The 72,089-nt window shown below is 38.7% G+C and overlaps 3 protein-coding genes, 3 long non-coding RNA genes and 1 pseudogene across 7 annotated transcripts; 5 read left to right on the forward strand and 2 right to left on the reverse strand.

The window, feature by feature from the left end:
* Window positions 1-1,417: 1,417 nt before the first annotated feature.
* Window positions 1,418-3,111, reverse strand: LOC120293573 (annotated as a pseudogene).
* A 3,967-nt stretch (window positions 3,112-7,078) lies between these two features.
* LOC120293593 lies at window positions 7,079-7,712 on the forward strand. Its single transcript, XR_005551564.1, has 2 exons — window positions 7,079-7,391; window positions 7,481-7,712. It is a non-coding gene; the product is annotated as an uncharacterized LOC120293593 (long non-coding RNA).
* Window positions 7,713-22,801: 15,089 nt separating this feature from the next.
* LOC120293588 lies at window positions 22,802-24,700 on the forward strand. 2 transcript variants are annotated; one of them, XR_005551562.1, is made up of 3 exons: window positions 22,802-23,098; window positions 23,941-24,110; window positions 24,222-24,700. It is a non-coding gene; the product is annotated as an uncharacterized LOC120293588 (long non-coding RNA). The 2 variants fall into 2 exon arrangements; XR_005551563.1 differs by having other exon boundaries at window positions 22,802-23,047.
* Window positions 24,701-34,700: 10,000 nt separating this feature from the next.
* LOC120286062 (protein PGR-like) lies at window positions 34,701-36,858 on the forward strand. Its single transcript, XM_039313262.1, has 4 exons — window positions 34,701-35,048; window positions 35,167-35,280; window positions 36,220-36,338; window positions 36,463-36,858. Exons 1-4 carry the CDS (start codon window positions 34,900-34,902, stop codon window positions 36,519-36,521), a joined length of 441 nt encoding a protein of 146 aa, XP_039169196.1. The 5' UTR covers window positions 34,701-34,899; the 3' UTR covers window positions 36,522-36,858.
* Window positions 36,859-45,728: 8,870 nt separating this feature from the next.
* LOC120286148 (exosome complex component RRP43-like) lies at window positions 45,729-46,470 on the reverse strand. Its single transcript, XM_039310976.1, has 3 exons — window positions 46,272-46,470; window positions 46,117-46,166; window positions 45,729-45,839 (listed from the first exon to the last, which is right to left on the reverse strand). The coding sequence occupies exons 1-3, from the start codon at window positions 46,429-46,431 to the stop codon at window positions 45,729-45,731; spliced, it is 321 nt and encodes a 106-aa protein (XP_039166910.1). The 5' UTR covers window positions 46,432-46,470.
* A 2,746-nt stretch (window positions 46,471-49,216) lies between these two features.
* On the forward strand, window positions 49,217-49,746 carry LOC104436060. The gene is made up of 2 exons (XR_005551561.1): window positions 49,217-49,294; window positions 49,381-49,746. It is a non-coding gene; the product is annotated as an uncharacterized LOC104436060 (long non-coding RNA).
* A 2,978-nt stretch (window positions 49,747-52,724) lies between these two features.
* Window positions 52,725-56,031, forward strand: LOC120292680. The gene is made up of 5 exons (XM_039310980.1): window positions 52,725-53,033; window positions 53,157-53,330; window positions 53,904-54,042; window positions 55,333-55,737; window positions 55,843-56,031. The coding sequence occupies exons 1-5, from the start codon at window positions 52,993-52,995 to the stop codon at window positions 56,029-56,031; spliced, it is 948 nt and encodes a 315-aa protein (XP_039166914.1). The 5' UTR covers window positions 52,725-52,992.
* The last annotated feature ends 16,058 nt before the right edge of the window (window positions 56,032-72,089 follow it).

Consider the following 72,089-nt stretch of genomic DNA (forward strand, 5'->3'; position numbering starts at 1 on the left):
AAGATCTATGTAGCAATTCTTATTTATATATATATGTGTGCACGCGTGTGCGTGGTTGAAACTCGAGATGTGATACGTTAATCCCATATTTAAGGTTGATGGGCTATCGCAAATTCATACGAGAGCAGTACCAAGGAGGGTAATCATCGGACGGAACTTTAACTTGGAGAGAAAAGAGGGTGAGCCAAGCGAGTCCAATTGGGGGGAGGGCATTGAGTGTGTGAAAGCTGACAAGCAGCTGTGGCAGCAACGGCTAACCAGTGCCAATATGCTCGAGCATCTAGTGGTGGAGCTTGCGCTAAGTCTTGGAGCCAGTATAGGTGGGTGACTTTGGAAGCGCTACCAATGGTCATCACTAAGCCTAGCATATTGCCAAGTTCGCTCATGGCAGCGGTGGCGGCATTAAATCACAGTGACTACTAGCAGCGAGTGATGACATTGTTTGAGTCCGACGGTAGCTCAATTTGTTCTTTTACTCTCTTTTTCATCTTCCCCGTGATGTAATTAAGGGTTTGCTTATGGTGCCTAGAGCACAATGTCGAAAGCCGTCGGTTCATTTTCATCATAATATGATACAAAGGAACTTGAGTTACAACATCTCAATGACAATTACATGAAATAACTATATTTACAATCAAATTCACATTTGCCACATTCATTACCGTATTACGTAACACGATGCTACACGTCTAAAATATGAATTTTCACACATTTAATTACCCTTCTCGCCTAATTTGAACTTTGATTTAGCAAGAAGGGCATTTCATCTTCAATCGACCAGAACAAACTCACTAACACGTACACATTCTAATCAATCTCCATTGTGGAAATGGCTTCATCTATAATCTCCTGAAGTTCCTTCATTCTTTGCCTCGTCAACGCAACGCATTCCTGCAAGCACAGCAACATTTCCCATCATCATCACATTAAAGCTACCATTTGGACTATTATACAATCTCTATATGAAAGGTGTTGAAAGGTATAAACCTCACATATATAGTTTTTCCCTTTCTTTCCCTGGGATAGAAATAGATTCATTATCCCAGATTCATTTTAAAAACCAAGGAAATGAAAACAATAAAATGAAAGACCAACCAGATGGGCCAAGGAACTGCCAACATCCTAAAGTCCATTAATCCTGGCAAATAACATGTGTATAATCATGTATATAAAGTAGACACAGTTGCTTATCCAATGTGCACTACATTACTTCGTATCTTTCAGGCTATTAGCTCTTGAAAACACTTGCACCCCGGATTGTCATGTCATCCGTTGAACCACCATTTGCATAAGAAGCTTATCAACTTCCACAAGTTACGGAATGTTCTACATGCCACATCGGGCTTGTCCACTAACCAACTACGAGTTAAAGAACACAAGACCCGTCTATTGCATAATTAAATTGACTGGAGTACAGTTAGAGCAAGAATGCAGTTGACTCAACAGTATGAAAGCCATTAACCATTTGATCCCAATCGCATGAAATGGGGCCTCTAAGTACAATTCTCAAACAATGAATGAACAAATAAATGAAATGAGGAACAAGGAGAAAATAACCTGAATAGCCGATGTATGTGCAAGAACTGGTCCACCTGGCTTATAGAGAGAGACAAGTTGACCAGATGAATTCAAAACCACAGTCATGAACGTTTCCATTATGGACTCTTCTTCAAAAGTAGGGCAAGATGTAGTTCCTGTGAAGAATGCAAGTCAGGGAAAACGGAATGCTTTTCAACAAGAGTTTTCTCCTCTCTTTGTCGACAGGTTCTTTATCCAATTTTTCACCCTCAAGTTCCTCAGAGACCATCACCATTCTTCCTTCATCATTCAAAGAAACCACCGGGATATGCACTACAAGGTCCAAAACAACACAATTTTTCAAGTGATTGTCCGGGAAGTGACATGAAATCCCCAGAAGAATAGAGGAAAAGGAAACACATAGCATCAATATGAGGATGCAATCTTTGGTACCACAATGAAAGAATATCAAAAGTGAGAGCGTAAACAAGGCATGACAGATCAGCAAAAGAAAAGGAAAAAGCCTTTTGAATGTTCATCAAATGAAAAATCATTGTTAGTAGCTAGATCTTCCTTAAATCATAAGTTTCAACCTGAAATTATTGCACTGGAAACCCAAACATCTAGGACTATGTTCAATAGAATCACAAAACTTCTCAAATTTTCAATGAAGCCCTTTAACTTCTTAAGAGATTGCATGAGCAGTTAGTTTGTATAAGACTGGTGCTCTTATCTATCTCATTGAAGAATAGAGGATTATTCAACTGGGTCTTCATTTATTGGTAGAAAAATGAGAAACCATGAAATGTTTAACGTCAATGGCTTTCCCGGTCAGATTCAAAATCAGGCTAAGAGCACAAAGAAAGATTTTGTTGATCACCATAGACTTTAGCAAAGGCAAGTGGGATAATTACGACTCTTCCTTCCTTAGGTGATTCTTATTGCTTTTCTCTGTCAGCAACTTGTACCAAGTATCTCTTTGAAATGCAAATCAGTTGAGCTAGAGTCTATTCATAAGCAAATAACCTTAAGAATTTATTAAGCTAGAGCTATCTGACATTCATAAGCAAGTCACACATCTTTTGCAATCATAGACAACTGCAATTTGGAGCAAAATCACAAGATGTAATATATTGAAGATCCATTTTATATCAACTCACAAAGTCATCAACCAAGTGGTAGAATAGGCTACGCAAGAAAAAGAAAGCCAAAAATCAAGTCAAACAAAAATGTCAGCATCTAAATTGTGAAGGATGAAATATCTTACAATGAGAAAATGCAGCAACCGCTGAAGCAAAGCAGCATCAAGACAATATATATTCTGCAACACATGAAAAATAAATGTAAGCAAGAACATTCTGAGGCAACATGTATGGTATTTATTGAAGTAGCTCTCCCAGCAAAAAGTTGCCCCCAGTCACAAGGTCCAAAGATTAATGCAGCTAAAGAGAAAACCCTGCACTCTATCCTAAATTACGCATCATAACATCTGGCATGAAGTATTACCAGGTACGCCATCCAAGCTGCTTTTCCTTTGATCAGGGATAGCTCCTTCAGATCAATCATCCCAGAGCTGCAATAACCAAATGATTACTGATTCCAGCACATGACCCAAGAAGGTATTAAAACATAAAATCGTTTTAAGAAACTGGAATATAATTGGCGGACATGAATGCATGGATTTGAAATTTGAATTGTTCTAACCTCGGCTTGATGCTTTAATTTGGTGAAACTACACAGATTGCAAGAAGTTAAATGTTATTCAGAAATTTACATGGACAAAAATATATTTTCCGATCAATTAGTGTTCCTTCAACACATTCTTTTTGGTTGGAAATGTTGTTTCCTATAAATTAAATGAGTACACAAATACAAGTCTCATAAACTGTAATTTTAAAATTATTTCTTGCTGTATAATTCATTGTCGGATGTTGTGTGATGTGATGAGTTTTTTTTTTTTTTTTTTTTTTTTTTCATACTATTTGCAATAATCGCCCTTTTGAACATTCACATTGTTGCATACTAGCCTGCAGATTTCGAAAATGATTTAGCTTATCCCCTACCTTCTCTAGTTTTTCAGTCTGCATGACCATAGAATGTTACCTAAAATCTTGTTGTCCTAAAGCATTAGGACAGGAGGCCATTCTCCAAAGATCGATTAGCAAAAGCGTGGCTTTGTTAAAGCTCGACAGATTCTCCAACCCCATTCTGCCTCCCGTTTTCTGCCTTTGCTAGTTCCTCCCATCTTCTCCGGCGTATTCGATTGCCATTTTAGAATTTTTCCAACAAAAAAAAAAAAAAATCTGATTTTTCGCTGGATTGCCCTACAAACAGAGACTGGAGTTTTAAATATTGACATGGCATGGGTTGGCAGTGCATGCGTTACTGTTTTAATAAGTACTTTTTCCTAGCTTTCAACAGTCTCTTTTCCTTTCCTCCCCCCACCCCCCTTCAAGTTTCGAAAATTCTTCCATACAATGAATTGCAAAAGACAGATCTCATTTTTTGGGACAGTGTATGAAATTTTACTTATTTTTACCACCTTGACAACAGTTTTTGGTTGTCAGCAGGATAAACATTGCAAGATACATCTTTACCCAAAAAAAAACATTGCAAGATACATCTTTACCCAAAAAAAAACATTGCAAGATACAAAGTAATCTTTAGGAGCCACGCGTGTCTTGATGTGGATCATTATATGAAGTACATAGATGTGGTAGTTTATATGTGCCAATAGGAATTGGTCAAGCTAAATTTTAGCACTATACCATTCAAAGAAAATTTTCTTTTCTTTTCTTTTTTATCGAAATAATTCTATTGACCCCAATTTTCGAGTAACCGTAGGAGTATAAACAATATGTTCCACAAGAAACCTAATCTGTTCTTGATTAGATGATTAGTGAGAAAAGATTAGCATTATCTTAATTGTGCAGTGCTTAAAACTTTTGTGAAATTTCAATGCGGTCCAAGTGCAGCGATATGCCGGAAGAGAGAGCCTAAGCAGAGGAAGTATAGGGAGGGACGAGTCTAAGCAGTACTAGTACAGAGAGGAGATGGAGGAATCTAAGCATAAATAGGATGGAGGGCATGGACATGGAGGAGGCTAGGGTGAGTACAGGAAGAGTGGAATCAAAGGGAGTCTAAGCATAAATAGGATGGAGGACATGTACATGGAGGAGGGCAGTGGGAGTACAGGGAGGAGGGAGAAGTGGAAGCAGCAGAAGCGGAGGGAGCAGTGGAAGCAGCAGAAGAGGGAGGAGCGGGAGCAGTGGAAGCAGCAGGAATGGCAGCGGGGAAGAGGAAGTGGGGGAAGCAGTGAGAGGAAGTTTTCAAGATATTTGTTTGGGGGCGTTCTTGGTGTGCCTTTTTTGTGCATTGTGTTTTAGCCTTTCTCTGCTTAATAACAAGGAAACAAGTCGATAAACAGATGGGTTATGGATGCTTCTTTCATTTTTTGATCAGCATGGGATGGTAAACGGTGCCGTTCAAACTTGTAAGGAGATTTTCCATAGATTTGATAAGTATCTCAACTTCTGTAATTCAATCATCTCTGAAAATTCTGATCCCGGTGCTTGTGGTTGGGCATATGGTATGAAAATATTTGATCTCAAAGAGCGGAAGAAGAGAAACATCATGGGAATATATCACCGATAGCAAGAAATTAACGAGGATAGGACATTGTGGGTAGTCGGTGTCTTACCCCCTGGATTGGTCACTTTCTACAATCTGACTAAATAGTTCGATCAGAGGTGGCATGCGTTTACACTCGGCTATGATCCAGCACTCAACCGGACAGAAATGGACAATGCAGTAGTCATTCATTACAATGGAAACTGTAAACCATGGTTGGATTTGGCAGTCTCCAACTATTTTGTAAATCTATGATTAGTCTTGAAGGGGAACAATGCAGCTGTGTATGCTTAATAAACCAATGAAAGAGAAGGAACTTTGCAATGCAATTACATTTCAACCTGACATTCCTGAGAATTGCCGACACGGTCTCGCGGGTTAGAGAACTGTCCTCCAATGGAAGATGGCATGAAGTGTTAGTCCACTTTAACGAAGCGAAGTGAGCAGGAATTGAAATCACTGAGCCTTCCATGATTAATTCTGTCGTCAAAGCGTCTTTCAAAGCTATCCGATAAACAAGGGAAGTCCATCCATGCTTGTGTGCTCAAGCAGGGTCTCGATACATTCTCTTCCATCAGCAATTCCATCATGGATTCGTACATGAAGTGCAGGGACTTGGAATCCGCGTTGGGCGCCTTCCGGTCAATGCAAAGCAGGGATTCCGTGTCGCAGAATGTGCTCACTCATAGGTTTCTTCATCAAGGAAATTTGGGATGAAGGTTGTCATGATTTCGGCGAGCCCGAGTTGATGGATTCGAACCCAATGTCTCCACTTTGGTACTGGTTCTCCAGGCGCATATGTGGATGTTGATATGGAGCAAGCAGATGGACTTTCATACACTCTTGAAGTTCATCAACGAGTGGAGTGGGCACATTGATCTCGATTCAATCTTAGGAATGCAGAGACATTATGCAAATGTGCGGGGATAGTTTGTTCAAAACAGAGATGAACATGAAAAGGCACAAGGTTTCAGGATGTGCCCGAACAATATATGATGAAGTATGATTACCTGACTTAATGTGAAAACATTGGATCAGCATTTAAATTAGGGGGAAAATCTCTCCTTCCCCTGCCAAAGGAGGTGTGTTGAGGCAAAACCGTCAAATTTATCACTAAAGGATGTATCATTGAGCCCAATTAAGTACTGAAATAACACATTCTATTTTCTTTTCTCACGGAATAATTGAGGCAATTCCTGATGAATGAAGACATGAAGCAAAAATGAAATTGGTTCAACACAAGAAGGGTGTATTGTTCCTAAATTAGTCCAATTCAAGTTTGAAATGCAAGTAACATGTCCCATCTCTTATAGGACAAGGCGCACATCAACCGCGGGAGCGACGCCTTCTACCAAGTTGGCATGCTAAGGCCCGACCATCCATTTTGTTGTAAAGGATGTATATCGTTTGTAAAATGATTTCTAGTCAAGTGTGAAAATAGCATGCCCAGTCTTCTAAATGTCTCTTTGAGCAGAGCATTTGAAAAGAGCAAGAATTGAACTTTGTGGATTATCATATGCAGTAAAGAAATGTTTTCATAAATAAAATCAAGGCATAGAGGCATTTTTCAAGCAATCCTGTCACTTTAGGTGATTTATGTCATGCATATCATGCATATATCCTTCATAATATTTTCCTAACATGTGTCGTCGTCATTCTTGATAGGAAATGTCAATACCCGAAAAACAAAAACACGTGAAGGGTAAATTGTATCGATTCTAATTGCTGATTTTGATACTGTTTCTAACGCGATTCTCTTTTCCTTTGATTTGGATTACATCAAACACTTGTAAGAGGTGTGGTACCATTCTGATTAGTGGTTCTGTTAATGGTTACGATGATTATAACACAAGCTTGTAGGATTTTTAGTAGGAAATGACAATGATAGTAGATGTTCCAATTAAAAAAGCTAGCACAAGTCGAGAAAGGAAACAAATTACTTGTACTTTGAGCTGTTCACAAGGTGATATGCTTCTTTTTGGATTTATGAGGTTCCTGTGTTTCTCATAACCATGAGAAGAGAGAAAAGGTTTTGGGGGGGTGGTACATTGCTAACTTGACGGTACCATTTGCTTTGTATCATTTATATATGATGAGTTGCCGAAAGATTGTCTCCCCTCTGATTAACGTAACTTGTTCTTCACATGCAGAGTCTTGACTGTATAATATGTCAGCCTTTGGAAGGTACAAATGCTCAATACTAGACATGCAAGCTAGGTTGCTGTTAGACACGCTGGGGAAGGGTATTGAGTCTGCTTTGGTGTATCCTCAAGCATTAGTAGCTGAGCCATGGTAGGCATTAAGTGAAATTTTTCTGGATTGATTCTTGTAGGAGTTATGTGAAGATCAATTTGTTGGAGATATGCGAGATATGCGAATATCAATTTGGGATCATAATTGATCTATAGTATCGTTTCAAAAATCAATATAGAATTAGATTTGATATTTTTGATTTCTTGTATTCGGTCTTATTCCTTCTTTAGTTATATATCGATTGTATTATAAATAGGAGCGTATTCTTGTAAAGGACGATTCATTTAATACAGAATACACATTTCTCCCAAGTCTCTCCTTTTTCTTTCATTTTGTAACAATCCTGAAGCTCTTCCCGTTGAACTGGCACTTGTCCCAACTATACAGGTACTTTCACCTTCATTTTGATTTTTGCTCTTAGATCTCCTTGTTGTGACATGGAAGTTTGAAATGCGGATCTTCTGGCTGTGTTTTTACCATGGCTTGAGGCCGTTATTTTGATGGCTATCTTCATATCTGGCTTCTAAACTGAAATTCCTTTATGGGCACTGTGATGGTGAAATTGATTTACAAAAGATGGAGGACAAATAATCTTTTTAAGTAAAGAAACGTAGCTTTTGCTGAAAAAGTGGTTGCCCAGATATCTTTTGGCTTTCAAATGATGCTATGTGAGAAATATATCAAGATCGTCATTCGATTCGTGAAATAAATGGCTATGACATATTCTTGCATAGAGTTGTCTTAAGGTTGCATTCACTTTCAAATGCCATGCATTTGTCGTGTATCCTGCAGCTGTCTCCTCCCCATATTGTCGACCTTTTCTTCAATCAAGACCACGGCAATTGATTTCAGCTGAAACAAAGTAATATAGTATACATGTTTCAGACTGTCAAAAGTGTCTCACAGGCTTATGTTGATGCAGTTCTTGATCTGGCTTGACATTTTATCACCAATTTCATTCAACCTTTACTTGATGCAGTTTTTTATGCAGTTCTTGATCTGGCTTATGCTGTCTCCCCCCATGTTGTCGACCTTTTCTTCAAACCAGACTATGGCAATTGACTTCAGTTGAAATACAGATATGATATTATCCATGTTTCAGATTGTCAAAGGTGTCTCGCAGGCTTATGTTGATGCAGTTCTTGATCTGGCTTCACATTTTAAAATTGTTCCCAAACCACAAGAACATAACCATAATCAAAAGGCGCCAGCAGCAAATTAAGTTCAGGCATAATCAGAAAGAAAAACGCAACCGCGTTGACGGCTCGACACTACACGATTCGCAAAAACCCCCTCCCCCCCAAGCTGCAGCCATTAGCCCGACAATTACCAAATGAATTCGAGCCATGAATCTACTCCATATCGTCTCCAACCCAAATTAAATTAACCCCAAGAAAACACGATTAAACAGCGCAGCTTGACCCGCAGAAACCACCGCCTCCGACCAAATCCTTAACAGACTAGCAGATGAACAAATTTGAGGAATTCCTCTCTGCACAACCGACCCAGGCGACAAATTGTTTTTGAAAATAAAAAAGAGAATGTAATGAAAACGCGTTCGGGTAATCTAGCATAGTGAAGTCTCCATATTCATTTAATCTCTCTCACACACTTAATTTCGATTTCTGATTAATCTATTAAAAGCTGATTAGGTCTCGTGGTGGTGCTCGGCCTTGATTGATGGTGCGGCGAGGATGGGTAGTCTCTACCTGATGTGACTCCCGTCCGTGGGATGGTGCTCGTGCGGCTCTCGGTGAATCCAAGTCAACAATTGAATCTCTCTGAGAAGCTTCATTGAGTTTGCCGATGGCCAGCAAACACCCAAAGTACAACTTTTCCCCCTACCCTGGGAATTTCTCACACCACCATGTCGAACAGATTGCTCGATATAGTCTTTTTTGTTTATCATTGTGGATATATGTTATGATGGTTATCTCTTAATGCTAGTGATTTCTCTTAGTTGGATTGTTTTTCAAGATGTTATCTTCAGGTTGCCACATCAATTTATATTTTAACAGTAGATATAATTTGAGATTTTTTATGGTACAAACCTTAAAAAAGAATTGGGTCTTTTGAGTTGACTTGATTAACTATGATCTTTCAAATAGTTGGCAATTTTGCAAAAGTGGAAGTTCATTTGCTGCTTCTTTGTTCCTTGTATCTACGAGCGACGGAATACTTAGAATTAGAGTTGATTTTGAGGACAAGTATGGAGGATAGGAGAGTGAAGATTAGAAGATTTAAAGTGATTTGGAAAGCTCATCAAAAAACTATATGCATCTCATGTGGATTGGGAGGGACTTGAAGATCTATGTGGCAATTCTTGTTTATATATACATATGCATAACCCCATACTTGAGGTATCGGCCATTGCAAATTCATACAAGAACAGCACCAAGAAAGGTAATCATCAGACATAACTTTAACTCAAAGAGAAAGAGGGTGAGCCAAGCGATTCGAATTGGGGGAGGCTATTGAGTGTGTGAAAGCCCGCGACTTAGTGATAGTGGTGGCAATAGTGGCAACTAGTGCCAAGATGCTCGAGCATCTAGTGGTGGACATGGCACAAAGTCTTGGGGCCAGTATTGGTGGGTGACTTTGGAAGTGCTACCAATGGCCACGACTAAATCTAGCATAATGGATGAGTTCACTCATAGCGGTGGTTAAAATCACTTTTGAAAGTGTTACGCAACATGACGCTATACGTCTAAAACATGAATTTTCACACATTTAATTACCCTTCTTGCCTAATTTGAACTTTGATTTAGCAAGAAGGTTATTTCATCTTGAATAAGATTACGAGTCACGGAAATTTGACATGTCACGCGTTTATTAACAATGTTACTTAGCTTGACGACACATAATTATAATATGAAATTTCACGGACATAATTATGCTTATTGATTAATATGATCTTCAATTTAGCACAAAGGGTATATTTATGTCCAATGTGTGGATTAATGTTCATGGGTATCAATCTAGATCCAATACTATTTCAAGTGTGTTTAAAAACATCGTGGGGAAAGCTTTTAGAAAAATGTAAAGAATTTTCAGTGAGAGGTTTTTCCAAAATGCAAATAGCATTTGATAAGATGTAATTTATAAACATAACTTTAACTTAAATATCATTTGAAAAACACTATACTTTGTAAAGGTCCATGCTATTTTTTTTTTTTTAATTTTCAAACATTTGTTGACGAAACTCGGCAATACAAGACCGGCTTGCTAATAACTAAATCTAGTCTCGTTGGTGGCTCGCTGGCCTCGAACTCCGGCAACGTTGATTGAGGTGTGGACATTTTTAAATTATAGAAGATTAGAAAAGTTAAAGTTGGAAAAAATGTATATTTATTTTTCGAAAATACTCCAAACTCAAAGTACTTCTAGGATTTTGGAAATGCAACAAATTTCACCAAAGAAATTTGTGGAGCCATATTTGCATTTATCTAGGATATTTTTTAAAGCCCAATGGGCTTTGAGAAGGTGGTTTCCCAGACTCACACTTCGCCGTCAAACGACACGTGGCGAAATTGGAGGGAGAGTTGACGGGGACAACCCCGCCCTACCCGGTCGACGAATTTGAAGGCCGCGGCCTCCCGACCAAAGCCCAACCCCCACCCGCCCCCACGTTCCCTTTCCACGCTTGACTAAGGCGTTGCTGCTCCGCAAATGCCCTCTCCCTCTCCCCTTATTTACCCGAATGCCACCCCAGTCGTCGCCGTAATTTCGGCGACTCCACGAGGGCCGTCGAGTCCAAATGGGGGGGAGAATTTGGGATTCGTCATCATGGTAGTGTAGCGCAGGTGCAGGTACGGAAGCGAAGGGAGCCAGGCTTCTCTGTATCTCTCTCTCTCTCTCGCTCTGTGTCTAGCGCGTTTTCGCGTCCTCAACTCTTCGGGCGATCGCCTCCTTTTGACTTCGTCGCGATGGAGAAGAAGGACGATCCGACATTTCCCGGGAAACTGCTCGATTCTCGTGTGGTTCGTTGCTTCTGCAATGGAACCGGCGTTAATTCTGTCTCGGCGAGCAATCGCGCTGTCCTACTCCTCATTAGCTTAGCTGCGGGTTTTTTGAGAGATGATGCTGGAGATGGGGTTCAATTGCGGGTCTTTGTAAAAGCAGAAGATGAAACCGACAATCGGGAATTCCTCATTAGACGAAAGAGAGAGAAATGGGTGGGGTTCAATTGCTCTTTGTAAAAGCAAAGACTGATACCGATACACGGCACGCAAATAACACGACACGATACGATATACCAACACGTTATAAAAAATAAATAATTCCGCATTGGCTCGTATTGTATATTATATATATTTTATATAATTATTTTTATGATTATTTCAATTAAATTAATATGATTCAAATTCACAAATAAATAAATAATAACAAAATCCTATAATAAATTTACACTAAAAATATTAATCCACAATTTATTAATATCATTCATTGTTTCAATTTAACAAATTCAATTCCATTTCAATAAATCCATAAAACTTGGAAAGAAAAAAAAAGTAATTCACATTCTAGACTTGCATGTCAAATGTGTCAAAAGAAAAAGAAAAAATTTGAGGTTAAATTGTGTATTACGTGAGAGTAAGAGTCAAAAGAGAAAAAAAGAAAATATTAAATTTTTTTGCTTTCCTAATTTGTTATTTTTATTATTGATTTTTATTTTTTCATATATATATTTTGACACTTCATTTATTGAAAATTTTTAAAATTAACCTCGCATGTTATGATCATGTATTGGAAAGTCGTATGTCAAAATTCTGAGTCAAGTGTCAAAAAATGTCGAAAAAGTTGACTAGATATTGGATTTTTTATACGTGTTAATCGAATGTTGAAGAGTATCGGACACGTGTCGAAGTGTTCACAATGACACGAAGGCTTTTGAAGAGTTCCTAGGTGGAGAATGGGGCAAGCACGATGAATCTTGGTGGCGTTAAAATGAGATGAACCATGTACATGCTACACGGTGGTGGCTCTTAGAATGGACAAAAGAATACAACTAGATGGTCCTTTTCATAGGTATTCAAATCACATGCATGAGGTCCTAATCTTTAAAAAAAATGTTAATGTCATTACATAAATCTATTAAATTTAAAAGATGAAAAACACTTGAAACATTAATTTTACAACTAATAACGAAATCATTATGTAATGAAATGACTTCTAATTCCTTTTGCTCAAATTAAATTGCTCTAAGAGGACTCTCTAGTGACCTAAAATTAAGACCAATGATATCGATTATACATAAAATAAATGAAGTAAAGAGAAAATCAAGATAAGAATAATGAATTATAAAAGAAAAAAGTTTACTTTCCTGATCCTAATCTCATAGATGAAGATGTGCAGGGACCTAAAACATTACAAAATCAATCTTAAAATTACATGAGTCAAAGCTAAAGTTTTTTAAAAAAAAAAAAGAGAGAGAAACGACTCAGTCAATTGAATGCCTTTTATTAGAATATCATCACGTTTTTTTTTTTTTTTTTTTTTTTTTTTGTCAAGCTAGAATATCATCACGTTGGGTTATCAAGAAAACGCTAACGCTTTGGCTAAAGTTTGACCGTCTTTTTCCTTGGCCGACGACCGTTGAGCCAAGCATCATCCAAATTAAAATTAACTAATAGAGAGACGACGCGCGCGCTCGTGTTGCTCAGACGAAGATGGGCCCGACCCTCGCCAGGTTGGAGGTGACGCAGACCTGCTTACTTAAACGAAGACGCGCGCTCGTGTTGCTCCTACCCTCGTCTGCACTCATCGACGTCCCAGCTCCAGCCCGTGATCGACGACGACAGCACTGCCCCCCCCACTCCTGACGCCTGCTGCTCGCCGCCGCCGCCTCCCTTCTTCCGACGAGCTGCTTTACTGTCCAACCCACGCACGACGAGCTCCGAAGGCACTGCCCTCTCCTCTTGCCGAACCTGTCTGTCGGCATTCCTCTATCTCCAAAAAAAAAAAGATCCTCCCTCAAATTTGGGATTCTGAAGCTGACAGCCTTTTTTGTGTAGCAATTCTTCTCTAGGCCTTGATTTCTTTTTTCGTATTTTTTCGTCGGGTCCGGCCCGGCGGGAGGCCATCGTGTCCGTCGCTGAACCTAATGAGCTCCCCCTGCTTCCCACACCTCCAGCTACCGGAGACGACGCAGCTGCTCTCTGTCCCCAGGAACTGCCGTTGCATCCTGATCCCGAGCCGACGTGCTTGTGATCCTTCCTCGTGACGACGAAACCACTTTCTGTTTTCGCAGGTTCGCTCGGCGTCCCTTACGGCTTCGTCTTGCGTTGCCACCCGCGGCCCAAAGTCACTACTGAGATGAGATGAGCCGAGCTGTGTCACAAATTGTTGGCCTAATCACCGCCGCGCGCACCTTGCCAAACTGCCACCGTGGCCATCCTTTGCTAGGGAGCACCGTATCGGTCATCCGTCAAGGCGATTCCGATGAAGTCCAAATTTGGCACTATTATACTGTGAAGTTAGGTAAAATCTCGTCCGAATTTATTTGCGTTTTTGCATGTGATTGTGCACTCTGAGCAGAAATCACCTTCGCTAAATCTATTTGCACACGCCTTCAGCTTGCTGGATGATCTTTCTTCGTGCCTGTGTGCTGACCACTTACCATTAACGTACAGTATATTCCCGAGGATCTCCGTCTTCATCTCTGTGTGCTCGGCCGCGGAAGCATTCCAAAAACCTCAGCTCACTTCTTAGCCAGGCCACGCCACACCAAGTTACCAACCTTTTTTTCTCTTCTAGGGAGAGAGAGAGGGGTCTGGAAGTAATATGCTTGCCAAATATGGCACACTCAAACACTAGAGCATCATCAGAAGTTCAGTACGATGTGTACTTGAGTTTTAGTGGAGCAGATACTCATTTTGACTTTGCGGACTTCCTCAATAGAGACTTGAATAATGCCGGAATCTGCGTATTTAGGGACGAAGATGCAATCAAGGTGGGTGATAAGATTGGTGAGACAATTCTACAAGCTATTGACAACTGTAAAATCTACATACCCATCATTTCTAAAACTTATCATGACCGCAAATGGTGTCTTGTTGAGCTTGAACACATGATGAACAATGTATCTCAGTCAAAGGGTAGAGAAAAGATTTTCCCCATCTTTTATAAGGTGGAACCTAGGGATGTTAAAAATTGGACTCCACGCCCAATGAATGCTTCCTCCGAAATCGAACTTAGGGCGTTCAAAGAGGCACTTGCAAAGGTTGGTCAAATCAAGGGATGGAAGGTCAAGGAGGGACAAAGGTAAAAGTACCTTTAAGACCCCTGCCTAATTCTTTTTCTTCTTTTTTTGGGGTTTTTGTTTTAGGGGATAAAATCTTGCCCTATCAAATCATTTATTTTCTTCTTCTTTATTAAATGGAAAATTTTGAAAACTACCTCTGACTCCAAGTGCTGCTCCTATTGAACTTTACATCCTCTACTCGAGACACGTTCCCTAATATTTTAGTTGTTATAGCTACCGGGCACTTCGGGGAATTTGTTAAGGGTTTTGGTTTATATGATTTGTCATCAACAAATTGTAGTGTTCAATGTACGACCTTGAATTTGTCTACATTTTCTCCCAATTACAAGTGCTGAAAATATTTTCCAGGCTTAGCTATAAATGCGGAAATTTTGCTTGAGCATCATGCGGTAGTCACTTGGTAATTTCAGCCGTCATGTAAACCACTACCATATAGAAAAATGCATCCGGTGAATTGAATTCTACTAAATTAGCCTATATTGATTATTTAGTGTATTTAGATATCATTTGTAACCATGTGCGATGTGTGGGTATGAATTAAATCTAGTCAACTAATGAAAGCATTTTTGTGTATGGTAGTCAAGCAAAAATTGCCGATTTGGTCGTTCGAAAGGTTTTGGAGGAGCTGGGCAGAAAAGATGAGTCACAGACGAAGCATTTAATTGAGCTTGATGACGAGACACGGTCACTTGAAGACAAGCACGCAGTGATAGTATGATATCTTCTTCTTCATCAATATACAATTGACGCCCGTCAATGCACGGATTTGAAATTTGATCTGTTCTAATCTCAGTTTGATGCTATAATTTGGTAAAACTACACAAATTACAAGAAGTTATATGTTATTCCAAAATTTACTTGGACAAAAATGATTTTCGGATCAATTAGTGTTCCTTCAACGTGTTATTTTTTTGCAAATGTTGTTTCCTATAAATTAAATAAATACACAACTGCAAGTCTCATAAACTTTAATTTTTAAATTTATTTCTTGCTGTATAATTCATTGTTGGAGTTGTGTGATGTGACGAGTGTTTATTTATTTATTTTTATGTCATACTTGTTTGCAATAATCGCCCTCTTGAACGTTCACATGTTGTGTACTAGCCTGTAGATTTTGAAGATGGTTTAACTTATCCCCTGCCTTCTCTAGTTTCAATCCGCATAACCATCAAATGTTACCTAAAATCTCGTTGTCCTAAAGCATTATGACGGGAGGCTATTCTCAAAAGATCGATTAGCGAAAGCATGGCTTTGTAAAAGCTCGACAGATCCTCCAACCCCATTCCCCCTCTCGTTTTCTGCCTTTGCCAGTTCCCCCCATCTTTCCGGCGTACTCAAGTTCCATTTTAGAATTTTTCCCACAAAAAAAAAAAATGTGCTTTTTTGCTTGATTGTCCTAGAAATAGAGATTGGAGTTTTAAATATTGACATGACATAGGTTGGCAGTGCAAGCGATACTGTTTTAATAAGTATTTTTTTTCCTAACTTTCAACAGTCTCTTTCCCTTTCCTCTCCCCTCTCCCTAAAGTTTAAAAAATTCTTCCATAAAATGAATTCCAAAAGACAAACCTCATTTTGTCGGACAGTGTATGAAATTTTACTTACCAGCAGGGTAAAACATTGCAAGATACAAAATAATCTTTAGAAGCCACGCATGTCTTGATGTGGATCATTATATGAAGTACATAGATGTGGCAGTTTATATGTGCCAATAGGAATTAGTTAAGCTAAATGTTAGCACTATACTATTCAAAGAAGATTTACTTTCCTTTTCTTTTCTTTTTATATCAATAAATTTATTGACCCCAATTTTCAAGTAACTGTAGGAGTATAAACAATACGTTCCACAAGCAACCTAATATGTTCTCGATTAGATGATTAGTGAGAAAAGATTAGCATTATCTTAATTGTGCAGTGCTTAAAACTTATGTGGAATTTCAACGTGGTCCAAGTGCAGCGGTATACCGGGAGAGGCCGAGGGCTGGAGAGCGGGTACATGTAGGAGGGCAGTGGGAGTACAGGGAGGAGAAGGAGGGAGTGGAAGCAGCAGAAGAGGGAGGAGCAGGTGCAGTGGAAGCAGCAGAAGAGGGAGGAGCAGGAGCAGTGGAAGCAGCAGAAGGAGTAGCAACGGGGAAGAGGAAGCGGGGGAAGCAGTGAGAGGAAGTTTTCACTATATTCGTTCGGGGCATTCTTGGAGTACCTTTTTTATGCGTTGTTTTAACCTTTCTCTGCTTAAGAGCAAGGAAACTAGTCAATAAACAGAAGTAGACGGGTCATGGACACCGCCTACCACTCCAGATAGGCGGAACAAACAAATTTTTTTATTTTATTTTATTTTTTTTGTCATTTTCAAATCTATGTACCCTTTTGAATTCCTATTCATCTGTATGAGTACTTACGGATATAAGTTCTGTATTCGTCGCTCAATCATTATTATTTTTTGGTAATACCTTTTGGAAATGGGACTTAATTGTGGTAATTTTGACCCCTTGAAACATTTAGGATCATGAAGAAATCTAATGGATTTCCAACGTCAACATAGAATAATCATTCTCATGAAGGTTGCTGATAGTTAATATCGGACTCAGGAGTCTGACTTTCCCAGCCATCTTCTAGCCAGATACATCAGTTTCGTAATGAAGCTAATCGAAAATGAGCGGGACTTTACGAATAATAGGAGGATAAAGGAGATCCAGCTTCTTTATGGCCATGCTAAGAGATTGATTCTCGCTCTGTTCGCGCTGGGGTGACAGCAACCATCGGACGCACAAAATTCTCGACGTGATTCTTGATCCGAACCCCAAGCTCGCTAAAGAGCAAGTAAATGGTAATCTCAAGCTGTGATGGAAATGTTCAGTGTCAAGGCGGACAAATGCTGCATTGGTGACCGGCACAGCAGAAGAAATCCTCTTCGTCTTGCGGCAGTGGAAAGCCAGTCCGGCGTTCTGAGGAGCTGGTTCGAGAGAGGCCGAGGGCAGCACGTTGATGGGGTTGTTTAACGGGGATTTTCATAGCGTGAAGCAAAATAACTTGAAAAGGCTTTGAAGCTTTTCATGGAGGCTCCGGGAGATCATGACACGAACAATTTCGGTCGTAGCATATTGCGCTGAACTTTTCTCAAAGAAAGACACCAATCATACTTTTTGGGACGCTCTTAGCCCAAACCATAAAGAGAAACAGATAAAGACAGCAGATTTTAGACTTGGGGTAGGGATAAATTTGGCCAATCATTTGCCCTTCCAAAAATATCTATCTTTTTATTGGTTTTTTTATCCTTTTACAGGTCTAAATATTTGCAGAATTGATATGTTGTCCTAAGCATGAAGTTAAAAACTCCATCTCAAGTCTCATCTAGACTTCGGAATCCTTGGATTTAAAACACTTAGGTTGCGTTTGGCAACCAAGATGAAATTCAGGATAAGATCAAATTTATCATATCTTGTATTTGGTGCCTACTCAAAACAAGATAAAGCAGGATATGAGGGAAAAATAGACTAGATAAAATTATCACACGGGAGAGGTAGAATAAAGGTAAATAAAATTACTAGCTTCCATAATTAGAAAGTTATTTTCTCAAATTATGGACTTTTTAAATTAACAAAATTAAAATTATATCTCAATATAAATAATATTTGAATTCTAATGTAAGAAATTTAAAATAACCAAAAATAATAATTTAGTTATTTTAATTTAATCTTATTTTTATTTATATATTCGAATTTAATTATATTTTATAAAATAATTTCAATATGTAAATATAAATATATATTTATATTTATTATATATTTTAGGTATATTAGTACATTTTACTATTTAATAAAATTTTATTAGAGAATGACGGGAGGGGAAAAATAAAAAAATAAATTAATTGATAAAGAGATGAAAATAAAATAAAGCAAGAGTGTCATGAGAGATAGTTATTTTTATCACATGACAAATTTTTAAATTAACAAAATTAAAATAATATATCAATATAAATAATATTTGGATTCTAATATAAGAAATTCAAAATAACAAAAAAAAAAATTAATTATTTCAATATAATCTTATTTTTATTTGTATATATTTGAATTTAATTATATTTTATAAATAAGTTCAATATATAAATTTAAATATATATTTATATCTATATTTTAGGTATTTTAGTATTTTAGTTTTATTAGTACAATCTAATGTTTAATAAAATTTTATTAGAGAATGACGGGAGGGGAAGAAAAAAATTAAAAAAAATATTATAAAAGAAAGGAAAATAAAATAAAAAATAAAATAAAATAAACTAAGCAAGAGCATCGCAAGAGATTTTTACTATCCCTGTTCATAAAATTTTTGGTTCATTTTTACTAATACGCAGTTTATGCTAAATAATGTATATGATATGATGTGAATATATCGACTTTATTGTTGTAATCACCAAACAATGGATATGATATATCAAAGTCCTATGAATTTCATATCCTACCTATCCAATCATATCCTGATTAAAAATCCGAACGACCAAATGTAACCTTAGAGAGTACTATCAAATATAAAGCAGGAAAAAGATATTGTACCAATTAGGGGTATTAGGCATGCGAAAACCGATATATTAAAATAAGGAATGCATTCTGATTGCCTACCCCATAATGCCCCATAAGATAGGGACAAGCGTGGGAGGCCCTCGTGGAAAACAAATTGCCATTCCTTGGTGAGGTAAACCTTCGACCGCATCAAGGATCCAAGGAAGCCCCTAATTGAAGGTTTTCTTGAAAAAGACTGCATATTCCATTCTTTACCTTTGGTCCTCCATTTACTAATTATTTGGAAATACTTTCTATTTGAGTATCAAATATAACAAATAAAAAAAAACAACTATTATTAGTCTTGGTGCATATGATTGTCGTCAAATTGCGTGACCCTTGTAAGTCACTATGAAGTTAAAATTTGTATTATGACAAGAAAAGGTTATAAAAGTCCTTGACATATAACATATAATAATGTACGGCAAGACCAATATTAGGAATTTGTTTGATGGCGGATATAATTCGTGGAAGGTTTTAGTTCCAGGAAAGATATGCAAAATAAATTTAAGAATTATGAGAAAATAGCAATAAAAGATGCTGAGAAAGGTTTAGAAAATTAGAACGTACCACAAACTTTGAATATAGAATAGATGACCCGATTAAGGTCGTTGGAAAAAACAATCTTGGTGATCGGAAATGATGAAACTTTTCCATAATTTCCAAAAGCGATGTCGAAATAAACAAAGGAAAGTGAATCCGAATTTTGTTTTCAATTGGTTATTCTATAGGGTAAAAAGAGGAAAGTATGAATGACCCAGAAAATCATTATACTACTTACATTGTGGCATATGGGAAACCCCAAAGATCAATAATTTTCCTGCGGTAGAATTAAAAAAATTAGGAGAGGACACTAAAGTAATGACCATAAAAAGGTGAGTGGCAAGAAAAGAGAATGGAGTAAACCTGCCTGCTATTTGAAAAGAAGGAATGCAGGAAGAGAACAAAGATAAATATAGTAAACTATACTTGGGAGTCACTGGGTAAACAAAACAGTAGGGGAGAGAATTACCAAAAATCTAGTTCTTAATGCTGGTCAGCCTGTTTTATCGACCTTAGTTTCGGCACGTACTTTATGATGAGATATAAAAATGAACATTTTATGGCATGCTATTTCAAAAACCGAATCAGGCTCTAGATATTTTTCGACCATTTAAGTGCTGCCATAAAAGTGCATTGAGAATATACGCATCCGACATAATTTTATTATTGTTATATTACATATGGCTGCAATGTGGCATTGTGTTATTTGATTTGTACTCATTGTCAGCCTACACGTGAAGAGAATATGAGATATGAACATTCGTACAGAACGATTCTGTTTTGGGATGATAATCATGACCGATATAATTTTTGAGGCATAACCATAACCGATATAGTTTTCAAGCTTTATCACCTAGCAAAGTGGGACCCTAGGGTTCTCGATATAGCAATTGATTTTTAGTTTATGCCAAATATTATCGATTTATGCCGGCATTCATATGGAAATTAATGTTGCACCTAGTTATTGATTGCTTGTTCGTTGTGAGTGCATATCTTTCTTAATTTGCATTATTCTTAGCTCGATCCGATAGAAGTGGTATCAGTCACTTGCTGAGCCGTGATATTGCTTGCCCCTTTTTAACTTCTCTAGATTGTGATGCTCAGGATTCATGAACGTTGCAGTGCAAATGAGAGTATATTGGAATTATTTGAGAAGATGATTTTTGTAGTAATTTTGAAATGATATTAGAAACTTGTCAATAGTTTTTGTTCGAGGATTTTGTCTTTATAATTATCGGTTCATGACACTTAAATGGCCGAGCTGAGTGCTCATAATATTTATGTGATTTGAAAATAGTTATATTATTTGTTCAATCATTTTATAAGTAATATAAATAATTATTTAAAATATATATATATTTTAAAATTACTATTTTTTACAAATCGGAATCCATCGTTGGAAAAAGCTAAAAGAGTCACTTAAATGACACGTGGTGAAATTGGAGAGAGTTGACGGGAACTCCCACCCTACACGGTCAACAAATTTGAAGGCCGCGGCCTCACCGACCAAACCCAACCCTTGCCCTGTCAACTGGAAGGGAGGGTGACTTTAGAAGCACTACCAATGGCCGTGACTAAGGCTAGCGTGATTGGCTGATTGCCAAGTTTGCTCATGGCAGCGGCGTCATTAAATCACAGTGACTATGAGCAGCAAGTGATGACATTGTTTGAATCCAACGGTAGCTCAATTTGTTCTTTTGCTCTCTTTTTCATCTTCTCCTCGCTGCAAATAAGGGTTTGGTTATGGTGCCTAGGGCAAAATGTCAAAAGCCATCTGTTCATTTTCATCATAATACAACAAAGCATCTTGAATTACAACATCTCAATATTAATTACACGAAATAACTATATTTATAATCAAATTCACATTTGACACATTTATTAACGTGTTATGCAACACGATGCTAAAACATGAATTTTCACATTCAATTACCCTTCTCACCTAATTTGAACTTTGATTTAGCGAGAAGGGCATTTCATCTTTGATACGATTACTAGTAAAGCAAATTTGACACGTCACACATTTATCAACAATGTTATGCAGCATGATGACACACAATTTAAATATAAAATTTCACAGACATAGTTACACTAATTGATCAATATGATCTTCAATTAGCACGAAAGGGTATATTTATGTCTAATGTATGGATTAATGTTCATGAGTATCAATCCAATTCTAATTCTACTCGGGTGTGTTAAAAACACCGTGGGGAAAGCTTTTATGGAAAATGTAAAGAATTTTGGGTGAGAGCGTTGTTCCTGCAAATAGCGTTTGATCAAGTGTAATTTAAAAAAAAATTACTTTGACTTAAATACCGTTTGAAAAACACTATATTTTGTGAAGGAACTTTGCTAAAAATTTCTATTCTCAAACATTTTTGGCGAAACTTAGCCGCATGTGAGCCAAATCAGCCAGCGGTCAAATGTAGCCGCCACCAATGCAAGAGTGGCTTGTTGGTAACCAAATCTAGCCTTGTTAGTGGTCCATTGGTGGCCTAAATAGGGCGACGTCAATTGGGGTGTAGACATTTTCGAAATTATAAAAGATTAGAGAAGTTAAAGTTGGAAAAGATATATATATATATATTTCGGTAATACTCTAAACTCAAAGTACTATAGGATTTCGGGACTGCAACAAAATTCTCCAGAAGGAATCCGTCAGAACCGTATTTGCACTTCTCTAAGAACAATTTTTAAAGCCCAATGGGCTTTGAGAAGGCGGTTTCCCAGGCCCACCCTTTGCCGTCAAACGACACGTGGCGAAATCGGAGGGAGAGTTGACGGGGACTCCCCCGCCCTACCCGGTCGACGAATTTGAAGCCCGCGGCCTCGCCGACCAAGCCCAACCCTCCCCCCCCGGTTCCCTTTCCACGCTTGACTAAGGCGCTGCTACTCCGCAAATGCTCTCCCCCTCTCCCCTTATTTACCCGAATGCCACCCCCGTCGTCGCCGTAATTTCGGCGACTCCACGAGGGCCGTCGAGTCCAAATGGGGGAAGAATTTGGGAATCGTCATCATGGTAGTGTAGAGCAGGTGCAGGTACGGAAGCGAAGGAAGCCAAGCTTCTCTGTAACTCTCTCTGTATAGCGCGTTTTCGCGTTCTCACCTCTCGGGCGATCGCCTCCTTTTGACTTCGTCGCGATGGAGAAGAAGGACGATCCGACATTTTCCGGGAAACTGCTCGATTCGCGTGTTCTTCTGACTCGCGACTCGTGAGGGAATTTTTGCTCGGATTCTGTTGCAGACGGTAGCGGCATTCGTGATTGCGGTGGTTGGGTAGGTGCGTGCGTCCTTTCGTCGATTCCCCTGCGCCCGTCGATCCCGGAACAAGGTCGGAATTCCCTTTTGATCGACGCAAATTTCTGCGTCTTTTGATTGTGCTGCTGCTTTCGATTGCTTGAACTGTGTTCTAGTTAGGATTTTGCAGCTGGTTTTTTGGGGCGAGTTTTAGGTTTCGCGCTTCCTGAACCGGTTCGATGCTTCTGCAATGGAACCAGCGTTAATTCTGTCTCGATGAGTAGTCGTGCTGTCCTACTCCTCATTAGCTTAGCTGCGGGTTTTTGAGAGATGATGCCGGAGATGGGGTTCAGTTGCGTGTTACGCTTGCGTTTCGACCGTGTTGCCACTTTCCATGGATGAGGACTCACGCTAGCGCTTCAAGTTAGGGTCGTGGTTTGGAATGAAAGATATGTTCTTCTAAGCGTAGCCATTCGGTTTGGTTCCGTATTGATGTTCTAGCAATTTTGAGTCTTTTAGCTGCCGGAACGTGGTGGTTTCTTCTGGTTCACCTTTCATCAGTTGGCTAGTTTTAGATTATTTCACTGTTAATTGGCTGACGAATAACATCATGCGGGGTGGGGCTATACGTGACTCGTGGAAACTTTCTTCACCAGAGATGTGGGCACAGCTTCTTGTTTTTCCTCCATTACTATGTTGAATGAGGGGTACATCATTTCTTAAATCACGAGGAAGAGTGAGCGGTTTTTTTTTCTTCTTTTGTGATTGAGAATAGATAATTACTCATGTGCTTGAGCAGTCAATTCAAATTTATGTCAGTCCATCTCATGTTTCTCCTTGCCTTATTGATTGAGTGGTGTTCTTCTACTTTATCGAGATTAGATTGTGATCATGGTATCACTTTGCAAAGTGAATTAATGAAATTGGTTTTTATAGGTTGATCTCTTGTCATAATCAGTTCTTGCGGATTAGGGTAAAATGCGTGCACCGTCATTGCTTGCACAGTGTTTACCTTGGTTCACTCCCCATGACCGTGGGAGTCAGAATGTGCCATCTATTCCGGAAAGAGCCTGCCTTCTCCAGCTGTGGAAATTCTTCTGTCCAAGGTAATGTATATAGTCTGTGGTATATCTGATAGTGAATTCAACCAGTGAACTTAAAAGGCTCACTTTGTGATGCTTCATGACGCTTGAATGTTCTTCTTGTCCAATGTGCAGACAACTCATCCTTACAAATATGCTGGAGAAAGTGTTGACATGCAAGGTCTTACCGTATTACCTGAACTTAATATGATGGAGTCTTTCGGAACAAGCACCAATCTCCTAAGTAACCCGGCTGTTACCCATAAGCTCGAAGCCCAGCTTTGATGCTGACAGTCACACAGAGAGAGAGATTTAGCAGTCGGTTTTGCCTCACCGTCATCTTGTTCTGCAGGCCTCTCTACGCTGTTTGCGTTGACCTCGCTCTTGCTCTTAACCTAACGTCTCTCACTCGGTTTTTTTTCAAGAGTAGAAGCAACAAATAATCCTAAGGAAAAATTCCTAATAAGAGTTTGAGGTTGACATTATTTCAAATAAAGATCCGAAATAAGCATATCAACTCCAAAAAAGGGCTTGAAGTGATTTTGATTGTTTCAAATAAGGGCTTAATCTCACTAGCTTGCCGGTCGGCAAAATATTCTGGCCAATTAAGGATATATGTGAACATATGATACTTTTTTTTTTATAAAGGCACTTTGAACTCTTATTTGAGAAAATGAGATGACTTTTGACTCTTATTTGGAATTTTTATTTGGAATTTTCCCTAACATTGAACTTTTACAAAATATATTCATCAAATTGAAACTTTTTTGGACAAAAAAAAAATGTAGTGCTTTTGTGTCATACACAGGTGGACCAAAATGGTGGCGTGACAAACCACGTCAACGTCATATTTTTGTTGATTAATTTAATTAATGATGTGGAAAGGAAAGGGTGGAAAACTACAATAGGAATAAAAAAATTCCTAGAGAGGGAAAAAGTGAGTATGAAACAAAGAGAGAGCGAGGGAGAGAGGATTGTCCAAGCATTGGCGAGGGCCAATAACCCCCACCAACTAAGGTGAACCGACAATATTGTCACTAATTGAGTTGAATTATTTTCTTTTGTCAAAGAAAGATGGGCAAATACTACAAAAAAGTGCTATATTACGTCAATTATGACATAAATACCCTGATTTTTTTTCGTATCACACAATACACCATGACCCCTAGTTTTTTTTTTCTATATCATTTATTTCAGTTCTATCTAGAGTGTATTTATCACATTGGTATAAGGTTGGAATTTTTTATGTTATAAAAAAATTGTAGGTATTTATGTCACAATAGGCAAATATAAGATCTCGGATATTTGTATCACGGTGGACATAATTTGATATTTTTTATGGTATTAACCCCAAAAAGAATTGGACCCAATTAACTATGGTCTTTGGAATAGTTTGAAATTTTGGGAATGTGGAAGTTCATTTGTTGCTTCCTTGTTCCTTGTGCTTATGAGCAATGGAATACTTAGAATTAGAGTTGACTTTGAGGTCAAGGATGGAGGACCAGGAAGTGAAGATCACAGGATTTAAAGTGATTTTGAAATTAGGTCAAGAAAATATTTGCATCTCATGTAGATTGGGAGGGGCTTGAAGATACAAGTGGCCATTCTTGTTGGAGTTCTTTCTTGATTTATGCAGCTCACATTTCTTGAAGATCTACATAAAGTCACTTTGGGCAAAGGTTGTTGAGGGGTCCACACAAGCTGATATCACCGCCGTCGGCAACCATACTGTTGCCTATACTTTTTTTTCTATCTACATATGTGTGAACGCATGGGCATTTTTATGTTCAATGATGGAAGTATGCTATCTGAACAATAGATATCCATCCATAAGCACCTACTATTGCTAAGCCATGGACTTGAACTAGGAGATCAAAAGACAAGCCCAAGATCTCGCACAATGGAACTCACAATTATGGACCCGAACGAACCCATTAGTATGAAACTTTTTTTTTTATCCCTCATTTTGGAAGAAATAAAGGTATATACATGCTTAAAACTCAAAATACTAGACCTACTTTGGCTTAGGAAATGCAATTGTATTTCCTCAAAATTCTTCAAATTTTTTTTTACCAAATGGGGCCCTAAATATAAAACTCAAGGGCTTTGAAAAAGTAGTTTTGGAATCCACCCATGTTGTCAAATGACATGTGGCTAAATAGTTGTCAAATGACAAGTGGCAACTAAGTGCTCATGTTTTTCCCCTTTTTTTAAAAAAAAAATTATTTTTAATTTTATTATTATTTTTATCTAATCTAATTTAAATTTAACTTATATTTTAACGAAAATATCTCTGATCAGCCAAAAATTGGGTAGCGTTGATGGAACTCCCCTGCCCTACCCGGTCCACAAATCCAAGAGCCTAAGACAATTACCAATTGATTAGTTGTTGCAACCCATTCAGTTTATCCATTTAATTTGACTATATGAGACACAAACAATCAAATGGCTAAATGGGTCACAACTTTTGTCGAGATAGGGACTTTTGGACTCCTATCGTCACCAAAAGTTGTGACGATCCATCGTCAAATTGCAGTGTTCAATGGATGACCTTGAATTTATCTGCATTTTCTCCCTATTATAAGTGCTGAAAATATTTTCTAGGCTTAGCTATAAATGCCGAAATTTTGCTTGGGCACCATGTGGTAGCCACGTGGTAATTTCAGCCATTGTGTAGACCACTACCAAATAGAAAAAGGCATCCGGTGAATTGAATTCTACTAAATTAGCCTATACTGGTTATTCAGTGTATTTAGATATTGTTTGTAACCACGTGCGATGTATGGATATGAATTAAATCTACTCAACTAATGAAAGCACTTTTGAGTATGGTAACCAAGCGAAAATTGTTGATTTGGTCATTCAAAAGTTTTCGAGGAGCTAGGCAGAAAAGATGAGTCACGACTGAGCATCCGATTGAGCCTAATGACTTGACACAGTCACTTGAAGACTCTTATAATCATGCAATTATGGTACCAAATCTTCTTCTTCGTCAATATACAATTGACACACGTGAATGCACAGATTTGAAATTTGATTTGTTCTAACCTTGGCTTGATGCTATAATTTGGTAGAACTACACAAATTGCTAGAAGTTTAAAGTTATTCTGAAATTTACGCGGATAAAAATATATTTACCGATCAACTAGTGTTCCTTCAACACGTTCTTTTTAATTGGAAATGTTGTTTCCTATAAATTAAATGAGTACACAAATACAAGTCTCATAAACTGTAATTTTTAAATTTATTTCTTGCTGGATAATTCATTGCTGGACGTTGTGTGATGTGATGAGTTTTTATATTTTCCTTTTTTTTAATTTCATACTATTTGTAATAATCGCCCTTTTGAATGTTCACATTGTTGCGTACTAGCGTGCAGAATTTGAAAATGGTTTAGCTTATCCCCTAACTTCTCTAGTTTTGAGTCTGCATGACCGTACCGTCAATCGTTACCTAAAATCTTGTTGTCCTAAAGCATTAGGACAGGAGGCTATTCTCCAGAGATTGATTAGCAAAAGCATGGCTTTGTTAAAGCGCGACGGATTCTCCAACTCCGTTCCGCCTCCCGTGTTCTGCCTTTGCGAGTTCCTCCCATCTTCTTCAGCGCACTCAAGTTCCATTTTAGAATTTTCCCTCAAAAAAAAAAAAAAAAAAACCTGATTTTTGGCTCGATTGCCTTGGAAACAAAGACTGGAGTTTTAAATTTTGGCATGGCATAGGTTGGCAGTGCACGCGCTACTGTTTTAATAAGTACTTTTTTTCCTAGCTTTCAACAGTCTCTTTTCCTTTCTTCCCCCTCCCCTCCAAGTTTAAAAATTCTTCCATACAATGAATTGCAAAAGACAAATCTCATTTTGTCGGACAGTGTATGAAAGTTTACTTATTGTACCACCTTGACAACAGTTTTTGGTTGTCAGCAGGATAAACATTGCAAGATACAAAATAATCTTTAGGAGCCACACGTGTCAGTGATGTGGACTGTTATATGAAGTACATAGATGTGGTAGTTTGTATGTGCCAATAGGAATTAGTCAAGTGAAATGTTAGCTCTATACTATTCAAAGAAGATTTTCTTTTCTTTTTTTTTTTCTTTTTTTTTTATAGAATAATTCTATTGACGCCAATTTTCAAGTAACTGTAGGAGTATAAACAATATGTTCCACAAGAAACCTAATCTGTCCTTGATTATATGATTAGTGAGAAAAGGTTAGCACTATCTTAATTGTGCAGTGCTTAAAACTTATGTGAAATTTCAACGTGGTCCAAGTGCAGCGGTCTGGTGGGAGAGGGAGTCTAAGCAGAGGAAGTATAGGGAGAGGGACGAGTCTAAGCAGTACTAGTACAAAGAGGAGAAGGAGGAGTCTAAGCATAAAGAGGATGGAGGGCATGTACATGGAGGTGGGTAGTGTGAGTACAGGGAGGAGTGGAAGCAGCAGAAGCGGAGGGAGCAGTGGACGCAGTAGAAGGACTAGCAGCAGCAGAAGAGGGAGGAGCGGGGACAGTGGAAGCAGCAGGAGTAGCAGTGGGGAAGAGGAAGCGGGGAAGCAGTGAGAGGAAGTTTTCAGGACATTTGTTTGGGGGAATTCTTTGTGTGCCTTTTTCATGAATTGTGTTTTAACCTTTCTCTGCTTAATAGCAAGGGAAAAAAATCAATAAACAGATGGGTTATGGACACTTCTTTCGTTTTTTGATCAGCATGGGATGGTAAACGGTGCCGTTCAAACTTGTAAGGAGAGTTTTTATAGATTTGACAAGTATCTCAACTTCTGTAATTCAATTATCTCTGAGAATTCTGATCCCGGTGCTTGTGGTCGGGCATATGGTATGAAAATGTTTGACCTCCAAGAGTGGAAGAAGAGAAACATCACGGGAATATATCACCGATAGCAGGAAATGCATGAGGATAGGACATTGTGGATACTCGGCATCTTACCCCCTGGATTGGTCACTTTCGACAATCTGACTTATTAGCTCGATCGGAGGTGGCTAGTGTTGAGACTCAGCTATAATCCAGCACTTAACCAGACAGAGATGGAGGATGCAGCAGTCATTCATTACAATGGAAACTGTAAACCATGGTTGGATTTGACAGTCTCCAACTATGTTGTAAATCTACGATCAGTCTCGAAGGGGAACAATGCAGCTGTGTGTGCATAATAAATCAATCGAAGATGCCATTACATTTCAACCCAACGTTCCTGAGAATTGCCAACACAGTCTCGCGGGTTAGAGAACAGTCCTCCAATGGAAGATGGCAACAAGTGTTAGTCCACTTTAATGAAGCGAAGTGAGTAGGAATTGAATTCACTGAGCCTTGCATGATTAATTCCGTTGCCAAAGCATCGTCAAAGCGTCTTCAAAGCCATCCAATAAACAAGGGAAGTCCATCCATGCTTGTGTGCTCAAGCAGGGTCTTGGCACATTCTCTTCCATCGGCAATTCCATCATGGATTCGTACATGAAGTGCAGGGACTTGGAATCCGCATTGGGCACCTTCCGGTCCATGCGAAGCAGGGACTCCGTGTCGTGGAATGTGCTCACTCATTGATTTCTTCATCAGGGAAATTTGGGATGAAGGCTGTCATGATTTCGGTGAGCCCGAGTTGATGGATTCGAACCCACTGTCTCCACTTTGGTACTGGTTCTCCAGGTGCATATGCGGATGTTGATATGGAGCGAGCAGATGGACTTTCATACGCTCTTGAAGTTCATCATCGAGTGGAGTGGGCACATTGATCTCGATTATCTTAGGAATGCAGAGACATTATGCAAATGTGCAGGGATAGTTTGTTCAAAACAGAGATGAGCATGAAAAGGCACAAGGTTTCAGGATGTGCCTGAACAGGATATGATGAAGTATGATTACCTCACTGAATGTGAAAAACATCGGATCAGCATTTAAATTAGGGGAAAATCTCTCCTTCCCCTGCCAATGAGGTGTGCTGAGGCAAAACCGTCAAATTTATCGCTAAAGGATGTATCATTGAGCCCAATTAAGTAACATTCCATTTCTTTTTCTTACAAGGAGATATTTGAGACAAGTCCTGATGAAAGAAGACATGAAGCAAAATGAAATTGATTCCACACAATAAGGGCGTATCGGTCCTAAATTAGTCCAATTCAAGTTTGAAATGCAAGTAACATGTCCCATCTCTTGTAGGACAAGGCGCACATCAACTGCGGGAGCGACACCTTCTACCAAGATGGCATGCTAACGCCTAACCATCCATTTCGTTGGAAAGGATGTATACCATTCCTAAAATGATTTCTAGTCAAGTGTGGAAAAAACATGCCCAATCTTTTAAATGCCCCTTTGAGAAGAGCATTTGAAAAGGGCAAGAATTGAACTATGTGGATTATGGTATGCAGTAAAGACATATTTTTCATAAATAAAATCAAGGCCATAGAGGCATTTTTCAAGCAATCCTATCACTTTAGGTGACTTATGTCATGCATATCATGCATATATCCTTCATAATATTTTTCTAACATACTTCATTGTCATTCTTGATAGGAAATGTCAATACCCGAAGAACTAAAACACGTGAAGGGTAAATTGTATCGATTTCAATTGCTGATTTTGATTCTGTTTCTGACATGATTCTCTTTTTCTTTGATTTGGAAATCATCAAACACTTGTAAGAGGTGTTATACTATTCTGATTAGTGGTTCTATTAATGGTAACGGATGATTATAACACAAGCTTGTAGGAGTTTTTAGTAGGAAATGACAATGATAGTAGACAATCCAATTAGAAAAGCTAGCACAAATCGAGAAAGGGAAACGAATTACTCGTACTTTGAGCTGTTCGCAAGGTGATATGCTTCTATTTGGATTTATGAAGCTCCTGTGTTTCTCATAATCGTGAGGAGCGGGAGGGAGAGGCATTGTTAAGCTGACATTACCATTTGCTTTGTATCATCTATGTATGATGAGTTGCCGATAGATCGTCTCCCCTCCTGGTTAACAGAACTTGTCCTTCACGTGCAGAGTCTTGACCGTATAATATGTGAGCTTTTGGAAGGTACAAATGCTCAATACTAGACATGCAAGCTAGGTTGCTGTTAGACACGCTGGGGAAGGGTATTGAGTCTACTTTGGTGTATCCTCGGGCATTAGGAGCTGAGCCATGGCAGGCATCCAGTGAAATGTTTCCTGGAATTGAACGTTGTTGGAGATATGTGAAGATCAATTTGTTGGAGATATGCATTTATCAATTTGGGATCATAATTGATCCCAAATTGATCTATAGTATGGTTTCAAGAATCAATCTAGGATTAGATTTGATTTTATTTGATTTTATTTGATTTCATGTATCGGGTCTTATTCCTTCTTTAGTTATATATCCATTGTATTATAAATAGGAGCGTATACTTGTAAAGGACAATTCATTCAATACAGAACACAGATTTCTCCCAAGTCTCTCCGTTTTCTTTCCTTTTGTGACAATCCTGAGGCTCTTGCCGTTGAACCGGCACTTGTCCCAACTATGCAGGTACTTTCACCTTCATTTTGATCTTTGCTAGTAGATCTCCTTGTTGTGACATGGAAGTATGAAATGCAGATCTTCTGGCTGTGTTTTTGCCATGGCTTGAGGCCATTATTTTGATGGCCATCTTCATGTCCGGTTTCTAAACTGAAATTCTCTTGTGGGCAGTGTGATGGTGAAATTTATTTACAAAAGGTTTAGGACAGATAAGCTATTTAAGTACAGAAACGTAGCTTTTGCTGAGATAATGGTTGCCCAGATATCTTTTGGCTTTCAAATGATGCTATGTAAGAAATATATCAAGATTGTGAAATAAATGACTGATATATTCTTGCATAGAGTTGTCTTAAGGTTGCATTCACTGTCAAATGCCATGCATTTGTCGCGTGCCCTGCAGCTGTCTCCTCCCCATGTTGTCGACCTTTTCTTCAATCCAGACTATGGCAGTTGACTTCAGATGAAACAAAGATATGATAGTAGACATGTTTCTGACAGTCAAAGGTGTCTCGCACGCTTATGTTGATGCAGTTCTTGATCTGGTTTCGCATTTTATCACTAATTTCATTCAAATCGTTCCCAAACCACAAGAACATAACCACAGTCAAAAGGCGCCAGCAGCGAATACAATTCAGACATAATCAAAAAGAAAAAAAGGCGACGCATTGTCGAATCAACGCTACACAATTCGCAAACCTCCCCTTCCCCCCCAAGCCTGAATTCAGGCATAATCAGGCAGAAACGCGAGGCGTTGACGAATTGACACTACACGATTCGTAAACCCCCCATCAGGCATAAGCAGAAGAAACACGACGCGTTGACAAATCGTCAACGAACATTACCCCACAATTACCAAACGAATTCGAGCCACGAATCTACTCCAGATCATCTCCAACCCAACAAAACCAAATTAACCCCCACGAAAACACGATTAAACAGCGCAGCTTGATCCGCAGAAACCACCGCCTCAGACCCAATCCGTAACGGACTATCAGATAAACAAATTTGAGGAATTCCTCTCAGCGCAACCAACCGAGGCAACAAATATACTTTTGAAAATAAAAGAGAGAATGTAACGAAAATGCGTTGGGGTAATCTAGCATAGAGAAGTCCCCAAATCCATTTACTCTCTCTCACACACTTTACTTGGATTTATAATCGACCCATCAAAAGCTGATTAGGTCTTGCGGAGGTGCTTAGCCTCGATTGATGGCGCGGTGAGGATGGGTGGTCTCGATGTGGAGTGACTCACGTCCGTGGGGTGGTGCTCGTGCGGCTTTCGGTGAATACAAGTCAACAATTGAATCTCTCTGTGAAGTTTCATTGAGTTTGCCTATGGCCAACAAAGCATCCAAAGTACCAAGTTTTCCCCCATACCCTGGGGAATTTCTCACGCCACCATGTCAAACATATTGCTTTTTATTTATCATTGTGGATATAAATTATGATGGTTATCTCTCAATGTTAGTAATTTCTTTTGGTTGGATTGTTTTTCAAGATGTTGTCTCTAGGTTGCCACATACAATTTATATTTTAATAGTTGATATAATTTAAGATTTTTTATGGTATAAACCTTAAAAAGAATTGGGTCTTTTGAGTTGACTTGATTAACTATGGTCTTCATAATAGTTTGCAATTTTGGGAATGCGGAAGTTCATTTGCTGCTTCTTTGATCCTTGTACCTACGAGCAATGGAATACTTAGAATTAGAGTTGATTTTGAGGTCAAGGATGGAGGATAGGAGAGTGAAGATTAGAGGATTTAAGGTGATTTGGAAAGTAGGTCAAGAAAATATATGCATCTCATATAGATTGGGAGGGACTTAAAGATCTTTGTAGCAATTCTTGTTTTCATATGTGTGTGTGCACGCATGTACGTGTGAAACTCGAGATGTGATATGTATAATCCCATATTTAAGGTCAATGGGCTATCGCAAATTCATACGAGAGCAGTACCAAGGATGGTAATCATCGGATGGAACTTTAATTCGAAGAGAAAGAGGGTGAGCCAAGCGAGTCCAATTGGGGGAAGGGCATTGAGTGTGTGAAAGCCGACAAGCAACGGTGGCAGCGACGGCTAACCGGTGCCAATATGCTCGAGCATCTAGTGGTGGAGCTTGCGCTGAGTCTGGGAGCCAGTATAGGTGGGTGACTTTGGAAGCGCTACTAATGGTCATCACTAAGCCTAGCATATTGCTGAGTTCACTCATGGCAACGGCGGCGGCGTTGAATCACAATGACTACTAGCAGCAAGTGATGACATTGTTTGAGTCCGACGGTAGCTCAATTTGTTCTTTTACTCTCTTTTTCATCTTCCCCATGATGTAATTAAGGGTTTGCTTATGGTGCCTAGAGCACAATGTCGAAAGTTGTCGGTTCATTTTCATCATAATATGATACAAAGCAACTTGAGTTACATCTCAATGACAATTACATGAAATAACTATATTTATAATTAAATTCACATTTGACACATTCATCACCGTGTTACACAACACGACGCTACACATCTAAAATATGAATTTTCACACATTTAATTACCCTTCTCGCCTAATTTGAACATTCTAATCAATCTCCATTGTGGAAATGGCTTCATCCATAATTTCCTGAAGTTCCTTCATTCTTTGCCTCGTCAATGCAACGCATTCCTGCAAGCACAGCAACATTTCTTATCATCATCACATTAAAGCTACCATTTGGACTATTATACAATCTCTATATGAAAGGTGTTGAAAGGTATGCACCTCACATATATAGTTTTTCCCTTTCTTTCCCTGGGATAGAAATAGATTCATTTTAAAAACCATGGAAATGAAAACATTAAAATGAAAGATCAACCAGATGGGCCAAGGAGCTGCCAACATCCTAAAGTCCATTAATCCTGGCAAATAACATGTGTAATTTAGGGGTGTCAAAAAAACCCGACCCAACCCGACCCGAACACGAAACATGTATTATACATGTTTCGTGTTCGGGTCGTGTCGGTAACAAATATAAAACAAGCAAAAATATGTGTTTCGGGTAAGGTCAAGGTTCGAACGTTGTTCGACCCGAAACAAGTTATTCCAAAGTCCAAACACGCCAAAAACACAAACACTCTAGCCCCAAACACAAACAGTCGAACGCGAACTGAAGCACATACCTTGTCGGCTCCGCCTTCTTCTCCGACGAGTGCGCCTTCTCGTGGAGTCCGCTGCCGCCCTGCGATCGACGCGCCTCCGCCTCGCCGTCGCCGGCGTGCGGGCACCCAACAACGCCTAACACTTCCCCACCAACTTCTCCAAGCCCCCCGCCGGAATCCGAGGAATCCGACGCCTCGCCGCGACGGATGGAAGGAACCCACCTGGTCCAGCCGGCGGTGGCGGCGCTCGTCGCGGCTTTCGTGGCGGCCAGAGCCTACCGGCGGAAATCGCTCGACCTCTCCGGGGCGCTCGCCGGGTTCCTCGTCATGGCCGTCCACATCGCAGCTGGGTACAGGTGAGTTCCGGCTGCTGCTGCTGCTGCTTTCTCGGTTTTCACGAACGGGATCCCTTTGATTTGTTTTTGTCAACGAAGCTTCGATGGGTTTCATTGGTGGGTGTCGAATCTTGGGTAGGTACGGAGCCATGCTGCTCGTTTTCTTCTTCAGTTCATCGAAGTTGACCAAAGTCGGGGAGGAGAAGAAGCGCGAGGTTGACGCTGATTTTAAGGAGGGTGGACAGAGAAATTGGTAAGTCTTTGCTCTCTCTCTCTCTCTCTCTCTGATTCTGTGCATGGTGGGAAATTGGATTGACATGATTATTCGAGTTCGTTTGCTTGGAAGCAATCGAAAAGTTCAATTTTGTGCGGGCGTTGGTTGCGAATTGTAGGTGGGATTATTGGTACGGCTTGGTTTGAGCTGATTCGTGTTTCCATTTTAGCACTTTTCCATGAATGCAATGCCTTCTTGCAAACATAGAAAAAAAAATGGGACGTAAGTGTATAGGAATTTTATTGGTGTTTCAGATACTTAAAGCGTGGTTTTGTTATTCTGGAATTGTTTCTTTGGTTACCTCGGAAGTCTGAATTCAGCGATAAAATTTTGCATAAACAAACTTAAAAGTTTTTTACAGACTTCTTTCGAACCTGACAACCTCGACCAGTCTGTCCAAAATGAATCCTTCTTTATTGTGTTGCTGAGTCATGCTCGGCATATCTTCCCCATCTTTCATGCGCTTGCAAGCGTAACTGATGATCTTATTTGGGCACTGGTTATATGTCTGATGCCTAATTGACCTGTGGAGAGAATGTAGCTACTGCGGATCATGTGCTTAGATTTATCAACGCTGTGATGGTTGCTTGACTTTTCTTATCAGGATACAGGTCCTATCAAATAGCGCTGTTGCTACGGTTCTCGTTGTGGTTATCTGCACATTAACTGGATGGAAGGATGAGTGTTTGGACTCTGGAAAATCAGCTCTGATTACTTCGCTCATTGGTGGCGTAATTGGTCACTATTGAAGCATTAAATGGAGATAGATTTAGCTGTTTAGCAAGGTTTTACTTAGACATGTTCACTCTTGTGTACTTATCAGTTGATAATGGAAACAAGGATAGTCTTTGTGTGGTCTTTGAATCATTGGCAATTCTGGGTTTGCATTGATTACTTATGATAAAATTGCATGTGCAGTGTCTTTGCTTTCTGGAACACACAAGCGGCGATCCTGTTTTTTAGTGGTAGGCTAGGCTTCATTATGGCAGATTCTGGTGAGGCTAAGCAGGCAGAACCAGGAAATTTGGAGGAGACAGGTGAATAGCAAACATCTGAACAAGGTAATTCCTGATGTACCATACAAACTCCTATCATTCCAGCAGCTTCTAAGTTTGCTTATAAGAATGTTAGTATACTGATTCAGTGTTTTTTTATTGTCAGTGTGTAGCTTTTTCAGGAAGCCATCAAGAAATAAGAATATCAGGAAGCGGGATGGTTGAAGAAGACGATGATGAAGATTCCAAGATGGAGAGTTCAGTGTTACATAATCAGAAGAAACCTCAAAGGACAGGCAATAAGCTGTATTTTTCAACTGGATCCTCCAAGAGCTCTGTGTCTGCAGAATCAACCTTTGATTCTGATAAGTAGATTCTGAAGAAAGGAGAAGATTGCATATTTTACTCTAGAAAGTAAAACCCTTTTCAGCATATTTACCGAGCTCACCATACCTTATGAATTCGTGGGCATTGGCAAGAAGTGCAGCTTTTCTTATTTCCGATTCTCTAGCATCTTCTTTTCCAATTGTATGAATGTATTTCTTAAACATTTACTTCTCTCCCACCCCATTTTAACTTCTTTCTTTTCCCCACATGCATATGCTTGTGCTCATTTGTAGAAGATACATTCATTTGAGGCCAGCTAAAAGAAAAAAGAGACGAAAATCAATCCAATGTTAAAAAATAAAGAGCCAAGCCAAGGCTTGGAATGTTTCGTTATAACCTATAACAGTTGCGAGAAGTCACGAACAACAATGAAGATGAATGCCCCCGTTCGACTCTCACCCGAAAAAAAAAAAAAAAAAAAAAAAAAAAAAAAAAAAAAAAAAAGGACCCGAAAATCCGACCCGGCCTGAATTTCATATGCGAGTTTAATGTGTTTCGGGTCGGGTCGGGTAACATCAAGACCCGACCCGACCCGTTTACACCCCTAATGTGTATAATCATGTATATAAAGTAGACACAGTTGCTTATCCAATGTGGACTACATTACTTCGTATGTTTCGGGCTATTAGCTCTTGAAGACACTTGCACCCCGGATTGTCATGTCATCCGTTGAACCACCATTTGCATAAGAAGCTTATCAACTTCCACAAGTTCTGGAATATTCTACATGCCACATTGGGCTTGTCCACTAACCAACTACAAGTTAAAGAACACAAGATCCGTCTATTGCATAATTAAACCGACGGAGTACGGTTAGAGCAAGAATGCAAACTTGACTCAACAGTATGAAAGCCATTAACCATTTGATCCCAATCGCATGAAACGGGAACTCTAAGTACAATTCTCAAACAATGAACGAACAAATAAATGAAATGAGGAACAAGGAGAAAATAACCTGAATAGCCGATGTATGTGCAAGAACTGGTCCACCTGGCTTATAGAGAGAGACAAGTTGACCAGATAAATTCAAAACCACAGTCATGAACGTTTCCATTATGTACTCTTCTTCGAAAGTAGGGTCAGCAAGATGTAGGGCCCGTTTGGTTCGGCTTTTGGGAATGCATTTGTAGAAATGTAAATACTTTTGGGTAAATAGGGTTTTCCGAAATGCAAATATCGTTTGGTAAAATTTGCATTGAGAAACAACTTTGGCCAAAATACCGTTTGGTAAGATTTACATTTGTAATTAACTTTTATTAAATTAAAAAAACAAAAATATTTTATATTTTTTATATAAACATATTTTTATATAAAAATATAAACATATAAACATAAAATATATATAAAAAATAGATATGTTTATATAAATATATATTTATTTATTAAACATAAAATATATTTATATAAAAAATGGATATGTTTATATCTATATAAAATATATAAAAATATATAAATATATATATTTTAATAAATATATATTTATAAAAAAATATAATTGCATCTCGCCAAAGTCGTGCAAAAAACGAACCAAACAGCTTTGCATTTGGCCAAGGGACTTTAGAGCCCAAATGAGCATTCCAAATGCTTTGAACCAAACAGGGCCGTAGTTCCTGTGAAGAATGCAAGTCAGGGAAAACGGAATGCTTTTCAACGAGAGTTTTCTCCTCTCTCTGTCGACAGGTTCTTTATCCAACTTTTCACCCTCAAGTTCCTCAGAGACCATCACCATTCTTCCTTCATCATTCAAAGAAACCACTGGGATACGCACTACAAGGTCCAAAACAACACAATTTTTCAAGTGATCGTCCGGAAGTGACATGAAATCCCCGAAGAATAGAGGAAAAGGAAAACACATAGCATCAATATGAGGATGCAATCTTTGGTACCACACTGAAAGAATATCAAAAGTGAGAGTGTAAACAAGGCATGACAGATCAGCAAAAGAAAAGGAAAAAGCCTTTTGAATGTTCATCAAATAAAAAATCATTGTTAGTAGCTAGATCTTCCTTAAATCATAAGTTTCAACCTGAAATTATTGCACTTTGGAAACCCAAACATCTAAGACGATGTTCAATAGAATCACGAAACTTCAAGAATTTTCAATGAAGCCCTTTAACTTCTTAAGAGATTGCATGAGCAGTTAGTTTGTATAAGATTGGTGCTCTTATCTATCTCATTGAAGAATAGAGGATTATTCAACTAGGTCTTCCTTTATTGGTAGAAAAATGAGAAACCATGAAATGTTTAACGTCAATGGCTTTCCTGGTCAGATTCGAAATCAGGCTAAGAGCACAAAGGAAGATTTTGTTGATCACCATAGACTTTAGCAAAGGCAAGTGGGATAATTATGACTCTTCCTTCCTTAGGTGATTCTTATTGCTTTTCTCTGTCAGCAACTTGTACCAAGTATCTCTTTGAAATGCAAATCAGTTGAGCTAGAGTCCATTCATAAGCAAATCACCTTAAGAATTTATTAAGCTAGAGCTATCTGACATTCATAAGCAAGTCACACAGCTTTTGCAATCATAGACAACTGCAATTTGGAGCAAAATCACAAGATGCAATATATTGAAGATCCATTTTATATCAACTCGCAAAAGTCATCAACCAAGTGGTAGAATAGGCTACGCAAGAAAAGGAAAGCCAAAAATCAAGTTAAACAAAAATGTCAGCATCTAAATTGTGAAGGATGAAATATATTACAATGAGAAAATGTAGCAACCGCTGAAGCAAAGCAGCATCAAGACAATATATATACTGCAACACATGAAAAATAAATGTAAGCAAGAACATTTTGAGGCAACATGTATGGTATTTATTGAAGTAGCTCTCCCAGCAAAAAGTTGCTCCCAGTCACAAGGTCCAAAGGTTAATGCAGCTAAAGAGAAAACCTTGCACTCTATCCTAAATTACGCATCATAGCATCTGGCATGAAGTATTACTAGGTACGCCATCCAAGCTGCTTTTCCTTTGATCAGGGATAGCTCCTTCAGATCAATCATCCCAGAGCTGCAATAACCAAATGATTACTGATTCCAGCACATGACCCAAGAAGGTATTAAAATATAAAATCGTTTTAAGAAACTGGAATATAATTGTCCGGGAATTAAATGACACAATGACACGTGCCAAAGGAAGACAAGAAAGCACAAATTATGGACTTGAGGGAAACCTCATGACCAATTTAGTAAGGTATGTAGTATTAACTCTAACAGCATCCTTCGATGATAATTTACTACCTTTGAACGTATGGGTTATTTTGTGACACAAATTGATCGTAAGAGAATAAATGGGGATCTGGACTTGGTAGAACCTATAGGAACCCTCCTTCCAAGTGTACTCACAAGGTATCTGCAACTAAATTGAAGTTGTTCAGAGCCAATATCTCCATGAAGTGTAGGTTACACTGAAAAAGTGTACGGTCTTTCCTCCCCCTTCCCTTCAGGAACAAACTAGCATTTGAGTTTGAATGCTTGGAAACACGCTAGGAAAGCCAGAGCAAAGAAAAATCAATGTTTTCCTGTAACCAAGAGCAAGTTTACTCTTCACATAATCTCTATCCCGATTATAAGTCTAAGTGACAACAAACCCCTTTAACTTCTGTGGCTTTCAGTAAACTTTCCAAAGAGTTATCCCACTTTTTTTATTTGAGAGTTAGCAGCAGGCTTTACAGGGGCAAGATTGGTGCTACTCCATATAATTTGTGTAGACTTATTGCTACATGATCAAGTGACTTCCTGAAATTTTGCTTCAACCAAAGAGTGACATTACTTGCCTATTTAGTAGACCCAGTGGAATTTTCAATACTGAAAACAATAAAAAGTTCAGTCAAAATAGTCATGGGCACAAGGTGTATACGCTTTAGAATTTTATGCCTTTCATATATAATAGCAAGACGCCCACAAATATATAGATGGCATACAACAAGGTATTGTTAATAGCATATCACCCTTCTGCTGAAGAAACTGTTAAAGCGCATAAAGCAACAATCAAAACAGAAAAATTTCTGTTGTTTGAGAGAGAGAAAAGATTTAAAAAAAAAAAAAAAACATAGCGTAGCACTTCATACGTCTTGTGCTTAAAAAAAAAAAACTGTCGAGTACAACAACTAAATACAAAATAGAAACTGCTCACGTACGTGCAACACATAACTGTACACAAATGTGCTATTAACTTCCTAGAAAATAGCAAACACACTAAATGCATAATTAAATGAACTGGCTGTTTTTTAATAAAAAAAAAAAAAAAAACAGAGGAAAACAGAGGAAAACATGACAGAAAACAGCAGCTGAACAATTCCAACAAACTCCTCCTTGGATCGATTCTTTGCTGCTGCAGTTCCTATTTTCTCTCTTAACAGCTCAAATCTTCTAGCCTAAAGTGGTTTTATGAACATATCTGCAAACTGATATTCAGATCTGCAATAGACCAACTTAATTTCGCTACTTTGTTACACCTCACGCAGAAAGAAAAATTTGACTTTGAAATGCTTGGTTTTGCCATGGAAAACTGGATTACGTGATATTGCTAAAGCAGCCTGATTATCCACATTAACTTCAATGCAATCACTAGAATTCAACTACAGATGCTTCATTATTTTCTTTAGCCACAAAGCTTGATTTGTAGCTGTAGTAGCTGCTATAAACTCAGCCTCTACAGTGGACGAGCTACAATATCTTGCTATTTAGAACACCCGGGAGAAACAAGCGAACCAAGACTGAAACAATACCCAGACGTACTTTTCATGTCATCCACTGAACCAGCCCAGTCACTATCAGAAAATCCTTGTAAATTAAATTTCTGACATTTCTTAAACTTCACTCCAAATAACAATGTTTCTTTGAGATATCTCAAGACCCTTTTTGCTGCAACCAAATGTAACGACTAGGACTACTCATAAACTGGATAAAACACTCACAAATAGAATATCTAGTCTAGTTGCTGTAAGATACATGAGACACCCAATCAGACTTCTATACATAGAAGCATTTACTGCATCTGTTCCATCATTCTTCTGCAGCTTCTCTTTAGCAGCCATAGGAGTGCTTACACTTCGACAATCTTCCATCTGAAACTTCTTTAGAATTTCCTTCATGTATTTTTTTTACAGATGAAAATCTCATATGAAGCCTGTTTGACTTCCAGACCCAAAAAATAAGCCATCTTTCCCAAGTTTGACATCTCAAAACCTACAAATAGATCTTGCTTCACCTTCTCTATCAATTCCATATCATTCCCTGTCACTAATAGATCATCTACATAAAGTGGCAGAAATACAACACTGTGATTCACCTTCTTGACATAAAGAGTGAACTCACTTAAGCTTTTTACAAAGCCAAAATCTTGCAAATATCGATCTATCTTCCCATACCAAGCTCTTGGAGCCTGCTTCAGTCCATATAGAGCTTTCTTAAACTTGTATACACTCTCTTCTTGGCCTTTGATATTGAAACCTTCAGGTTGTTCAACAAAAATCTCATCCTCAAGCTCTCCATTCAGGAATGTAGATTTGACATCTAACTAAAATATAGGCTACTCCTTCTCTACTGCAATAGCTAATAATAGCCTTATTATATCAAGTTGTGCAACATGAGCAAATGTTTCAGAATAGTCTACTCCCCATATTTGTGCATAGCCTTTCACCACCAGTCTAGCTTTGTGTTTATTGACAGAACCATCAGGATTAAGTTTTGTTCTAAACACCTACTTAACCCCAATCACATTCTTATCAAATGGTCTGCCAACAAGCTCCCATGTGTGGTTTTTCTGGATCATTGCAATCTTCTCCTGCATTGCTGCAATCCACCTCTGATCCTCCTTAGCTTCCACAAAGTTAGATGGTTTGAGCATTGCCACATTGCTTCTTTCATAGATTTCAGCAAGTGACCTTGTGCCTCTCATTGGTAAATCATCCATACTGTCTTCCAATCCATCTATAACTTCATTAACTTCTACATCTATTGCAGGTTGTTTTTCGAACTGCTGCTGTTCTGCACTCTTTCCTTCCATCCAATTTCACTCATCTTCCTCTAGAAAAACAACATCTCTGCTTATAGTCACCTTTCCTGTCATAGGGTGAAAAATTCTGTAAGCCTTTGATTGGAGACTGTACCCGATGAAGATTTCAAGCTCTGTTTTCTTATCCAACTTATCCCTCTTGACCTCATGAACATGAGTGTAACACAAATACCCAAAAACCTTCAAATTTTTCACAGAAGGTTTAACACCATACTAGATTTCAAAAGGTGTTGACCTCTCTAAGGTCTTTGTGGGCAATCTGTTCGACAAGAACACTGCAGTATTAGCTGCTTCAGCCCAGAACTTCTTAGGTAACTTCTTCTCCTGCATCATACATCTAGCCATCTCCATAATGCTTTTGTTTTTCCTCTCATTGACCCCATTCCGTTGAGGTGAATAGGGAGCAGTGAACTGCTGCACAATTCCTGCTTGCTCACAATTCAATTTAAACTTGTGAGTAGTATACTCGAACCATTATCGACCTGAGTATTTTAATTTTCTTCCCACTCGATTCTCAACTAAGGCTTTAAACTTTACAAACACATCAGCAACTTCATACTTGGCTTGCAGAATATAAATCCAACTCATTCTAGTCATATTATCAGTGAAGGTAATGAAATACCTGCTACCATTGAAAGAAGACTTAGACATAGGTTCACATAGATCTGTGTGGACTAATTGCAACTTCTCACATACTCTCCAGCCTCCTTCTTTGAAAAGAAATCTAGCTTGCTTGCCAAGAAGACAAGTTTTGCATTGTGGAAATTCCTCCTCCAAACTTGGCAAGTCATCTGCCAAGCTATTTCTCTACATAAACGACATGCTCTTCCTGTGAACATGCCCAAGTCATTTATGCCATATCTCTACATTTTCTTCTTTGCACTTTAAAGTCATTTATTGCATCTCTTGTTGCTTGAACATGAAATTCTTGTCCCTCATTGGAATTCTTAGCACTTCTTTGTTATCTGTATTATTAATAAGACATTCCTTCCCTTCAAACTTCACTTTATAGCCATTCTCAACTAATTGACTAATACTTAATAGATTCTGGTCAATGTTTGGCACAAAAAGAACATCACTGATCAGCTTCACCTCTTGATTTCTTTCAATAACCACTTTACCCTTCCCTTGCACTTCGATATACTTTCCGTTGCCAATTCTGACTCTAGACCTGACTGACCTGTCTATACTCCTAAACAGCTTCGAATTGCCACTCATATGATTGGTACAACCACTATCTACTAGCCATGCATCATTCCCAATAGAAGATTCAGGAAAAGAAGCTACAAACAAGTGCTCTTCCTCGTTTCATTCACTGCTACTTGTTTTTTTTTACTGCTTGCTGGTAATATTTTTCTTTGCAGATGGTTTCCATGTGACCTAACTTGTGACATCTTCTGCATATAGCATCAGGCTTTCTCCAACATCTAAAAAACTGATGATTAGTTCCACCACAGTATTAACAAGGCTTTTTGTTCATCTTCCATTTGCTAAACCCACCAGAATTTCCTTCTTTTGCTACAAACTTGGAGTCACCATCATTTTCTCTGAACCGAATCCATTTCTTCCCTTTGCCTCCATCATTTGACTTCACTTTAGCTTGCAGTACATCCTCTATAAACTCTTCTCTTCTCATCAGTCTTCTGTGCTCCTATGCTTGCAGAGCATTTAACAATTTTGCAAGCTTTATATCAGCTAAGTCTCAAACTCTTCTCTTCTCATCGGTCTTCTATGCTCTTGTGCCTGCAGAGTATTTAACAATTATGGAAGCTTTATATCAGCTAAGTCTCTTGTATTTTCCAGAGAAGTTATGGTGACTTCGAACTTCTCTGAAAGGGACACCAGGATCTTCTGAACAAGCCTTTCATCTTTTAAGTCAGTCCCTAAAACTCTGATTTTTTTTCAGCTATCCCAACCAACCTATCAAAGTACTCCTTCGCTGACTCTGAATCCTTCATCTATTGTCTCTCAAACTCCCTCAAGAGATTCAACACCTTCATGCCTCTTATCTTCTCATCTCCCTCGTATTCATCCTTCAAGAAATCTCATATTGTCTTTGTAGAATCACATCTCATGATCCTTGTGAAGATAGTGGGTAAAACAGCAGCATATAGGCAAGACTTTGCCTTAGCCTTCCTTGTGATTCTCTCTTTATGGTACTTTATCTGATTCAAGGTCGGATTGTGTGGAAGTGGAGCAACCTCATAATCATTCTCCACAGCCTCCCATAAATCATGACCCTCCAAGAATGCCGTCATCTTGACAGCCTAAGCCTGATAATTTTCCCCAGTAAAGACTGGAGCAGCCATTGCAGAGAATCCACTCGATCCTACCTCCATTAGTTTTTTCTTTGCAGATTGGAAGCAATCTTCACTCATTTACCCTCACTTCACAGTCCCTTAAGATCCCACAAACGCTCGGATACCAATGTTAAAGCTCATAAAGCAACAATCAAAACAGAAAAATTTCTGTTGTTTGAGAGAGAGAAAAGATTAAAAAAAGAAAAGACAGAGCATAGCACTTCATACGTCTTGTGCTTAAAAAAAAACTGTCGAGTACAATAACTAAATACAAAGTAGAAACTACTCACGCACGTACAACACATAACTGTACACAAACGTGCTATTAACTTCCTAGAAAATAGCAAAAACACTAAATGCATAACTAAATGAACTTGGCTGTTTTTTTAATAGCAAAAACACTAAATGCATAACTAAATGAACTTGGCTGTTTTTAATATAAAAAAAATAGAGGAAAATAGAGGAAAACATGACAGAAAACAGCAGCTGAACAATTCCAATAGAAACAGGATAAAAATAAAAGATTCAAGAAGTCAAAGCAAGCTGAAAAAAAAAATGGAACTTTACCAATTTCACATGCCTTAATAAAGAGTCAAAAAGTTGCTTGGATATCACTGGTGCTACCTCAGCAGGCCCACCTGCCCTCACGACTGGATAGCATATAGAGGGCATATGAAACTCAACCGCTGAAAATAACACACATTCACATGCCAGCGTCAAACAAACCCTAGTAAAAGAAAAGCGATTGAGTGGTCCATGGCTGCTTACCTATTCTGCCTCCATCAGGCGAATCAACAGAAGGAGTCATGACTTCCATTTTTATAGCAGCCAACATTGTCAGTGGAAAATATGATTGCACATGTTTTAATTAAAGGTACTCGTAAAAGAGCAAACCCTATAAGCTTCACAAGAATAACAATTAATGTCCACCTTAAATGATTCAACCGTGTGCCAAAATTAAACATCGAAACAAATATAAAGGAAGAGATAGAAACTATATGTTGGTTCAGCTACAAGTAAATACATATGCAACTACTTTGAACATGCTGAACTGCAGGAGTGCGTCGGCATATGCATCACATCTACACAAGAGACTGAAAAGGGGAAAAACTCACGGTGGAACCAATCTTTGCCAGCGCAGACCCATCAGAGGATGCAACAGTCCCTGTATTATCAATGCAAAGCGATCATAGGAGGCATACAACCTGCGGGGGCTAGATGAAGGAAGGGAAAACAAATCACCAGATAAACAAAAGCTAAACAAACTGACCAAGGGACACAATAGTATCGCTGGCTTTTTTCAGGGGTCTGGCGTTGGGCCGTATCGATTCGGAGAGATGCCGCTCATAGTAGCGAAGAGGGAAGAGGCGTCTGAAAGCATTGACCTCCATCTCCGACGACCAATCTCCGACAGCATTCGGCGTCCCCATTTTATGGCTATCTACAAATGGTGATTTCCGGCAAAGAGAACCGAGATTAAAACTGCGAATTAAAAAGAGCCCATTAAGTTTCTATGCAAAAATAACTGTTTCATAATAACACAAAATTTCTATTCTAAAAATAGAAATTCGTTTGATAACAACACAAATTTTTTTCTTTTCGAATGGGCGATGGCCGGCGGCGGCAAACGGTGGTTGATGGCAACGGATGAAGAATTGGTTGATGAACGATGAGAAAAAAATTTATTTATCATTTCTGTTCCAGAATAGAGAAGTAGAAAATTTCTACTTCTGATTTTTATTCCAAACCTATTTCTGGAATAAGAATATATTTCAAAAATAGAAAAATGGAATAGATTTATGAAACGGATTTCTATTTTAGAAACAAGTATGGACTAGAAAAATTATTTCTAGAACGGAAATATATAGTTGTCATGCACCCCCTAAGTGCTCATGTTTTTCCTCTTTATTTTTTTAAATAATTTTAATTTTATTAATTTTTAATCTAATATAATTTAAATTTAACTTGTATTTTAACGAAAATATCTCGATTAGCCAAAAATTGGGTAGCATTGATGGAACTCCTTGCCCTACACAAATTTGAGAGCCATGGAAAGACAAGGTAAGACAATTGCCAATTGACTAGTTTTGACCCATTTAGTTTATCCATTTAATATGACTATATGAGTTGTAATCAATCACATGGTTAAATGGGGGTCACACTCGGTCGCAAGGATAGGGAAAGCAAAAGCTATCGGGGACTCTTAGGAATTTAGCCCCGAATCAGAGGAAAAAAAGGGGACTCTTAGGGCCTATTTGGTTGTGTTTCTTTTTTTGTTTTTAAACACTTTTTCTGTTTTTTGTTATTGGGAACAAAAAAGGAACAAAACGCGTTTGGGTGCGTTTCTTCCTTTTTGTTCTTTTGTTCCCAGGAACAAAAAAGAAACAGAAATAAGAAACACAAAATTTGTGTTTCTTATTTCTGAAACACATCTGAGGAACAAAAAAGGAACAAAATTGTGTTCCTTTTCTATTTCTTGCTCCCTTCGAACACCGCCTCTCTCCCCTTGCGACGAGTTTCTCCTCTTGCGACGAGCGACGAGCGACGAGCGACGAGCGTCTCCTGCGACGAGCGTCTCCTCCTGCGAGCGAGAGAAGTCCATTGTCTTCTCCGGCGCCGACAGCGGCCTCTGTCTCGACAGCCGCTGCTCCTTCACCAGGTAAACGTGGTCACTGCTCCTCCTTCACCGATTGTCTTCACTTCGGCGAGAGCCACCCCTCGCAGATCTGGGCGATGGCTGGTCGGAGCTCGAGTGTGAGGGCTCGCTCGAGCCAGCGCTTGCCCAGATCTGCGGCAGTAGCTCGTCTGCTCGCTCGAGATCTGTACCAGCAGGCTTACGCTCGCCCAGATGAGCAGCTCGCTCGGCTTCTTTGCTCGAGCTCGAGCGAGCGCGAGATCATTCATACTCACGGTGCGTTTGATTGTCCTTACAATAGGGTAGAAACTTTTCTTGATGAACTAGTTTGCGTGATGAGTTCAGGCACTGTCGAACACTATCGACAAGTTCGAAGATTGATCACGCACCGATGATGTTTGCTATTTGCTAATACTTTCTGTAATGACACTTCCAGTGTGTTTTGTTATAATGTTGTGTTATTTGCTAATTACAATTGTTGTGACACTTTCTAACATGAGTTCTTTAAAAATTATCGGTGGAAACCAATCATACCACAAAACTCGAACTCCATGGAAGAGTCGGTATGGTCGACCATGCGATTCTGGACACTCAAAGCACAATCCGGGTGCGGTACCATCCAACGGTGAGGATCGGTATCAAATGTTTGAGTAAGAACTTCAATCGATCTTTTCCTTTAAAAAATTAGATGACATTCCTTTTTTTCGGAAATTGGGGTTCTAAATATGTATCGTGCAGCAATATAGTCTTGTCTTTCTTGCTTCCATTTCAGTTTTTGCAAGAAAAGCATACAGAATGTGAAGGATTTTCTGCAGCAATACGTGAGGGAAGGAGGCTGGCTGGCTACATCATGTACCAGGACCCACTCGCCATGTTCTATGAAGCTGTGTGCGTCGGAATAGATTTCAATGGCAATGTAAATGGCGATTATTTTCAACTACCTCTGCCTCCGACTGTTTCAGGTGATGCATAGCCATTCTCACTTCTCCATGTCACAACATTATAAGCCTCACATAGAGAATTAGATTCAAGAGCCCGTCGATCTTTTGAATAGCTGGAAGAGGTAGAATGCTTTTTGTTTATTGTTTTGTATTTTTGTTGCTTGAAGCAGAGAATCCCGGGCAAACAGACAACAAGCCAAAACCTAAGAAACGACAGGCGAAGTCTCTTAAAACTGGGCTTGCGGCACAGGTTACTGCTTTTCTAGAATTATTAACTGTGTATGTGTGTCCTGTACAGCCTTTTATGCTACGATAAACAATCATATTTTCTTATCTCTTATGACTGTTATAAATGGAAGCGATATCCGGAGTTCTGTTTTTCACCAAATTATCATTGCAAACAGTTTTTACGTGTGGATTCTTTGAAATATAGATTACTCCGTCGCCTTTATCCTCTAGGACTTGGCCTTTAGAATAATGATGCTGTTCAACGGACGTCACTTGTATTGCACTCATTTTTTTTTCCATTATTCTGAAACGGCTGTATTTATGTGCTGAGATTAGTGCGAGAGGGAGAGAGCGGGAAAGATGACCACGCGGATGTCGGAGGTTACTTCCATCTTCGATCGAAAAGGCTTCGAAAGATTGCATTTGTGTCCTACCGTTGTCAAGAAAATTTGCCGAAAAGGCGGAGTGGGGCGGTGGCCTTATAGAAAGGTTACACTCCCTTTCATTTCTCTCGCTCGAATTGAAATTTGCCCTTCCAAAATTTTCCACTTCAGCCAAATCTTGGTTTTCTGCAGATTCAATGTATTGAGAGAAAGATCTTGGAATTAAGGGAGCAGCTAAAGAGAGAAGATGAACCGAAAAGGAGTCGCACCCAAGCAGAGATTGACGAATGGCAACGAAATTTGGACAAGATCCACTATGGAGTCGCTAGAACAGACTAGTACGGCGTTTACTAATTTGGATACATTTTATATGTTGCAGAGACTTTGAGACCTTGATGAGTCATATACTTTCGTCTTTCGGCACATTTTGGTTTGTGTACAGTGGTGCTGTGAGCAAAGCGAGGACAAAGACGGATACTCTTTCTTGCATTATACACTTACATCTGTGATCAAAATTTCTTGTTGCCTCGAAAGAGAATATAATATTTTTGTGTGAAATTCTGTACGGTCTCTATATGGCTGTTTAGTGCAGAGCACAAATTGGTCAGTCTATTATTATAATTTTTAACCTAACTCAGACCGCTCGCTTGTCATTATGATAATGAGAATTCAAAGTCAAGTTTACACTTTATTTATAAAAAAAAAAAAAAAAAATGGGAAAATTTTGGTACAAACTTAAAAAAATTTCTTCCGACTAAGCAAATATGATCAAGTTTAGAATGTTTGTTTTCACTTAATATGAACAAAATTAAATTGATGAGCATTTAATGAGAATGATAATTCAATACCAAGTTCATATTTTATTAAAAAAACAATTGAAAAAAAATTGGAACAAAAATTTTGTACATTACCAAACGTGTTTTTGTTCTTTTTCTATTCCGAAACAGAAATTTTTTACGGTTACCAAACGTGTTTCTGTTCTTTTTTATTCCAGAAACAGAATTTTTATATAGTTACCAAACGCGTTTTTTTGTTCAGAAATTGTTCCGAACGAAACATTTTTTTTCTATTTCTGTTTCGGAACAATTTTTAAACAAAACGCAAACAAACGCACCCTTAGCAATTTAGCCCCGAGTCAGAGGAAAAAAAAACAAAAAGTACAACGATAGCTTTTGCAGATTTGAACTTACAGAATCAGAGGAGATAAAGCAAAAGCTTTTGTAGTTGTCAGAGGAGAAACAAAATAGATAAAACAAAAGCTTTTATAGTTGTAGGTGGAGGTTTTATCTTTTATAGTTGTAGGTAGAGGCTCCTCCACCTACAACTATAAACGCTTTCGTTTATCTATTTTGTTTCTCTTCCTCTGACAATTTTGTTTTATTTATTTTGTTTCTCCTACTCTGCTTCCTTCCTCCGCCTACAACTATAAAAGCTTTTGTTTTATTTATTTTGTTTCTCCTCCTCTGACAATTTTGTTTTATTTATTTGGGATATGTTCGGTAGAAGTCCTAAAACTTGTCCAAAAGTACAATTGAGTCCTAAAACTTACAAAAAATTCAATCAAGTCATAAAACTTGTCAACTTGATTCAATTGAGTCCTAAAGTTAACGCCGTTAAAAAATTAACGGAAATTGCTGACGTGGCGCGTCATATTTTAAATAATTTTTATTTTTCAAATGGCTTTTTAAATTATTTTTTATTCAAAATCTTTAAAAATTAGATTAAAAACTAAAAAGGAAAATCTAAATTCATTTAAAAAAGGAAAATCTAAATTTATTTAGAAAAATAAAACTGTTCAAAAAAAAAAAAAAAAGGGACATCGGTGGAGTTCCGCCACCGCCCATCGCGGAGGGGCCGGCGACTCGCCGGCCCTGGAAGGGGTGGCCGGGCCTCCCTCGGGCGAGGCCTCGCCAGCCCTCACGGGGGTCGGCGACCATCGTCCGCCCCGGGCGAGCCTCATCGGCCCTCGCTCGGGGCCGGCGAGTGGCGAGCCTCGCCCGGGGCGGGTGACGGTCGCCGGCCCTCACCCCAGGGGCCGGCGAGGCCACCCACCCCGCCCGGGGCCAACGATCGTCGCTCGGCCCCTCCGGCGATGGGCGCGATGGCGGCGGCGGTAGTGAGGGTAGAGGGCCGATTTTTTAAAAAATAATTTTAAAAATAATTTTTATAACTTTTCTTTTTAATTTTTGGTGAAAATAAGTTAAAATGAAAAAATCTATTTTTTTAGTTTTTAAATCTATTTTAAAAAAATGAATAAAAAATCATTAAAAAAATCCACGTGAAAAATAAAAAATAATTTAAAATGACACGTCAGCATATTTAACGAAAAGACTAACGGCGTTAATTTTAGGACTCAATTGAACTAATTTGATAAATTTAGGACTTGATTGAACTTTTATAAATTTTAGGACTCAATTGCACTTTCTGGACAAGTTTTAGGACTTCTGTTGAAGATATCCCTATTTATTTTGTTTCTCCTCCTCTGCTTCTGTAAGTTCAGATCTGCAAAAGCTATCGTTGTACTTTTTGTTTTTTTTCCTCTGATTCGGGGCTAAATTCCTAAGAGTCCCCGATAGCTGTCTATAAATGCCATTTGAGTTGCAACCTCCTGATCATTATCGTCTGTCCATTTTGGTCTACACACGAAAGGAAAGACTAGAGAGAGAGAGACGGTAGATCTCGGGAGGCTTTGCGCAAACGAGGACGCGCGCTCGTGTTGCTCTTACCCTCCTCTGCACTCATCCACGTCCCAGCTCCAGCCCGTGAGCGACGACGACGGCACTGCCCCCCGACTCCCGACTCCTGCTGCTCACCGCCGCCGCCTCCTTTCTTCGGACGAGCTGCTTTGCTGTCCAAGCCGCGACGACCACCTCCGACGGCACTGCCCTCTCCTCCCACCGAACCTATCTGATGCCATTCCCCTCTCTCCCAAAAAATAAAAATAAATAAAAAAATCCTGGCTCAAATTTGGGATTTTGAAGCTGAGAGCCTGTTTTGTGTTGCATTTCTTCTCTAGGCCTTGATTTCTTTTGTTCTCTTTGTTTCGCTGGGCCCGGCCCGGCGGGAGGCCGTCGTGTCCAACCACCGGAGACGACGCGGGTGCTCTCTGTCCCAAGCCGCTGCTGTTGCGTCATGATGTCGAGCCTGTTTTCGTTCGCTTGGCGTCCCTCGTGGCTTCGTCTTGCATCGCTACCTCCGGCCGAAAGTCACTACCGAGACGAGATGAGACGAGCCGTGTCACAAATCGTCGGCCGAATCACCGCCGCGTGCACCTCGCCGAACCACCACCGTGGCCATCCTTTGCCAGGGAGCACCGCACCGGTCATCCGTCTAGCCGATTCCGATGAAGTCCAAATTTCGCACTATTATCCTGTGAATTTAGGTGAAATATCGTCCGAATTTGTTTGTGTTTTTGCATGTGATTGTGCACTCTGAGCAGAAATCCCCTTCGCTAAATCTATTTGCACACGCCTTCAGCTGCTGGATGATCCATTTTCTTCTTCTTTTTTGGTGTCTGTGCAACATACAGATATTCCCGAGGATCTCCGTCTTCATCTCTGTGTGCTCTGCCGTGGAAGCATTCCAAAAGCCTCAGCTCACTTCTTGGCCAGGCCACGCCACACCAAGTTACCAACCTTTTTTTCTCTTCTGGGGAGGGAGAGAGAGGTCTGGAAGTAATACGCTTCCCAGATATGGCACCCTCAAAGGCCAGAGCATCAGAAGTTCAGTACGATGTGTTCTTGAGTTTTAGTGGAGCGGACACTCGTTTTGACTTCACAGACTTCCTCCATCAAGGCTTGAATAATGCCAGAATCCGCGTATTCAGGGACGAAGATGCAATCGAGGTGGGTGATAAGATTGATGACACAATTTTACAAGCTATTAACAATACCCATCATCTCTCATACTTATCCTGACCGTGAATGGTGTCTCATCGAGCTTGAACACATGATGTACAATGTGTTTAGGTCAAATGGCAAAAAAAGGATTTTTCCCATCTTTTATAAAGTGGAACCTGGGCATGTTAAACATCGGACTCCACGCCCCAAAAATCTTTCCTCCGAAGTCGAACTTAGGGCGTTCAAAGGGGCTCTTGCAAAGGTTGGTCAAATCAAGGGATGGAAGGTCGAGGAGGGACAAAGGTAAAACTACCTTTAAGATGCCTGCGTAATTCTTCCTTTTTTGGTTTTTGTTTTAGAGGATAAAACATTGCCCTATCAAATCATTTATTTTCTTCTTCTTTTTTAAATGGAAAATTTGGATAACCACTTCCGACTTCAAGTGCTACTGCTATCGAACTTTACATCCTCTACTCAAGACATCTTCCCTAATATTTCAGTTGTTATAGCCACTGCCGGCGCTGGGGAACTTGTTACGGGTTTTGGGGTTATATAATTTGTCATCCCCAAATTGCAGCATTCAATGGATGACCTTGAATTTGTCTGCATTTTCTCCCTATTACAAGTGCTGAAAATCTTTTCTAGGCTTAGCTATAAATGCCGAAATTTTGCTTGGGCAACATGTGGTAGCCACTTGGTAATTTCGGCCATTGTGTAGACTACTACCAAATAGAAAAAGGCATCCAGTGAATTAAATTCTACTAAATTAGCCTATACTGATTATTCAGTGTATTTAGATATTGTTTGTAACCACGTGCGATGTGTGGGTATGAATTAAATGTAGTCAATTAATGAAAGCGCTTTTGTGTATGGTAGCCAAGCAAAAATTGTCGATTTGGTGGTTCGAAAGGTTTTGGAGGAGCTAGGCAGAAAAGATGAGTCACAGACTGAGCATCCGATTGAGCTTGATGACTTGACAGAGTCACTTGAAGACTCTTATAATCGTGCAGTGATGGTAACATATCTTCTTCTTCATCAGTACACAATTGACGCACATGAATGCACGGATTTGAAATTTCATTTGTTCTAACCTCAGCTTGATGCTATAATTTGGTGAAACTACACAAATTACAAGAAGTTAAATGTTATTCTGAAATTTACACGGACAAAAATATATATTCCGATCAATTAGTGTTCCTTCAACACGTTCTTTTTAATTGGAAATGTTGTTTCCTATAAATTAAATGAGTACACAAATTCAAGTCTCATAAACTGTAATTTTTAAATTTATTTCTTGCTGTATAATTCATTGTTGGACGTTGTGTGATGTGATGAGTGTTTATTTTTTCCTTTTTTTTTTTAATTTCATACTGTTTGCAATAATCACCCTTTTGAACATTCACATTCTTGCGTACTAGCCTGCAGATTTTGAAAATGGTTTAGCTTATCCCCTACCTTCTCTAGTTTTTCAGTCTGCATGACCATCAAATGTTACCTAAAATCTTGTTGTCCTAAAGCATTAGGACAGGAGGCTATTCTCCAAAGATCGATTAGCAAAAGCATGGCTTTGTTAAAGCTCAACAGGTTTTCCAACCCCATTCTGCCTCCCGTTTTCAGCCTTTGCTAGTTCCTCCCATCTTCTCCAGCGTACTCAATTTCCATTTTAGAATTTTTCCCACCAAAAAAAAAAAAAAAATCTGATTTTTCGCTCGATTGCCCTGCAAACAGAGACTGGAGTTTTAAATATTGACATGGCATGGGTTGGCAGTGCACGCGCTACTGTTTTAATAAGTACTTTTTTCCCAGCTTTCAATAGTCTCTTTTCCTTTCCTTCCCCTGCCCCCCCTTCAAGTTTCGAAAATTCTTCCATACAATGAATTGCAAAAGACAGATCTCATTTTTTGGGACAGTGTATGAAATTTTAATTATTGTACCACCTTGACAACAGTTTTTGTTGTCAGCAGGATAAACATTGCAAGATACAAAGTAATCTTTAGGAGCCACACGTGTCTTGGTGTGGATCATTATATGAAGTACATAGATGTGGTAGTTTATATGTGCCAATAGGAATTAGTCAAGCTAAATGTTAGCACTATACTATTTAAAGAAAATTTTCTTTTCTTTTCTTTTTTATAGAAATAATTCTATTGACCCCAATTTTCGAGTAACTGTAGGAGTATAAACAATATGCTCCACAAGAAACCTAATCTGTTCTTGATTAGATGATTAGTGAGAAAAGATTAGCATTATCTTGATTGTGCAGTGCTTAAAACTTATGTGAAATTTCAATGCGGTCCAAGTGCAGCGGTATGCCGGAAGAGAGAGTCTAAGCAGAGGAAGTATAGGGAGAGGGACGAGTCTAAGCAGTACTAGTACAGAGAGGAGATGGAGTAATCTAAGCGTAAATAGGATGGAGGGCATGGACATGGAGGAGGCTAGTGTGAGTACAGGGAGGAGTGGAATCAAAGGGAGTCTAAGCATAAATAGGATGGAGGACATGTACACGGAGGAGGGCAGTGGGAGTACAGGGAGGAGGGGGAGAAGTGGAAGCAGCAGAAGCAGAGGGAGCAGTGGAAGCAGCAGAAGGACTAGCAGCAGCAGAAGAGGGAGGAGCAGGAGCAGTGGAAGCAGCAGGAATAGCAGCAGGGAAGAGGAAGCGGGGGAAGCAGTGGGAGGAAGTTTTCAAGATATTTGTTTGGGGGCGTTCTCGGTGTGCCTTTTTTCTGCATTGTGTTGTAGCCTTTCTCTGCTTAATAACAAGGAAACAAGTCGATAAACAGATGGGTTATGGATGCTTCTTCCGTTTTTTGATCAGCATGGGATGGTAAACGGTGCCGTTCAAGCTTGTAAGGAGAGTTTCCATAGATTTGATAAGTATCTCAAGTTCTGTAATTCAATCACCTCTGAAATTTCTGATCCCAGTGCTTGTGGTCGAGCATATGGTATGAAAATATTTGATCTCAAAGAGTGGAAGAAGAGAAACATCATGGGAATATATCACTGATAGCAGGAAATGAACAAGGATAGGACATTGTGGATAGTCGGCGTCTTATCCCCTGGATTGGTCACTTTCTACAATCTGACTAGATAGTTCGATCAGAGGTGGCATGTGTTTAGACTTGGCTATGATCCAGCACTCAACCGGACAGAAATGGACAATGCAGCAGTCATTCGTTACAATGGAAACTGTAAACCATGGTTGGATTTGGCAGTCTCCAACTATTTTGTAAATCTATGATGAGTCTTGAAGGGGAACAATGCAGCTGTGTATGCTTAATAAACCAATCAAAGAGAAGGAACTTTGCAATGCAATTACATTTCAACCTGACGTTCCTGAGAATTGCCAACACGGTCTCGCGGGTTAGAGAACTGTCCTCCAATGGAAGATGGCATGAAGTGTTAGTCCACTTTTAACGAAGCGAAGTGAGCAGGAATTGAAATCACTGAGCCTTCCATGATTAATTCTGTCGTCAAAGTGTCGTCAAAACGTCTTTCAAAGCTATCCAATAAACAAGGGAAGTCCATCCATGCTTGTGTGGTCAAGCAGGGTCTCGACACATTCTCTTCCATCAGCAATTCCATCATGGATTCGTACATGAAGTGCAGGGACTTGGAATCTGCGTTGGGCGCCTTCCGGTCAATGCAAAGCAGGGATTCCGTGTCACAGAATGTGCTCACTCATAGGTTTCTTCATAAGGGAAATTTGGGATGAAGGTTGTCACGATTTCGGCAAGTCCGAGTTGATGGATTCGAACCCAATGTCTCCACTTTGGTACTGGTTCTCCAGGCGCATATGTGGATGTTGATATGGAGCAAGCAGATGGACTTTCATACGCTCTTGAAGTTCAACAATGAGGGGAGTGGGCCCATTGATCTCGATTCAATCTTAGGAATGCTGACATTATGCAAATGTGCAGGGATAGTTTGTTCAAAACAGAGATGAACATGAAAAGGCACAAGGTTTCAGGATGTGCCCGAACAAGATATGATGAAGTATGATCACCTGACTTAATGTGAAAAACATCGGATCAGCATTTAAATTAGGGGGAAAATCTCTCCTTTCCCCGCTAGTGAGGTGTGTTGAGGCAAAATCGTCAAATTTATCACTAAAGGATGTATCATTGAGCCCAATTTAAGTATGGAGATAACACGTTCCATTTGCTTTTCTCACAGGGGAATACTTGAGGCAAGTCCTAATGAATGAAGACATGAAGCAAAATGAAATTGATTCAACACAAGAAGGGTTTATCATTTCTAAATTAGTCCAATTCAAGTTTGAAATGCAAGTAACATGTCCCATCTCTTGTAGGACAAGGCGCACATCAACCACGGGAGCGATGCCTTCTACCAAGTTGGCATGCTAAGGCCCAACCATCCATTTTGTTATAAAGGATGTATATCGTTCGTAAAATGATTTCTAGTCAAGTGTGGAAATAACATGCCCAATCTTCTAAATGTCTCTTTGAGAAGAGCATTTGAAAAGAGCAAGAATTGAACTTTGTGGATTAACGTATGCAGTAAAGAAATGTCTTTCATAAATAAAATAAGGGCATAGAGGCATTTTTCGAGCAATCCTGTCACTTAGCTGATTTATGTCATGCATATCATGCATATATCCTTCATAATATTTTCCTAACATGTGTCGTCGTCATTCTTGATAGGAAATGTCAATACCCGAAGAACAAAAACACTTGAAGGGTAAATTGTATCGATTCCAATTGCTGATTTTGATACTGTTTCTGGCGTGATTCTCTTTTCCTTTGATTTTGATTACATCAAACACTTGTATGAGGTGTGGTACTATTCTGATTAGTGGTTCTGTTAATGGTTACCGATGGTTATAACACAAGCTTGTAGGATTTTTTAGTAGGAAATGACAATGATAGTAGATGTTCCAATTAAAAAAGCTAGCACAAATCGAGAGAGGGAAACAAATTACTCGTACTTTGAGCTGTTCGCAAGGTGATATGCTTCTATTTGGATTTATGAGGCTCCTGTGTTTCTCATAACCATAAGGAGAAGAGAGGAGGTTTTGGGGGGGGTGGGTTTACATTGCTAACTTGACAGTACCATTTGCTTTGTATTATCTATGTATGATGAGTTGCTGAAAGATTGTCTCCCTCTGGTTAACAGAACTGTTCTTCACATGCAGAGTCTTGACCGTATAAATATGTCAGCTTTTGGAAGGTACAAATGCTCAATACTAGACATGCAAGCTAGGTTGCTGTTAGACACGCTGGGGAAGAGTATTGAATCTGCTTTGGTCCAGTCTTCTAAATGTCTCTTTGAGAAGAGCATTTGAAAAGAGCAAGAATTGAACTTTGTGGATTATCGTTTGCAGAAAGAAATGTTTTTCATAAATAAAATCAAGGCCATAGAGGCATTTTTCAAGCAATCCTGTCACTTTAGGTGATTTATGTCATGCATATCATGCATATATCCTTCATAATATTTTCCTAACATGTGTCGTCGTCATTCTTGATAGGAAATGTCATACCCGAAGAACAAAAACACGTGAAGGGTAAATTGTATTGATTCCAATTGCTGATTTTGATACTGTTTCTGAAGTGATTCTCTTTTCCTTTGATTTGGATTACATCAAACACTTGTAAGAGGTGGGGTACTATTCCGATTAGTGGTTCTGTTAATGGTTACTGATGATTATAACACAGGCTTGTAGGATTTTTTAGTAGGAAATGACAATGATAGTAGATGTTCCAATTAAAAAAGCTAGCACAAATCGAGAAAGGGAAACAAATTACTTGTACTTTGAGCTGTTTGCAAGGTTCTTTTTGGATTTATGAGGTTCCTGTGTTCCTCATAACCATGAGGAGAAGAGGGGGGGTTGCATTGCTAACTTGACAGTACCATTTGCTTTGTATCATCTATGTATGATGAGCTGCCGAGAGATTGTCTCCCCTCTGGTTAACAGAACTTGTTCTTCACATGCAGAGTTTTGACCGTATAAATATGTCAGCTTTTGGAAGGTACAAATGCTCAATACTAGACATGCAAGCTAGGTTGCTGTTAGACATGCTGGGGAAGGGTGTATCCTCGAGCATTAGGAGCTGAGCCATGGCAGGCATCCAGTGAAATGTTTCCTGGAATTGATCCTTGTTGGAGATATGCGAAGATCAATTTGGGATCACAATTGATCTATAGTATTGTTTCAAAAATCAATTTAGAATTAGATTTTATTTTATTTGATTTCATGTATTGGGTCTTATTCCTTCTTTAGTTGTATATCGATTGTATTATAAATAGGAGCGTATACTTGTAAAGGACAATTCATTCAATACAGAATACAGATTTCTCCCAAGTCTATCCCTTTTCTTTCATTTTGTAACAATCCTGAAGCTCTTGCCGTTGAACTGGCACTTGTCCCAACTATACAGGTACTTTCACCTTCATTTTGATTTTTGCTCTTAGATCTCCTTGTTGTGACATGGAAGTTTGAAATGCAGATCTTCTGGCTGTGTTTTTGCCATGGCTTGAGGCCGTTATTTTGATGACCATCTTCATGTCTGGTTTCTAAACTGAAATTCCTTTATGGGCACTTTAATGGTGAAATTTATTTACAAAAGATGTAGGACAAATAAGCTTTTTAAGTAAAGAAACGTAGCTTTTGCTGAAAAAGTGGTTGCCCAGATATCTTTTGGCTTTCAAATGATGCTCTGTGAGAAATATACCAAGATGGTCATTCGATTCGTGAAATAAATGGCTATGACATATTCTTGCATAGAGTTGTCTTAAGGTTGCATTTACTTTCAAATGCCATGCATTTGTCGCGTATCCTGCAGCTGTCTCCTCCCCATATTGTCGACCTTTTCTTCAATCAAGACCATGGCAATTGATTTCAGCTGAAACAAAGTAATGATAGTATACATGTTTCAGAGTGTCAGAAGTGTCTCACAGGTTATGTTGATGCAGTGGATTGGGAGGGACTTGAAGATCTATGCGGCAATTCTTGTTTATATATACATATGCATAACCCCATACTTGAGGTATCGGCCATCGCAAATTCGTACAAGAACAGCAACAAGAAAGGTAATCATTAGACATAACTTTAACTTGAAGAGAAAGAGGGTGAGCCAAGCGATTCGGATTCGAATTGGGGTGAGGCTATTGAGTGTGTGAAAACCTGCGACTTAGCGATAGCGGTGGCAACAGTGGCAGCTAGTGCCAATATGTTCAAGCATCTAGTGGTGGATGTGGCACCAAGTCTTGGGGCCAGTATTGGTGGGTGACTTTGGAAGTGCTACCAATGGCCACGACTAAGTCTAGCATAATTGCCAAGTTCACTCATGGCAGTGGTTAAAATCACTTTTGACAGTGTTACGCAACATGACGTTATACGTGTAAAACATGAATTTTCACACATTTAATTACCCTTCTTGCCTAATTTGAACTTTGATTTAGCAAGAAGGGCATTTCATCTTGAATAAGATTACTGGTCACGCAAATTCGACATGTCACGCGTTTATTAACAATGTTACGTAGCATAACGACACATAATTATAATAAGAAATTTCACGGACATAATTACGCTTATTGATTAATATGATCTTCAATTTAGCACAAAGGGTATATTTATGTCCAATGTGTGGATTAATGTTCATGGGTATCAATCTAGATCCAATACTATTTCCGGTGTGTTTAAAAACATCGTTGGGGAAAGCTTTTGGAAAAATATAAAAAAATTCAGTGAAAGGGTTTTTTCAAAATGCAAATAGCATTTGATAAGATGTAATTTATAAACATAACTTTAACTTAAATATCATTTGAAAAACACTATACTTTGTAAAGGTCCATGCTATTTTTTTTTTTTTTTAAATTTCAAACATTTGTTGATGAAAACTAAATCTAGTCTCGTTGGTGGCTCGCTAGTGGCCTGAACCTGACAATGTTGATTGAGGTGTGGACATTTTTTAAATTAAAGAAGATTAGAAAAGTTAAAGTTGGAAAAAAATTGTATATTTATTTTTCGAAAATACTCCAAACTCAAAGTACTTCTAGGATTTTGGAAATGCAACAAAATTCTCCAAAGAAATTTGTGGAGCCATATTTGCATTTATCTAGGATATTTTTAAAGCCCAATGGGCTTTGAGAAGGTGGTTTCCCAGACTCACACTTCGCCGTCAAACGACACGTGGCGAAATTGGAGGGAGAGTTGACGGGGACTCCTCCGCCCTACCCGGTCGACGAATTTGAAGGCCGCGGCCTCGCCGACCAAGCCCAACCCCCACCCGCCCCCACGTTCCCTTTCCACGCTCGACTAAGGCGTTGCTGCTCCGCAAATGCCCTCTCCCTCTCCCCTTATTTACCCGAATGCCACCCCGGTCGTCGCCGTAATTTCGGCGATCCACGAGGGCCGTCGAGTCCAAATGGGGGGGAGAATTTGGGAATCGTCGTCATGGTAGTGTAGCGCAGGTGCAGGTACGGAAGCGAAGGAAGCCAAGCTTCTCTGTAACTCTCTCTCTCTCTCTGTCTAGCGCGTTTTCGCGTTCTCACCTCTTCGGGCGATCGCCTCCTTTTGACTTCGTCGCGATGGAGAAGAAGGACGATCCGACATTTTCCGGGAAACTGCTCGATTCGCGTGCTCTTCTGACTCGCGACGCGTGAGGGATTTTTTTGCTCGGATTCTGTCGCAGACGGTCGCGGCACTCGTGATTGCGGCGGGTTTTAGGTTTCGCGCTTCCTGAGCCGGTTCGTTGCTTCTGCAATGGAACCGGCGTTTATTCTGTCTCGACGAGCAATCGCGCTGTCCTACTCCTCCTTAGCTTAGCTGCGGGTTTTTTTAGAGATGATGCTGGAGACGGGGTTCAATTGCGGGTCTTTGTAAAAGCAGAAGAAGAAACCGACGGGGAATCCTAGACGAAAGAGAGAGAAATGGGTGGTGAATTAAGTAGCACTGATATCGATACACGACACGACACGATATATCGACACGTTACAAGAAATAAATAATTCCGACATGTTGAGACCACCGACCAAGGTGGCATAGATGGTAGGGCCTTGGACCTCCCCGGTGGAGGTCAAGGTTCGAATCCCTTGCGAAGCAGGGAGTCAGTCTAGCTACTACATGGTGACTTAAGCGTGACGTCGGGGTGGTGGTTTCCCTGCTAGCGTCGCCTGGGGGTTTACGGGAACAGTTGTCGGCCTAGTAGCGGTTCCTCTAGCACCAAAAAAAAAAAGTAATAATAATTCCGACATGTTGAGACATGTTGTGTGTGTGTGTGTCTATATATATATATATATATATATTTTATATTATTATTTTTATGATTATTTCAATTAAATTAATATGATTCAAATTCACAAATAAATAAATAATAATAAAATTCTATAATAAATTTACATTAAAAATATTAATCCACAATTTATTAATATCATTCATTGTTTCAATTTAACAAATTCAATTCCATTTCAATAAATCCATAAAACTTGGAAAGAAAAAAAAAGTAATTCACATTCTAGACTTGTATATCGGACGTGTCAAAAGAAAAAAAGAAAAAAATTGAGGTTAAATTGTGTATCACAGAGAGTAAGAGTCAAAAGAGAAAAAAAGAAAATATTAAATTTTTTTCTTTTCTAATTTGTTATTTTTATTATTGATTTTTATTTTTTTTCATATATATATTTTGACACTTCATTTATTGAAAATTTTTAAAATTGACCTCGCATGTTATGATCGTGTATTGGAAAGTCGTATGTCAAAATTCTGGCTCAAGTGTCAAAAAAATGTCGAAAAAGTTGACTAGATATCGGATTTTTCGATACGTGTTAACCGAGTGTTGAAGAGTATTGGACACATGTCGAAGTGTTCGACACGACACGAAGGCTTTCGAAGAGTGTCTAGGTGGAGAATGGGGTAAGCACGATAAATCTTGGTGGCGTTAAAATGAGATGAACGATGTACACATACTACACGGTGGTGGCTCTTAGAATGGACAAAAGAATACAACTAGATGGTCCTTTTCATGGTATTCAAATCACATGCATGAGGTCATAATTTTTAAAAAAAAATTGTTAATGTCATTACATATATCTATTAAATTTAAAAGATGAAAAAACACTTGAAACATTAATTTTACAACTAATAACGAAATCATTATGTAATGAAATGACTTCTAATTCCTTTTGCTCAAATTAAATTGCTCTAAGAGGACTCTCTAGTGACCTAAAATTAAGACCAATGATATTGATTATACATAAAATAAATGAAGTAAAGAGAAAATCAAGATAAGAATAATGAATTATAAGAGAAAAAATTTTACTTTTCTGATCCTAATCTCGTAGATGAAGATGTGCAGGGACCTAAAACATTACAAAATCAATCTTAAAATTACATGAGTCAAAGCTAAAGTTAAAAAAAAAAAAAAAAAAGAGAGAAACGACTCAGTCAATTTTCTTCGGCTGGAGGACAATGTAGATTCCTTGAACAGTTGCAATTGAATTCTTCATGTATGCCTTTTATTAGAATATCATCACGTTTTTTATTTTTATTTTTTTTGTCAAGCTAGAATATCATCACGTTGGGTTATCAAGAAAACGCTAAAACGAAGATGGGGCCGACCCTCGCCAGGTTGGAGGGGACACAGACCTGCTTACTTAAACGAAGACGCGCGCTCGTGTTGCTCCTACCCTCGTCTGCACTCATCGACGTCGCAGCTCCAGCCCGTGAGCGACGACGACAGCACTGCCCCCCACTCCTGACGCCTGCTGCTCACCGCCGCCGCCGCCTCCTTTCTTCCGACGAGCTGCTTTACTGTCCAACCCACGCACGACGAGCTCCGACGGCACTGCCCTCTCCTCTTGCCGAACCTGTCTGTCGGCATTCCTCTTATCTCCAAAAAAAAAAAAAAAAAAAAAAGATCCTCCCTCAAATTTGGGATTCTGAAGCTGAGAGCCTTTTTGTGTAGCAATTCTTCTCTAGGCCTTGATTTCTTCTTTCGTACGTTTTCGTCGGGCCCGGCCCGGCGGGAGGCCGTCGTGTCCGTCGCTGAACCTAATGAGCTCCCCTGCTTCCCACACCTCCAGCTACCGGAGACGACGCAGCTGCTCTCTGTCCCCATGAACTGCCGTTGCATCCTGATCCCGAGCCGACGTGCTTGTGATCCTTCCTCGTGACGACGAAACCACTTTCTCTTTTCGCAGGTTCGCTCGGCGTCCCTTACGGCTTCGTCTTGCGTTGCCACCCGCGGCCCAAAGTCACTACTGAGACGAGATGAGCCGAGCTGTGTCACAAATTGTTGGCCTAATCACCGCCGCGCGCACCTTGCCAAACTGCCACCGTGGCCATCCTTTGCTAGGGAGCACCGTATCGGTCATCCGTCAAGGCGATTCCGATGAAGTCCAAATTTGGCACTATTATACTGTGAAGTTAGGTAAAATCTCGTCCGAATTTATTTGCGTTTTTGCATGTGATTGTGCACTCTGAGCAGAAATCACCTTCGCTAAATCTATTTGCACACGCCTTCAGCTTGCTGGATGATCTTTTTTCGTGCCTGTGTGCTGACCACTTACCATTAATATACAGTATATTCCCGAGGATCTCCGTCTTCATCTCTGTGTGCTCGGCCGCGGAAGCATTCCAAAAACCTCAGCTCACTTCTTAGCCAGGCCACGCCACACCAAGTTACCAACCTTTTTTTCTCTTCTAGGGAGAGAGAGAGGGGTCTGGAAGTAATATGCTTGCCAAATATGGCACACTCAAACACTAGAGCATCATCAGAAGTTCAGTACGATGTGTACTTGAGTTTTAGTGGAGCAGATACTCGTTTTGACTTCGCAGACTTCCTCAATAGAGACTTGAATAATGCCGGAATCTGCGTATTTAGGGACGAAGATGCAATCAAGGTGGGTGATAAGATTGGTGAGACAATTCTACAAGCTATTGACAACTCTAAAATCTACATACCCATCATTTCTCAAACTTATCATGACCGCAAATGGTGTCTTGTTGAGCTTGAACACATGATGAACAATGTGTCTCGGTCAAAGGGTAGAGCAAAGATTTTCCCCATCTTTTATAAGGTGGAACCTAGGGATGTTAAAAATTGGACTCCATGCCCAATGAATGCTTCCTCCGAAGTCGAACTTAGGGCGTTCAAAGAGGCACTTGCAAAGGTTGGTCAAATCAAGGGATGGAAGGTCAAGGAGGGACAAAGGTAAAAGTACCTTTAAGATGCCTACCTAATTCTTCTTTTTTATTTTTTTTGGGTTTTTGTTTTAGGGGATAAAATCTTGCCCTATCAAATCATTTATTTTCTTCTTCTTTGTTAAATGGAAAATTTTGAAAACTACCTCTGACTCCAAGTGCTGCTCCTATTGAACTTTACATCCTCTACTCGAGACACGTTCCCTAATATTTCAGTTGTTATAGCTACCGCTGGCACTGGGGAATTTGTTAAGGGTTTTGGGTTTATATGATTTGTCATCAACAAATTGTAGTGTTCAATGTACGACCTTGAATTTGTCTACATTTTCTCCCTATTACAAGCGCTGAAATCTTTTCCAGGCTTAGCTATAAATGCGGAAATTTTGCTTGAGCATCATGCGGTAGTCACTTGGTAATTTCAGCCGTCATGTAAACCACTACCATATAGAAAAATGCATTCGGTGAATTGAATTCAACTAAATTAGCCTATATTGATTATTTAGTGTATTTAGATATCATTTGTAACCATGTGCGATGTGTGGGTATGAATTAAATCTAGTCAACTAATGAAAGCATTTTTGTGTATGGTAGTCAAGCAAAAATTGCCAATTTGGTCGTTCGAAAGGTTTTGGAGGAGCTGGGCAGAAAAGATGAGTCACAGACGAAGCATTTAATTGAGCTTGATGACGAGACACGGTCACTTGAAGACTTATAATCACACAGTGATAGTACGATATCTTCTTCTTCATCAATATACAATTGACGCCCGTCAATGCACGGATTTGAAATTTGATCTGTTCTAATCTCAGTTTGATGCTATAACTTGGTAAAACTACACAAATTACAAGAAGTTATACGTTATTCCAAAATTTACTTGGACAAAAATGATTTTCGGATCAATTAGTGTTCCTTCAACGTGTTATTTTTTTGCAAATGTTGTTTCCTATAAATTAAATAAATACACAACTGCAAGTCTCATAAACTTTAATTTTTAAATTTATTTCTTGCTGTATAATTCATTGTTGGAGTTGTGTGATGTGATGAGTGTTTATTTATTTATTTTTATGTCATACTGTTTGCAATAATCGCCCTCTTGAACGTTCACATGTTGCGTACTAGCCTGCAGATTTTGAAGATGGTTTAACTTATCCCCTGCCTTCTCTAGTTTCAATCCGCATAACCATCAAATGTTACCTAAAATCTTGTTGTCCTAAAGCATTATGACGGGAGGCTATTCTCAAAAGATCGATTAGCGAAAGCATGGCTTTGTAAAAGCTCGACAGATCCTCCAACCCCATTCCCCCTCTCGTTTTCTGCCTTTGCCAGTTCCCCCCATGTTTCCGGCGTACTCAAGTTCCATTTTAGAATTTTTCCCACAAAAAAAAAAAATGTGATTTTTTGCTTGATTGTCCTGGAAATAGAGATTGGAGTTTTAAATATTGACATGACATAGGTTGGCAGTGCAAGCGATACTGTTTTAATAAGTATTTTTTTCCTAACTTTCAACAGTCTCTTTCCCTTTCCTCTCCCCTCTCCCTAAAGTTTAAAAAATTCTTCCATAAAATGAATTCCAAAAGACAAACCTCATTTTGTCGGACAGTGTATGAAATTTTACTTACCAGCAGGGTAAAACATTGCAAGATACAAAATAATCTTTAGAAGCCACGCATGTCTTGATGTGGATCATTATATGAAGTACATAGATGTGGCAGTTTATATGTGCCAATAGGAATTAGTTAAGCTAAATGTTAGCACTATATTATTCAAAGAAGATTTACTTTCCTTTTCTTTTTATATCAATAAATTTATTGACCCCAATTTTCAAGTAACTGTAGGAGTATAAACAATACATTCCACAAGCAACCTAATATGTTCTCGATTAGATGATTAGTGAGAAAAGATTAGCATTATCTTAATTGTGCAGTGCTTAAAACTTATGTGGAATTTCAACGTGGTCCAAGTGCAGCGGTATACCGGGAGAGGCCGAGGGCTGGAGAGCGGGTACATGAAGGAGGGCAGTGGGAGTACAGGGAGGAGAAGGAGGGAGTGGAAGCAGCAGAAGAGGGAGGAGCAGGTGCAGTGGAAGCAGCAGAAGAGGGAGGAGCAGGAGCAGTGGAAGCAGCAGAAGGAGTAGCAACGGGGAAGAGGAAGCGGGGGAAGCAGTGAGAGGAAGTTTTCACTATATTCGTTCGGGGCATTCTTGGAGTACCTTTTTTATGCATTTTTTTAACCTTTCTCTGCTTAAGAGCAAGGACACTAGTCAATAAACAGAAGTAGACGGGTCATGGACACCGCCTACCACTCCAGATAGGCGGAACAAACAATATTTTTTATTTTATTTTATTTTTTTGTTATTTTCAAATCTATGTACCCTTTTGAATTCCTATTCATCTGTATGAGTACTTACGGATATAAGTTCTTTATTCGTCGCCCAATTATTATTATTTTTGGTAATACCTTTTGGAAATGGGACTTAATTGTGGTAATTTTGACCCCTTGAAACATTTAGGATCATGAAGAAATCTAATAGATTTCCCACGTCAACATAGAATAATCATTCTCATGAAGGTTGCTGATAGTTAATATCGGACTCAGGAGTCTGACTTTCCCAGCCATCTTCTAGCCAGACACATCAGTTTCGTAATGAAGCTAATCGAAAATGAGAGCGGGACTTTACGAATAATAGGAGGATAAAGGAGATCCAGCTTCTTTATGGCCATGCTAAGAGATTGATTCTCGCTCTGTTCGTGCTGGGGGTGACAGCAACCATCGGACGCACAAAATTCTCGACGTGATTCTTGATGCGAACCCCAAGCTCGCTAAAGAGCAAGTAAATGGTAATCTCAAGCTGTGATGGAAATGTTCAGTGTCAAGGCGGACAAATGCTGCATTGGTGACCGGCACAGCAGAAGAAATCCTCTTCGTCTTGCGGCTGTGGAAAGCCAGTCCGGCGTTCTGAGGAGCTGGTTCGAGAGAGGCCGTGGGCAGCACGTTGATGGGGTTGTTTAACGGGGATTTTCATAGCGTGAAGCAAAATAACTTGAAAAGGCTTTGAAGCTTTTCATGGAGGCTCCGGGAGATCATGACACGAACAATTTCGGTCGTAGCATATTGCACTGAACTTTTCTCAAAGAAAGGCACCACTCATACTTTTTGGGACGCTCTTTAAAGAGAAACAGATAAAGACAGCAGATTTTAGACTTGGGGTAGGGATAAATTTGGTCAATCATTTGCCCTTCCAAAAATATCTATCTTTTATTGGCTTTTTATCCTTTTACAGGTCTAAATATTTGCAGAATTGATATGTTGTCCTAAGCATGATGTTAAAAACTCCATCTCAAGTCTCATCTAGACTTCGGAATCCTTGGATTTAAAACACTTAGGTTGCATTTGGCAACCAAGATGAAATTCAGGATAAGATCAAATTTATCATATCTTGTATTTGGTGCCTACTTAAAACAGGATAAAGCAGGATATGAGGGAAAAATAAACTAGATAAAATTATCATATGAGGGAGGTAGAATAAAGGTAAATAAAATTACTAGCTTCCATTAGAAAGTTATTTTCTCAAATTATGGACTTTTTAAATTAACAAAATTAAAATTATATCTCAATATAAATAATATTTGAATTCTAATGAAAGAAATTTAAAATAACCAAAAATAATAATTTTGTTATTTTAATTTAATCTTATTTTTATTTATATATTCGAATTTAATTATATTTTATAAAATAATTTCAATATGTAAATATAAATATATATTTATATTTATTATATATTTTAGGTATATTAGTATAGTTTACTATTTAATAAAATTTTATTAGAGAACGACGGGAGGGGAAAAATAAAAATAAATTAATTGATAAAAGAGATGAAAATAAAATAAAGCAAGAGTGTCATGAGAGATAGTTATTTTTATCACTCGAAAAAATTTTAAATTAAAAAAATTAAAATAAAGCAAGAGTGTCATGAGAAATAGTTATTTTTCTCGCATGACAAATTTGTTAAATTAACAAAATTAAAATAATATATCAATATAAATAATATTTGGATTCTAATATAAGAAATTCAAAATAACAAAAAAAATTAATTATTTCAATATAATCTTATTTTTATTTGTATATATTTGAATTTAATTATATTTTATAAATAAGTTCAATATATAAATTTAAATATATATTTTTATCTATAATTTAGGTATTTTAGTATTTTAGTTTTATTAGTACAATCTAATGTTTAATAAAATTTCATTAGAGAATGACGGGAGGGGAAGAAAAAATTAAAAAAAAAAAAAGATATTATAAAAGAAAGGAAAATAAAATAAAAAATAAAGTAAAATAAACTAAGCAAGAGCATCGCAAGAGATTTTTACTATCCCCGTTCATAAAATTTTTGGTTCATCTTTACTAATACGCAGTTTATGCTAAATAATGTATATGATCTGATATGAATATATTCGACTTTATTGTTGTAATCACCAAACAGTGGCTATGATATATCAAAGTCCTATGAATTTGATATCCTACCTATCCAATCATATCCTGATTAAAAATCCGAACGACCAAATGTAACCTTAAAAAGTATTATCAAATATAAAGTAGGAAAAAGATATTGTACCAACTAGGGGTATTAGGCATGCAAAAACCGATATATTAAAATAAGGAATGCATTCGATTGCCTACCCCATAATGCCCCATAAGATAGGGACAAGCGTGGGAGGCCCTCGTGGAAAACAAATTGCCATTCCTTGGTGAGGTAACCCTTTGACTGCATCAAGGATCCAAGGAAGCCCCTAATTGAAGGTTTTTCTTGAAAAAGACTGCATATTCAATTCTTTACCTTTGGTCCTCCATTTACTAATTATTTGGAAATACTCTATTTGAGTATCAAAGATAACAAATAAAAAAAAAAAAAGGTTAATACCCTGAAAAACCCTAAACTGATACACTTGTGACAAATTTACCCCAAACTATTTTTTTGACTATAAAAAACCTCAAACCTGTACATCCGTGACAAATTTATCATTGACCATAAAAAACCCTAAACTTGTACATTTTATGACAAATTTACCTTAAACTAATTTATTCGATCATAAAAAAACCCAAAACTGGTAAATTTGTAACAATTATACCCTCCGCTAAATTGGATTAATACCACAAAAAAATCACAAAAATTGTAAACTGTGACAAATGAAGTATAAAATCTCAAATTTGTATACCAGACAATTGTCACGTGTCATTTAATTTAACGAAAACTAACAGAGGGTAGATTTGTCACAAGTGTACCAGTTTGGGGTAAATTTGTTAAAGGCATACTAGTTTGGGGTTTTGATGGTCAAAAAATAGGTTGGAGTAAATTTGTCACAAATATACCAGTTTAGGGTTTTTTAGGTATTAACCCTAAAAAAAAAAAAACAACTATTATTAGTCTTGGTGCATATGATTGTCGTCAAATTGCGTGACCCTTGTAAGTCACTATGAAGTTAAAATTTGTATTATGACCATAAAAGGTTATAAAAGTCCTTGACATATAACATATAATAATGTACGGCAAGACCAATATTAGGAATTTGTTTGATGGCGGATATAATTCGTGGAAGGTTTTAGTTCCAGGAAAGATATGCAAAATAAATTTAAGAATTATAAGAAAATAGCAATAAAAGATGCTGAGAAAAGTTTAGAAAATTAGAACGTACCACAAACTTTGAATATGGAATAGATGACCCGATTAAGGTCGCTGGAAAAACAATCTTGGTGATCGGAAATGATGAAACTTTTCCCTAATTTCCAAAAGCGATGTCGAAATAAACAAAAAGGAAAGTGAATCCGAATTTTGTTTTCAATTGGTTATTCTATAGGGTAAAAAAGAGGAAAGTATGAATGACCCAGAAAATCATTATACTACTTACATTGTGGCATATGGGAAACCCCAAAGATCAATAATTTTCCTGCGGTAGAATTAAAAAAATTAGGAGAGGACACTAAAGTAATCACCATAAAAGGTGAGTGGCAAGAAAAGAGAATGGAGTAAACCTGCCTGCTATTTGAAAAGAAGGGAATGCAGGAAGAGAACAAAGATAAATATAGTAAACTATACTTGGGAGTCACTGGGTAAACAAAACAGTAGGGGAGAGAATTACCAAAAATCTAGTTCTTAATGCTGGTCAGCCTGTTTTATCGACCTTAGTTTCGGCACGTACTTTATGATGAGATATAAAAATGAACATTTTATGGCATGCTATTTCAAAAACCGAATCAGGCTCTAGATATTTTTCGACCATTTAAGTGCTGCAATAAAAGTGCATTGAGAATATACGCATCCGACATAATTTTATTATTGTTATATTACATATGGCAGCAATGTGTTATTGTGTTATTTGATTTGTACTCATTGTCAGCCTACACGTGATGAGAATATGAGATATGAACATTCGTATAGAACGATTCTGTTTTGGGATGATAATCATGACCGATATAATTTTTAGGCATAGCCATAACCGATATAGTTTTCAAGCTTTATCACCTAGCAAAGTGGGACCCTAGGGTTCTCGATATAGCAATTGATTTTTAGTTTATGCCAAATATTATCGATTTATACGGGCATTCATATGGAAATTAATGTTGCACCTAGTTATTGATTGCTTGTTAGTTGTGAGTGCATATCTTTCTTAATTTGCATTATTCTTAGCTCGATCCGATAGAAGTGGTATTAGTCACTTGCTGAGCCGTGATATTGCTTGCCCCTTTTTAACTTCTCTAGATTGTGAGGCTGAGGATTCATGAACGTTGCAGTGCAAATGAGAGTATATTGGAATTATTTGAGAAGATGATTTTTGTAGTAATTTTGAAATGATATTAGAAACTTGTCAATAGTTTTTGTTCGAGGATTTTGTCTTTATAAT

Source organism: Eucalyptus grandis, chromosome 1 (assembly GCF_016545825.1).
Source record: "Eucalyptus grandis isolate ANBG69807.140 chromosome 1, ASM1654582v1, whole genome shotgun sequence".
NCBI lineage: Eukaryota > Viridiplantae > Streptophyta > Magnoliopsida > Myrtales > Myrtaceae > Eucalyptus > Eucalyptus grandis.

What these genes read in the sequence shown, in the direction of transcription:
- LOC120286148 (XM_039310976.1), bottom strand. Translation starts at nt 46,431, where the DNA reads ATGGGGACGCCGAATGCTGTCGGAGATTGGTCGTCGGAGATGGAGGTC. An exon ending in CGATACTATTGTGTCCCTTG is followed by an intron (nt 46,167 to 46,271) that starts GTCAGTTTGTTT and finishes TTGATAATACAG; the next exon opens with GGACTGTTGCATCCTCTGAT. An exon ending in TGGCAAAGATTGGTTCCACC is followed by an intron (nt 45,840 to 46,116) that starts GTGAGTTTTTCC and finishes TATTTTCCACTG; the next exon opens with ACAATGTTGGCTGCTATAAA.
- LOC120286062 (XM_039313262.1), top strand. Translation starts at nt 34,900, where the DNA reads ATGGAAGGAACCCACCTGGTCCAGCCGGCGGTGGCGGCGCTCGTCGCG. An exon ending in CACATCGCAGCTGGGTACAG is followed by an intron (nt 35,049 to 35,166) that starts GTGAGTTCCGGC and finishes AATCTTGGGTAG; the next exon opens with GTACGGAGCCATGCTGCTCG. An exon ending in GAGGGTGGACAGAGAAATTG is followed by an intron (nt 35,281 to 36,219) that starts GTAAGTCTTTGC and finishes TTGCATGTGCAG; the next exon opens with TGTCTTTGCTTTCTGGAACA.
- LOC120292680 (XM_039310980.1), top strand. Translation starts at nt 52,993, where the DNA reads ATGCCAGAATCCGCGTATTCAGGGACGAAGATGCAATCGAG. An exon ending in AAGGTCGAGGAGGGACAAAG is followed by an intron (nt 53,331 to 53,903) that starts GTAAAACTACCT and finishes TGTGTATGGTAG; the next exon opens with CCAAGCAAAAATTGTCGATT. An exon ending in TTTGTTTGGGGGCGTTCTCG is followed by an intron (nt 55,738 to 55,842) that starts GTGTGCCTTTTT and finishes TTTTTTGATCAG; the next exon opens with CATGGGATGGTAAACGGTGC.